This window comes from Setaria viridis, chromosome 5, assembly GCF_005286985.2.
Source record: "Setaria viridis chromosome 5, Setaria_viridis_v4.0, whole genome shotgun sequence".
NCBI classification, from domain to species: Eukaryota; Viridiplantae; Streptophyta; class Magnoliopsida; order Poales; family Poaceae; genus Setaria; species Setaria viridis.
Window position 1 is genome coordinate 11,270,282 of NC_048267.2, and position 68,621 is coordinate 11,338,902.

The window sequence follows — 68,621 nt, forward strand, 5'->3', positions numbered from 1 at the left end:
AACAGTGGCCGCGTTGCGGAGTCCGAACGGGAATCGACTCTAGAGGTAATCCGACTCGCGCGATGGCTTATGCATCAGCTCATGTAGGTCAATCCAACTGCTGGAAGAAGTCGAGTTGTACTTGAACTCATCCCCCCTCCCCCCGCGCCTCTAACTAGGTTAGAAATTAAAAATTCGACGAATTTCTCAACGAGATCCTCTAGAGCTTGGTTCTGTAGCTTCATGGTTCGCTGCTTCTTCTTCGGGGTCAATGCAATGTGGCAGTGGAAATCTGTAGTGTCGTATGCGACGCCAACCTAGGAGCCAAAGATGAACGTCGTGCCTGCTTCAAACATGACGATTGGCTTGATTATGACTTGTGGCATTGAGTTCGCCAGTGGATTCTCGGCGAGAGCCTCTACCTGGCGAGCTAGCTATCGATGTTTAGACCCGGCAACCTACCGAGGGGGGTGCCCGAGGTAGTGTTTTGTTTAGTGAGGCTCGTCGAGATCAAGAATTCGAAGGTAAACGCAGACACACGATTTAGATAGGTTCGGGCCTCTGAATAGCATAATACCCTACGTCTTGTGTGTTTGTTGGATTGAATTGCTTTGGATGGGGTCCCTGCCTCGCCTTATATTGCCGGGGGTAGGGTTACATGTTGGTTCGTTACAAGAATACTAGTCGGATTCGACTAGACGAGTTCTACTCTTACTGCTATGAGTAGTTCCTAATCCTCGACTAGTTCCTGTCTTTCCACATAGACTATGCCGTCTTGTGCCATAGTCTCCATGTCAGATACATCTTAGTGTCCATCCCTATATTTAGGACTGTCCAAACCTTCTGGTGGGCCCATAGATGTATGCACGACACGTGTAGCAAACCCATGGGTTATATCAATTGGTGGGTGAATTGGTTTGGGTTTAGACAATAGAATTATGGGGCATAGGAGGGTGGGGGAATGAGTTAATTTGATATGGTTTGGGGCGGGTTTCAATGCATTAGCAAGGCTAGAGTGAATGAAACACTGCAAGCTTATACAAGAGTTGAAACCACCAAATCTTTTCCTCTTCCTCCTCTTGCTCTCAAACTCTTCTACCTTCACCTCATTGTTAAGTGTTGTGCTATTATCATTCCCGTGTCGCCGTCCTGTGTAGTAGGGCCCGATCGAGCAGACGGTAGGGGGCTCAAGCCCCCCTACCCGTTGGAGCTCCATTGAAGCAAAGCTGGAGGAAGGTTGGAGATGAGCCCCCTAAGCTTCCATTCATGTGTTCGCGTCTATAGTGCTCCATTGGTGACACACAATTGCCATCCATCGCATAAGTAACCGGTCTTCTTTTGACTACGCTACTCCTGGTATTAGTGGTCCCCCAATTCAAGCCTTGCCCCCTGTCCTTACTCTTATGGCCATTAGCCCATAGATTTGAGAGAGGTTTGTTGGAGCTCAAACTTAGTAACCCCACAAGTCATAAGCCCTTAGGGTAATTTTCATCGGAACATGTCACCTTCGCCACAATTCATCGGAGATTGGAGTTTTTCGAACATTGAGGATACATCTCTTTTCTTGCTGGAGACAAGGAATCATATAGTGTGGATGTGGAAGAATACATTGGGTGTTGTCAAGAATAATAACAACAAGAAACCACCTTTTCAATCATCTTGATTGATCCAAAGTCCCAAAACAAATTCCTATAGCTTTCCCATATTTTTTTTATTCATAGTTTCTTTCTACTTGCACTTCCAATTTATGTCACCCCATGTTAAGGATATATTCCTCTTTCTTTAAAATACATTATATATATATATATATATATATATATATTAAGAATAGAGGCATACGTGATATATATTTTAGAATAAAGGCAGTAACTAGAAATACGCATGCCCTAGGGGCTAGGAATAATTCTTGCTGCGTGTAGGCCTCAACATCAACTCGCACGGTCGCTGGACTCCTCCATTGGCTCCAAGTACTCCTTTAGATGCAATGGACTAACCTACACTAAGCACTAGCTACAGTGAGATTGGGCCTGCTGATGGTAGCACAGGCAGCACGATGCTATGCTTGCAGTTGCAGGGCGACCCTCAACCCATCCCGAGCCGGGCTGCGGGTGCTCCCGCCCCGTCCTCGACGATGGTTGCTAGATTTCCATTGAACACCTAGGCACCCAAGCATACGGACGTGTTTGGTTTTCACCAGAGCACGCCTTGCCAAAATGCACCAACTGAGGGCTCGCCAATTTTTTTGGTGAGTGATTCCTCCGCCCGCATTTTTGCCCAGCGTCGGCGTGAAATATAATTACGTGCGGGCGTGGACTCCTGGGCACGCCAATCTTTGGTGTTGATCCAAACGCTCAGCTGTGCGTAGTCAACGACCAAATTATTGGTCAGGGTTCCGTTGGAAGCGATCCAAACATACCCGGTTCATATGCGGTTGCCATGCATTCGCCAAGCCTAGATAATCCCTGGAGAATTCATGTTGCTGGAAGGGTCTCGGTCAATTCAAATCAAAAAGTTCGTTCAATTCGCCAATCGCCGTGGCCCGGGCCCCTTGGCGATGGTTGCCAGATTGCCATCGGACCACCCAGGCACCCAACCAGCGAACATGTTGTTGTTTATCACATGAATGCCCATGCACACCTGCTAGGTAATCCCTAGAGAATTCTTGTTGGAAGGTGTCGGTGTTTTATACCCGGCAACCTACCAAGGGGTATCCCGAGATAGTAGATTGGTTGGTGGGGATCGCCGGACGTAAAACTTGAACGTAAAAGCGAGGACACAAGACATGAATTTATACAAGTTCGGGCTGCCAAAGTAGCGTAATACCCTACGTCCTGTTTGGGGTGTTGTATATTGCGCACTGCACTTGGGTGTTGTTTGGTATTGAGAGTTTGGTCCTTTGTTGTGGTTCTAAGAGGTCTTGGCCTACCGATCTAGGGACCCCTACCCTCCTTTATATACTCAGGGAGTGAGATTACTAGTCGGTTAGAAGTTAGGAGTCCTAGTAGGATTATATGATATGAGTCCTAGAGGAATCCTAGTAGGAGTCTATCTTCTTCCTTCCTTGTGGGTAATGGGGATCTATCCCCGACAAGCTCCCGAGCGCTTCATAGTCGAATGCAGCAGTCTTCGAGTACTTTTCAGATCCTTGCCGAGTAGTTTAGTGCTTCTCAAGTACTCTATCTAGCTGAATCTTCAAAGTTCCTCAAAGCTGCCATCAGGCTATGGTGTGCTCAAGCCCTGGATCGTCTTGATTTTGTAATCTTCATTTTTGCTGACATGGAGGGTGGCGGAAGTCGCACTCCATATGGAGTAGCCCCCGAGCCTTAGGTTGAATCAAAGAATCAAGCTGAGGGTCAATAAAATCTTGAATCTTCTTTCTTCATCTTAAAAATATCAACTTTTTGGTGTAGTGTATCAGCCCCCGAGCCTTGGAATGATTAAATAATCAATCCGAGGGTCTAGCGAGCTTAATCTTCACGCCAGTCGTCATCTGAGTAGTTTTGTGACATCTAGCCCCGAGCTTATGCGCTAGGTGAGCCATAGGAGCCACGTTGAGTAGTTATTTGGTGCTTAGCCCCCGAGCCTAGGGGCTAGTGGAGCCATTGGAGGTACGCTGATCGTCTTGGAGAGTCGTCGCCGAAACTTGACCTGCAAAAATAGATGCATACATTATGTAGCATAATTGTAGAAGTTGGAACTACTAAAATTTATTCAGTGATGAATGTAGATGTTTTGTCTCATGCACTTGTTTCAGCCATATTTCTTCCCGAGTAGTTATCCTATTACGTTTAGGCTCTCAGTCCCTGTTTAGCCATTGCCATTACGTTTAGGCTCTCAGTCCCGAGTAGTTATCCGAGTAGTTGGCAATGGTCCTATCATGTCTAGCCCCTAGCAAGTGAAAGGCCATGTTGGAGGGATTGTGACTAGTTTGTAGGCACGGACGTGTTGCTGTTTAATGAAGAATTGACAGCCTTGGCCTTTTCAGACTAATTGTTTTGCATCTGCCAACGCCATGGGCCAGTAGAAGCCTGCTCGGAAAGCCTTGCATACTATTGTTCGTGAAGATGCGTCGTTGCCACATATTTCTTTGTGAATTTCTTCCAAGATTTCTTGGCCATTTTCTCGGGTGACACACTTCATGAATACCCCTGATGATGCACTTTTCCTGTACAACTTGTCTCCAACTAGAACGTAGTTTTTTCGTCGTCAGGAGATTTGCTCAGCTTGACTTTTGTCAGATGGTAACTTATGGTCTTTGATGTAATTGATGAAGGGTGTCCTCCAGTCTACTTCTATCATCATGATTTCCCGATTACCTTCTGTAGTCTTGACCACTGGTGGTGTAACTTGTTTTGGTATCGACGGTTTATGGAGTTCGTGTACAAAAATTTCTACTGGAACTTCTGCACGAGTCGAGCCCATTTTTGATAATACGTCAGCGGTTACGTTGTTGTCGCGAATGACATGATGAAATTCCAAGCCTGAAAACTTGTTTTCCAATTTGCGGACTTCTTTGCAGTAGGCATCCATGTTGTCCTTGTTTCAATCCCATTCGTCATTGACTTGTTTATAACGACTAGTGAGTCGTCGAATACGAGTAGTCTTTTGATTCCGTGGGAGATTGCAAGACGAAGGCCGTGTAGCAGTGCTTCGTACTTGGCTTCATTGTTTGAGACTTCCCAAAAAATTTGTAGTACGTATTTGAGTTGGTCTCCTTTTGGGGAAATGAGGAGCATGCCTGCACCGGCTCCTTCAAGTTTGAGGGAACCATCGAAGTACATTACCCAGTGCTCTGGCCTCTCGACTGGTGTTGGTACTTGGTTTTCTGTCCATTCAGCCATGAAGTGGACCAAAGCCTGAGATTTGATGGCTGTCCTTGGTTTGAAGTCCAAGGATAAGGCTCTGAGCTCTACTGCCCATTTGGAAATGCTACCTGTGGCATCTCTATTGTGGAGGATTTCGCCAAGCGGGAAGTTGGTAATGACTGTAATGGTGTGCTCTTGAAAATAATGTTGTAGTTTCCGTGAAGTGAGCAAGATTGCGTAGAGCAGCTTCTGTATTGGCGGGTACCGGGTTTTGGAGTCAGAGAGTACTTCGTTGATGAAGTATACGGGTTTCTGGACTTTATAAACGTGGCCTGGTTCAGACCATTCGACTACTACTGCGGTGTTGATGACGTGAGTAGTAGCCGCTATGTATAGGAGATGGAGATGGAGCAGTGAGGATTGGTGGTTTTGATAGAAAGTCTTTGAGTTGCGTCAATGCTTTGTCTACCTCTTCTGTCCATTTAAACTTGTCTTGTCGTTTGAGAAGCTTGAAGAAGGGTAGTCCTCGTTCTCCAAGTCTCGAGATGAATCAATTAAGGGCTGCCATGCAGCTCGTGAGTTTCTGCACATCCTTGATGCTAACCGGTGTGTGCATGTTTGTGATGGCAGATATTTTCTCTAGGTTGGCCTCAATGCCGCGATGGCTAATAATGAACCCGGGTAGTTTGCCAGAAGGTACTCCAAAAACGCATTTGGTCGGGTTAAGGTTCCATCGGAAAGCTCGTATGCTTGAGAAGGTTACCTCCAAATCGATGATTAGATCCTCCTGATTTCTTGTTTTGATGACTACGTCGTCCACATAAGCTTCTACGTTACGATGCAATTGCTTTTCGAAGCACATCTGTATAGCTCGTTGGTAAGTTGCCCCTGCATTTTTTAATCTCAATAACATTGTTTTGTAGCAAAACGCCCCAAATGGAGTGATGAAGGCTGTCTTAGCTTGATCTTCTTCTTTGAGGCTTATCTGATGGTAACCCGAGTAAAAGTCGAGAAAGCATAGCAAGTCGCACCCAGTAGTAGAGTCGACTACTTGGTCGATCCTGGGTAGTCCAAAGGGGTCCTTTGGGCAATGTTTGTTGAGGTCCATGTAATCGACGCACATTCTCCATTCGTTGTTTTTTTTGCGCACGAGTACAAGATTGCCTAACCAGTTAGGGTGAAAGACTTCCTTGATGAACCTTACTGCGAGTAATTTGGCTAGCTCTTTTTTTATTGCTTCTCATCTATCTTGGGCGAACCTGCGGAGGCGTTGTCACTTTGGGGTAGCTTTGGGATCAACGTTTAGAGAGTGCTCAATCAGTTCCTTGGGCATACCAGGCATGTCAGCTGGTTTCCAGGCGAAGATATCGTGGTTTGCCCGAAGAAAACTGATGAGCGCGGTTTCCTATTTAGGGTCTAGCCCTGTTTCAATCAGAGTTGTCTTAGAAGAGTCGCCAGTCTGTTTTGAAGTCTTTCTCATTTGTTGGCTTCACCTTTGCTGACCCTGACTTATTTTCTGGTATTTCGAGTTCTGTTGGGTGAAGTTTCTTTGGAGCTGAGAAAACTTGTTGCATAGGGCTGGGTGCTTGAGAGGTTGCGGCGATTTCCACGGCTTCAGTGTCACACTCGTAGGATCGCCGTAAATCTCCTCGTAGCGTTAGTTCCCCCTTGGACCCTGGCATTTTGAGTACCAAGTAAACGTGTGGTATAGCCATAAACTTAGCCAGAGCTGGTCTTCCGAGTATGGCATGGTAAGATGTCTTGAAGTTGGCAACTTCAAATCTAATGTACTCGGTTCGGTAGTGTTACTTAGTTCCGAAAGTAACTGGCAGGACGACTTGTCCTAGTGGTATGGCTGCGTTTCCTGGTACTATTCTGTAGAAGGGTGAGTCTGTTGGAGTGAGCATGTCCGTGACGTAAAGACACATTTTCTTTAGTGTTTTGGTGAAAATGACGTTGAGTCCGCTTCCACCATCGTTGAGTACTTTTGTCAGTTTTGAGCCTGCAACAACGGGATCGAGTACTAGGGAAATCGACCTGGTTCTGAGAATTTTGTCCATTGGTCCCTTCTGCTGAAGGTTATGGGTACCTCTGACCATTTTAGCGGTGTTGGATCTGTTGGTTCGATGGCCATGATTTCCCTGAGTACTAGTTTACTGGATCGCTTGGATGCGGTACCTGGAATTCCGCCAAAGATGACGTTGACTGTTTTGGAGGCGGTCTGGAAGTCGCCTTTTCCTTCTTCGTCGTTGTGGACTTTATTTTTGCCTTTATCTTTTTTCTTGTTGTACTCCTCGGGAGGTGGTGGTGCGGGCAAATCTTGCATTACTCGACGCATGCTGTAGCAGTCTATTTCTGAGTGTTTGCTAGTTGGGTGCCATGGGCACTATTTTTTGAGTAGTTCGGTGAAGCTTGGCCCGTCATCATTTTTGCGGGATCCCTTCTTCCCTGAGTTAGTCATGGAAGCAATGGTGTTGTCAGGTTTCCGTTTGCGATTTTGATTACTCGAAAAGTTGTTTCGAGTCGATGTGTCGGTTTCTATCCTGGTCGTGGTTGTTATTGCCGCGCCCGCAGTTGCGATGAGAGCCAAACCGTTCTCGCTCTTTGTCTTCTTCATCTGCCCATTGTTGCACCATGACTTTGAGATCTTTGACAGTGGTTGGTCGTCGTCTACCGAAGTCTTGGTATGTTCGTCGATCATAGAGGCCATTTTGGAAGCACTCGATGACGTCTGTTTCTGAAATGTCGACTATAGTGGTCTTCTTTTCGAAGAATCGTCGTAAGTAGTCACATAGTGTTTCGTCTTCTTTCTGTTTTACTTGACTTAGGTCGATCTTGTTGCCTGGTCTAGTCATGGATCCGGCATAGTTGTTGGTGAAAGCTTTTGTTAAGTTTTCCCAAGAGTCAATCGATCTAGGCTCGAGTGACTCAGCCACGTTAGGGGCGCGGGTTCCATGCATATGGGAAAATGGATGACTTTGGTGTCGTTATTGCCTCCGGCTGCCTGGACTGCTAACGAGTAACATCGGAGCCATTAAATTGGGTCTTGCTTGCCATCATACATAGTGATTCCTATTGGCTTGAATTTTTCGGGTAGTCTTGTCCTCATTACCCGAGTTGTGAAGGTAGTAAAGTGGTTGTAATTGTCGACTTCTCAATCGCGTCGACTATTGATTATTTTTCGTAGATTGCTGAAATTTGATATTTCATGATTTTTCCTGATATGGTGAGGACTTTTTGCGAAATTGGTGTAGCTGACCTCTCCAACATCTTTTTGTCGCACTGGAGCTTCGTGTTTGCTCAGTCCTTGGCTATGTTGCCTTGATTGGTTGACTACTTCGTTGTTATTTCTTTGTGCTTCGTGGAAGCCATTGTTGACTGCAACACCCCTACTGCCGTCTCGATGAGCCGAATTGCGAGGAACAGATGGGATTGGTGATTCCTTATCAAGTAGCTTGTAAGCTTGTTCTGCGAGTTGTGCAATTAGTCCGTTGCCTCGCTGCGCAAGTTTAGCTGTTATTTCGTTGTCTCTGTCTCGAGGTAAGAGAGTTGTTATAAGGTTGATTGAGGCAATTGCTGCGAGTGGAGTATTGTGCTCTTGAGCTTGTACTGCGTTAAATGCTCTTTCAAGGTTTGTGATGGGAATATTTGTAGCCAGCATTTGTCGGTGTTCAGCCCGAGTAATATTCCACATCCTTCTTTGGTTTCTTTGATCGAAAGTTTCATCTTGTGGGGCATTAGCTGATGACTCGTCCTCTAAGACGTTGTCGAGTTGTGCTATCCATCGAGGGGTTCTCTGTTGGCTAGTACCCGTGTTGTTATTTTGAGTAACGATAAAGACTTCTCTGTCTGGGTAGTAGCTTCCAGAGCTTGATGTTGCGATTCTGTGGAACTTTCTTCGCGGCTTGAAGTAAGTGGGACGCCTTCCTGGTATGGAATGTTGTCTATATGAGCGACAAGGCGTGACTCGTAGTCGCGGGCGAGGAGAAATGGTCTCATTCCTGGCCAGTGAATGAATCTGCCTTGCGGTGTTGAAGTTATTACCAGACCTTGGGCTGGTCCTGACAGTGGGATCTCTGGGACGTAGTCCGAGTCGGAGTCGTCGTCCTTGTTTTCCCCGTGTTCGAGTTGAGTTCGAGTGAGGAGACCTTGGTAGACCTCAGCTGTATTGCGGAGTCCGTATGGGAACCGCTTTGGAGTTGAAGTCGACTTGTGAAGTGACTGGGAGCGACTAGTCCGAACTGGGGTCGAGTCCGCAGCGTAGTCGAACTCGGTGTTGTTGATTTTGAAGTTTTAGTTTTTCCTGACCGAATCCTCTGTTTTCGGCTGAGAAAGGCTTTTGTCGAGAGATTTCTTCTCCTGGATGTTGATGATTTAGCGCTGAAACGATCCAGCGCCGTCGGCGATGCAAAGCCAAGATCCGAAAATGAAAGTTGCGCCTGCCTCGAAGGTGAAAGCAGGCTTGATAACGATAGGTGCCATCGAACTCGCGCAGAGAAACTCGACGACTCCCCCTACCTAGCACGCCAGCTGTCGGTGTTTTAGACCGGCAACCAGCCTAGGGGGTACCCTAGGTGGTCTTTTGTGCAGTAAGGACCGTCGAGAATCAAGGAGTCGATAGTGACGCAAGGGACACGATTTAGACAGGTTCATGCCGCTAGATCGCGTAATACCCTACGTCCTATGAGTTGATTGTATTGATCTTGGATGTGTTGAAGAAATTGTCTTTGAGGGGATCCCTGCCCGCCCTTATATACTCGGGAGGGCAGGGTTACAAGTTTGAATCCTGGTTGTGTACGATTACAGAGTTCTACTTGATGTAGACCGAGTAGTTTCCATATGCACACCTAACTAGTCCGAGTGGGATACGCTTCTTGCCGCATAGCCCCCTAGTCTTCATTCTGTCCGAGTACGCCCCTTAGCGGGCCGCACAGGGCCTACTCGTGGGCCTGGGATGTACGCCTGACAGCGACTCCCTTCTTGTGCCGCGGCTCGTTAGGCTCGTCGTCGGCTCGTCGCCGGCTCCTCGTCGGTTCGTCAGGTTCCTCGTTGGAGCTCTCGTGCGGCGGCTCGTCCAAGTGCTACAGGTGCAACACCTCCAAGGTATCCACACGTGCGGGGAGGAAGCGTTGCAAGCCGGATTGCTAGGTCCGTGAGTTGCAACAAAGGTGAGGGCGTGGGAAGGGGCGCGGCTGTGGTTCGGCCAAAAGGATTAAACCCTAGGGCGCCCCCCACCCCCACCCCTCAATATAGGGCTTCCTAATGGGCTTCTAGGTCCAAGGCCCATTAGTACTCCTAAACTTGATCCAATTTGGATCAAATCCTCATTAGGCTTCCAGCCCTTTAAGTGTGTCACCCTATAGACATGGTGCGAGTACTCCTACTCGCCCAATAGTTGGTAGCGGCCTCTAGCAAGACGTTCCAATTCCTATACGCCCACGAAGATCATATCAGATGAACCATCACAACTCAAGTGTGGAAGTTAGAAAGGCAAATGGCAAGGGTAACACGAAAGCGATAACTTTCTCCGTCATTTATAATAGCAGCACGGTAACAACTGCGCAATTAAAGGGATTCAATTTAAACGATCCCCAGAATTCCAGACACCAGATTGGCAGTTACCGGTATTTCAAGGGGAGATAAGATTTCCTTCAACAAATGGTCATGTTGAACGAAGGTTGACCCTTTTACCCACCAAACTAGTCAGCTAAAGGCTCGGGGGCTGTGTGCCATGTGTCCATCGACAAAAAGTTTTTTCTCTAGGTTTTAAAGGAAAAATGATGCAAATTATAGATTGACCCTCAGCCCGATTCTTTGATTCAACCTAAACCTCAGAGGCTACTCCATATGGAGTGCGACTTTCATCGCACTTCCATATAAAATTCAAGGTTGAAAGATAGAAGACTAGGATTTAGCACAATCTAGCCGCATGGCAGTTTTCGGGTACCTTTGAAGATTCAACCAAATGAAATAATCGAAGAGCACCAAAACTAGTCGGTGAAGTCTACAAAAGTACTCGGAGCCACTGCATTTGACTAAAAAGTACTCGAGGGCTAACCATACATACATCTATGGGCCCACCAGAAGGTTTGAACCGTCCTAAATATAAGGCTAGGATACCGAGACACATCTGACACGGAGACCATGACGCGGGACGGCGTAGTCTACATGAAAAGACAAGAATTTGAGGATTAGAAAAGTACTTGTTGTAATAAGAGTAGAACTCCTCTAGTTATATCCGACTAGTATTCATGTAACCAACCGACCTGTAACCCTACCACCGACAATCTAAGGCGAGGAAGGGACCCCCTCCAAAGCAATTCAATCCAACCAACACACAGGACGTAGGGTATTTCGCAATCTAGCGGCCCGAACCTATCTAAATTGGGTGTATGTCTTTACCTTCGAGTTCCTAATCTCGACAAACCTCACTAACCAAAAGACTACGTCGGCAACCCCCCTCGGTAGGTTGCTGGGTCTAAACACCGACAAGCACACGTTTGTCGTGCATAGGATTTGTGCCTCACTAGGGTGTAGCCGCTGTAGGCCTCCAGCACTCAATGCACCAAACTTCGTGGCAGAACCTCCTAATTCAGTGTACCAATCCTGTGGTGGAGCTTCCGGAACTCGATGCATAAAATCCGTGGCGATATCCTCTGTAATTCGGTGTATCAAGCCCATGGCTATCGGTTAACATGCCCCAGGAATAATTGGCAAAGTGTAGCTCTGGAGGGTAATTTCCGTTGAGAGACGTACACAAATAAGTAGTCAGCGTGTTGCCCTACATGCGGAAAACAAGCTGGAAAAATTATATAAAATAATAAAAAAGTGACTTAGCTTGATTCGTGGACAAGTGTCGACGAAGCCGTAGTGGTCGTCGTGAAGCCGCGACGGTTGTTGATGAAGCTGACTAGTTGGACTCGATTCCGACTAACTGTTGATGGTGTGAGGCCCGTCCTCGACTAGTTTTCTAGTCGAGATGAGTAGTCGAAGTAGTCGTCGGCGACTTCATGCGACCAAACGTCGGGGTAGAAGTGCTCACGTACATCTTCTATGTACGTTAGGTGATGATCTTGAAGCTTTGTGGTAGCCTTCGGTGTGCGTGTGTCACAATTCCTCAATTTGCTTTTCACGACATGTACTCAGAAGCTTGCTGTCATATCCATTGCCTTGATCCACGCTTGAGCAGTCGATTTTTCTTCCTCCTCTGCCGTAGCATGCTCAGAATCAGCCCACGCGTCCGGACGCTTGGCAGATGATCCTCTAACCAATCCTTTTCTACTTCGGATTCGATCCAACTCGGTGACTTCATCTTTGAAACAGATACGCAGCTCGCCAAATCGGACAAAACCCAATGCTCCTTGGAGTCGACGCGAGAGCTTGTTGAGTTGCTGACTAGTCGAAACAACAGCCTCGTCGCACCGAGTAGATTGATTTTGATGGTGAGGTCCTTCGAGCTCGCCCGATGATCTCAACGATCACCCCACTACAAGAAACACCCGCCTCTAGATACATTTTATCTTTAGGTTAGATATGCTTTATTTCATCTCTAGTGAATTATAGATACACTTCACTAAAGCGTGTCTGGAGCGTCTCCCCATGGACCGTGTCAAGAACTATAAACACGTTTTGTCAAACATGTCTACAAGATAAGAGGCGCTTTCTAGAGATGGTGACAAGCATGTCTACCCGACATGAGATGTTTTCTAAAGACAGTGCTAAGCGTGTCTTGTATAAGACATGAAATGCTTTGCAGAGATGGTGAATTACGTATCTACGTCTTATAGAGACATTTTAAATTAAGCAAAGTTGATGCGCTCTTTGTATTTTTCTTTCTCAATGCTAACATAGTTTCTAGAACTATTTTCTAATATAATACATGCGTAACCATATTTACTTTGGACACCATAGTACGGATGAAAACGTACATGAAATGTATTCATTTAATATTAGAGCAATAGAGTCAGCAACAAAATTAATCATCCCCATACATCTAGATATTACATATTCCCTTAAAACTTACACGTTGCATTCTAATTCTATTTAAAAAGCTTTGCGCAAGCAGACAAACACTTCTCTTCAATTCTCAATCTATCTTATTGACATGCTTCTATGATCTGCAAAATAAATAAATTAATTAATTCAATAAAAGTTCTAGAAAATACAACACCACACATAGTTCTGTGATGAATTTAGAAAAAAAGGCTTAGCTAGAGATAGAAGTGAAGGTTATTTTTTAATGATTGCAATATTATACTCAGAAGTCCTGACTTATTCTGCACACAGCCACACAAGCTTAGAAGTTGCAATATTATACCACAACACAAATATAACCAATTTGTTTTTCTGCCACATTCACAAATAGCCAAGTTCAGATAAAATCACCTATCCAAATGACAAAGTGGCAGATTCCAAGGATCAATCCACTTAGCGCAAATAGAGACAAAAGAGAATAAGTTTTAATGCTAGTTAGCACATATGCAGGTACCAACCTCATCGAGTAGCTTTTCAAACTGTAGATTGACACTTTCAGCATGTGCACACACATTAATACATCATGGGAACCTGTATGCAAGTCGCAGTTACTTTATATCCATGTCATTATAGCAATGGACCAGACAGTTAGAAGGAAACTGTATTTTCTCAAATTATCAGAATGAGAGAAAAGTTTGATAGAGTAATGCAGACATAGGAAGTTGTTTAGACCAATAGGACCACAAGGACTAAAGGGGTGTTTGGTAGATAGGGGCTAAACTTTAGCCCCTGTCACATCGGATGTTTGGACACTAATTGGGAGTATTAAACATAGGTTAATTACAAAACTAATTGTACAACCCCTAGGCTAAATCGCGAGATGAATCTATTAAGCCTAATTAGTCCATGATTTGACAATGTGGTGCTACAGTAACCATTCGCTAATGATGGATTAATTAGGCTTAATAGATTCGTCTCGCAATTTAGCCTAGGGGTTCTGCTATTAATTTTGTAATTAGCTCATGTTTAGTCCTCCTAATTAGCATCCGAACATCCGATGTGATAGGACTAAAGTTTAGCCCCTGTCTCCCAAACAACCCCTAACCCAAATTTGTTGGTCTCCTTTGCCATTTTTATTTCTTCCTTGTTATACCCATTCTCAATAACTGGTGCATTATGTGGGAATATATTAAAAGTATACTGCACCAGGGACAAAGACATTCAGCATGAAGAACTCATGACTAAAATAATTTGATACATGCTCACTACTGGAAAGCAAAATTTCCTTGTCAGTACGAAACATTAAGGTATCATTACAGCCACTTAATATACAAATACTAAAAAAATATAGCACATAGAGAAATTGTAAAAGGTAAACAAATGGTATAATAAACAAATACATAACATAAGCTAGCTACCTGCTAAGTCTGTAGAACATGACTTTGCAAAATCTGCCTTTCACCTCGATAGTTTCTTTCGCTGCCATTGGATCCTGTCTTGGACTGTAAAGGATTTCACACTTGATGTTCTCCTAAACCATAGTAGCTCGGAGCTAGCAGTAATATAGCTAGTAATTGTGTATATGCAGATCTCACACCCCTAGAGAACAAGTGAATCTTCAAACAAAGATGCAGCATGTTGTAAAAAAAAAGGATTGGTAACATGAGGTAGTAAACAAGATCTGTGGCAACTACTTTGAAGACCATAATCAGTAAATTGGAGCTAAATTATTGATCACATCATAGTATTTAACATGTAACATAAAACTAGAAACACAAGACTTGTGGGCAGGTGTAGTTGCATCTGTAGTTGCAACTTGTGGGCAGGCGCACCCTCAAACTTGTGGGCAGCTGTAGTTGTATCTACATCATCTTTTTCAGGGATATACATATAGGTGCATATATGATTTGTATAATTGACCTAAGCCTTTATAACCAGGTAGCAGGCGTGGCCTTTACCTGGTTAAGTTTTCGACATTCCTATAGCGGTTAGCTAGCTAGATGAAACATCCAAAACACGGAGGTTCTGCAAGGTAGAAAAAACTTCCATCTTTTGTATTCTATTCCATTATGGCTAAGGTGCAGTTCTTCTAACACAGTTCATTCCTAAATTGCAAAATAGATGTATATATTACCATGCAACAATTACAATAGGCGAATTGGGAGGCTACGAAGTTGTGATAGAGTACCAGAAACCCATCCATTGAAGGCAGACTGCTGCTTTGCCACCTTATTTTTTTCTTAATAATCTTTAAGCCACACAAGTTGACATGTCAAATTCGATTTCATGCAAATTCGATTTCTCATGAAAGATACATGAAACATGAAACAGAGGCAGGTATAGCATTGTATATTTAGAAGAAAAAACACCATTGTTTCTAAGGTAATATCAAATTATTTTGCAAGAACAAATTAAATCAAGCATCACTAATACGGGAGCAGATGCAAAAATGTGCATGCATAAAACAAAAGAAGGTACCAAAAGCCTATACTAAATATACTAGTATTTAGTAGGTGAGGCCGACCTCCAGCTCACCCAAAGAAAAAGTTGTCTCAAGCCATACTCCAACTGTCATTGTGGATAGTTTTATGTGGACGTCAATGAATAAGTTGTTAAGCTTGGCTACTCTGCAGTCCCAATACTAATTAGTACACAAAGCAACATTAATTAATATATATGCACTCCAGTTCACACTTCAGTTCACCCATCATTCAGTAAACCTAATTTTCCCTAGATCACTCCAATGGAATAATGATTCTACTATACCTACAATTGAATCTATCAACGGATTGCCGGTTCTCACCTTTTCTCATGGAGGAGGCCGAAACAAGGCTCGCAAAGGTCTCAGGCTTCATGTCCCTCTCCTCCCTCAGCTGGTACAGCTTGTGCCTAAACACCAGCCTCTGATACCTACGCACAACATGACACAACCACATGCATCAAACCCAAACCCTAAACTAAGTACGCCCCACCGTCCCGCCCTGAAAAGGAGGCGCCCAAACCAAACCATATCGAGAATCCGAGAGACCCATAGCATCTAGGCATTGGTGGCGAGCCCCAAGAGGCTGATGTAGAGCTTGTCGTGGACCTTGAACACTCGCTGGAAGTCGGTGGCGATCGTCTGCAGCTAGACGTGACGCCAAGGCGGCGGTCGCTGGCGGGGAAGGGAGCCGGCGGCGGGGGGCGGAGCTGGGGGCGGAATCCAAGGGCCGGCAGGGAAGAGCGCCGGCGGTGGGGGCCGGGCGCCGGGGGTGGGATCCAGGGGCCGGCGAGGCCGGGCATCGGCGGCGACTGCGGGGCTGGGGGTGGGTGTGCCCGTGTGTGTGTGTGTGGCGCAGGTGGGGTGGGTGTGTGTGTGTCCCTGTGTGCGGCCGGATGCGGGCAGGGCTGGGGGCAGAATCCGGGGGTCTGCGGGGAAGGGCGCCAGCGGTGGGGGGGGGCGGGAGCCGGGGGCCGGTCGGACGGTGCCCCTTCCAGATTCGGAAACGGGCAGCGACATTGAGGAGGATGGGAGAGAGAGATCGTGCAGTTTTTTTACACAAGAGATAATGTGAGAGACTAATTCGTAGGGTTATTTTAATGGGCTAAGACTTTGCACCATCCAGCCCATGTAAGGTCTCGCTTTAGGCCTTGATGAAAATTTTTATGCGTTCTAAAACATGTTAAAGAACCGTGTTAAGCACTTTGTAGATACGTTTTGATTAAAATGTGTCAACAACCGTGTTTAGTAGTGAAACCTCTGAAGATGTAGATACATTTTCTTGATAACGTGTCAACAAACGTTTCTAGTACTGGAACCGCTTAAGATGTAGACATGCTTTCAAAAACGTAGCAAAGAAAACGTATCTAGAGGAGGTTTACCTGGTGCGCCAGATGCCGGTGTTTTATACCCGGCAACCTACCGAGGGGTATCAGATTGGTTGGTGGGGGATTGCCGGACCTGGAACTCGAAGGTAAAAGTAAGGATACAAGACACGTATTTATATAGGTTCGAGCCGTCAGAGTAGCGTAATACCCTACATCCTGTTTGGAGTGTTGTATATTGCGCCCTGCACTTGGGTGTTGTTTGGTATTGAGGATTTGATCCTCTATTGTGGTTCTAGGAGATCTTCGCCTACCGATCTAGGGATTTCTTCCCTCCTTTATATACTCCAGGGGATGAGATTACTAGTTGGTTACAAGGTAGAAGTCCTAGTAGGATAGCAGGATTACAGAAGAATTCTAATTGTGGGTACTAGAAATTTATCATGACAGAAGGATCTCGGCCATTTGAAATCCAAGAGTTAGATCAATTCAAATTGGAGGGTGAACTGAGCCAGTTGCAAGTTCGTTGGCAAGAGACAGAAGGGTCTCGGCCATTTGAAATCGAAGAGTTCGATCAATTCAAACTGGAGGGTGAACTGAGCCAGGTGCAAGTTCGTTCCTCTTGCCAGTTGCCATGGGCCGCCGATCATCCAGCCGCTGCGTGGCTTCACCAACTCGGCAACTCCCTGCGACCCTGCCGCTCTGATGCACGCGCACCGCTCAGAACTCAGAACTGGGCGCTGCGGCAGGGTTGGCCTCCTCTGCCGGCGGCACGGGAGGAGCGGTGGACTGACCCGGACAGACTGGCGCGAAGGCGCGTGGAGACAAAAACTAGCTAGCCTGCCCTGCGATGCCCAGCCGCAGTCGGAACCCTCCCTGTCTCCGCCTGCCACCGCCATGTCATGCTACGGCGCGTACCGCACCGCACAGCGCCGTGGTGCGCTTGGGCTTGGCCGGCCGGCTGGCCCTGCTTCTGACAGCCGACGCGTCATACGCCTATCGCTTCAGGCTGCCCGGCGCACAAGCTGCGATGGGATGAGCATCGCCATCGCCCATCGCCTCCTTTCGATCGTTGTTGTTGTCTTGTTGATATGCTAATGCGACACGAGTCGCGGCGTGCAAATATCTCACACGCTGTGATCTGTGATCTGTGAATAACTGAATATGGAGCTAGCGAACTCAAGTACTCAACAAATCACAAGTTCAAGATGGACTCACCAGCCGTTGCTGCGTGGAACTGAGCGCAACCTTCCAATGGGCGTGAATTCGCGTCATTGCGTGTTTGTTTTTACCAGGGCTTCACTGTACGTGAATGAAAACGGTAAAGCAAGAACCCAACAACGCTTGACGAAAGATAGCTATGCCTCGACGACGTCCATTCCTTTAGCCGCAAGCCTCGGTAGCCCACAGGATGGGCTTGCCAAACGAGTGACCGCACAGCGCAAGGATAAGACCGTGGCGAGATCGATCGACGCGACCTGACCGACGTGACGCGGACCGGGCAACCGGCCGGGCGAGGAGGAGGACGACCTTCCCTACCGGCCCTGAGGTGATCGCGCAACAACTACAAGCGAGCTAGCCAGGAAGATCAAACGATATGGCAGCTTCCTTCACGGCAGCAACGGTGCTTGGTTGGTCACTTGGACAGCGTCTGTTGGGTCTAGCCGCCGGTGTGGAGTGTGGTGACACTTGCTAGCTCCATACATGCACTTGCAGATATAAAGTTCACTCCGCTCAAGGACACGGGCATGCAGCCTCACACGGTTGCTGGTTGGCAACTTGGCACACCGCTCCGCCGTCCATCCATGTCCACCCACCTGCCGAGCGCCACCACCATTCAGATCAGAAACAGAAGATGGGTGCAGATCACATCGGTTGCGTTGCGAGCTCGCACAGGCAGCAATGTCCAGCTGCAGGTGCAGCGAAAGAACCCTAACCTTTGTCATACCTATGAGCTCAGTGAGAGATCAGAGATGCCTGCTGCGCACTCACAGAAAAAAGAGAGATGGAGATAGGGAATCAAACAGGCAGCAGCGGTACTCTCTGAAACAGTGCCCAGGCCGTGCGTCGTCGCTCTGCCTCTGCAGGAGCCCCCACCCCACCCCGGCAACCGAATCCCTCTGCAGAATGCAGATGCCACCGCACTGCTCCTCTCTCTTTGACCGGAGACGAGACACCCACCTGGCCACCTCTCCCAAGCCTAGGCGCCAAGCACCAACGCCGTGGCGCCGCTGCACTGTACCTGTACTGATCCACCACGCACACAGCTCACTGGCCAGGGCAGCAGACACAAACCAGCACAGTGCCGCCGTGCCGGTGGTGTGCTGGTGGCCACCGGCACCGGCAGCAACGGCAAGGCAACCCCGATAGGAGACAAAGCTGCGGCCTTGGCCCCTGCCGCCGCCTTGTCCGTTTCCCCGGAATAGAAGCCCCCAACTCCAACGGAACCCCTGTTCAAACCCTCCCTCCTCTCCTCTGACACCTGCCATGCCCCCACGCCGCCTGCGACCTTCTTGTACATCTTGTCCTGCTCCACCCCGCAACACCGCCTCCGGACCGCTACCTCTCCATCAATCACCCTTCTCCCCCCTTCCTTGTCTTCTTCCTCCCCCTCCCTCCACTACAAATTGCCTCGCCCACTCCCCTTGTCGCCAGCCAGTTTTTGCAGTTTGCACCAACGAGAAGTAGCTTCGGCTAGCTAGACAAGCACACAAGCAAGCGAGAGGGTTCTTGGGGGCGAGAGAGAGCGGATGGTTAGCTGCGCTGCTTCTTCTCCTTCTTCTGCTGCTGACATGGAAGCGGGTCAGGCGGCGGACGGAGGCGCGCTGGCGGTGGTGGCGTCGGTGGCGGCGGCGACCGGCGGGAGACCAGGAGTCGCGGGGGGAGGCCGGGAGCCGGAGGGCCTGCCGTGCCCGCGCTGCGAGTCCGTCAACACCAAGTTCTGCTACTACAACAACTACAACCTCTCCCAGCCGCGCCACTTCTGCCGGGCCTGCCGCCGCTACTGGACGCGCGGGGGCGCGCTCCGCAACGTCCCCGTCGGCGGCGGCACGCGCAAGGCCACCCCGGCGACCCGCCGCAAGCGCACCGCCGGTGGCACGCCGCCCGCTCCCGCGCCCGCGCCCCTGGTGGCGGCCCTGCCTCCGCTCACGATGTCGGGGCCCCACGGCGCGCTGCTGCGGCAGTACGGCGGCCTGCCCTTCCCCGCCCCGGCCCTCGCGTCGCCGCTCGCCGCCGTCGACCCCGACCGCCGGCTGCTCGACCTCGGCGGCAGCTTCAGCTCGCTGATCGCCGCCGCGCCCCCGCTGGACGTCGGCGCCCACTTCTCCGCGGGGTTCCTGGTCGGCGGCCTCGCTCCTGCCCTGGCTCACTCGCCGGCTGCTGCTGCTGCTCTTCCACCGCCGCCGCCGCCGCCTCAGCAGGTACCCCAGGCGCTGCCGGAGGGCCTGATCTGGAGCATGGGGTGGCCGGACCTGTCCATCTAGGCTGGAGCTTCACCTCTCCCCCGGCGGCGCGCCCCGTGCAACGTCGATCGGTGCCCCGACCAACGACTACTGCTCGATCGTCTCTAATCTAGCCTTCTCTTTTAGCCGTTTCTTTGTTAACAGTAGACTGTAGTGCTGCATCCAGGTTATCTTTTTTGGGAGCCCAAGTGGTTTAGGGATCAGGAAAGAGAGCTGTTCTTGGGGTAGTTCAGGAAAGAACTGTGAGTCTGTGAGAATGATCTGAGGATGTGAATCTCTGCATGCTCGTTTGCCTGCATGGGAACCTGCAATGCATGACCAATCGACGCTCCTACCATCTTACATGAGCGGATTGTTTTTTTGGGGAACCAATGAGCTGGTTGTTGCAGTGCTTGTTCTAGAATGAATCTCCTTGTTTGTCATTTGTTTTTGTAGTTCTTCAGCAAATCCATCTCTAATGACTCGTGCTTTTCTTGCTAGTTTCATATGGAATTATGAATTCGTTTTCTTCAGGATACAAATCTAGCTTGTAGTACCTGCTCAGCAGACAGAATCTGAACAGGGAAAGCCCCCATCCCCTTTTGGTTCCTTTGCACCTGTTTGGCTGTTTCCTGTTTATTTCCCTTCCCGAGTGAGAAATGCCAGAGGCAACGGCCGTGAGAACAATCTGTTTTCGAACACAAGATGCAATCTGATATAGACACATGGAAATTGACATTTCGGGAAACCGACTCGATTTCTTTGTTCTAAAGCAAAAAAGTTGACTTCTGTTCACTTTCAGAGTTTCAGCGAAAAATAAAAAAAAGGATCTCTGAAAAATTACGGAAAGCTTGAGTTCTGGGCTTTTACAACTCTTGCTTCTGTTCTTTCTGTTCGCTTTTTAGCCCATATCGGCAAACCCTGCAAGTACAAGCCCAAAGCTCCCCACTTGTGCGTTGTGCTTTTCCGGCCCAGATGGGATCGCGGATAACAATCGCGGTGCCACGCATCTCGTCGTCACAACTCACAAAGCCGTTGGCGCGCGCGCCCGCCGCCAAGCACAACTGCAAAAGGCGCCGCCGCGCCGGCAGTCGGCTGCCGACCTCTCCCGTCAGTGCCGCGTGCTTCGGCAACCGTGCCATCCTGGATGCCGGCGACCTACAGCTACGACCCATGGCCATGCCTCGGTTTGCTCTGCGTTTGAGTGGTTTCCCCGGGCTCGTAGCGCGTGATGATTCGCAGCGACACGAGTCAACCAAAAATAGCGTGGCCTCGCGTTCGCTGGCACCAACCCGCCGAAACGGCGGTGCCGTCCTTAGCTGCCGCGGCTGCGTGCAGCCCTGGCCCCCTTCCCTCTCGTCCGTCGCGGCCCCGTCCGTCCCCACTCCTCGAGGTGGGGCTCCTCCTGTTCTTCAGGTGACCACGACGAACCGAGCAAGCATTTTAATTTTGATTGCTGCGAGTCCATTGATTGATTCGTGTTCTAGCTATGTTAGTTAAAAATCAAGTGGTTAATATGGGTGATCGATGTGCCATGGCGGCAGGACGTGGTCATGGAGCCCCAGCCCGGCTCGCCGGCGTCGCCGCCGTCCTCGTCGTCACCAAACAGTGCCGAGGTGACGACGACGCCATCCGAAGAGATGCCAGCGCCGGAGGAGCCAGTGGAGGACGTGGAGGTGGCAACCGAGCAAGAGCCGGGCAGGAAGTCCACCTCCTCCTCGTCGTCGTCCTCGTCCGCGTCGTCGGCCGAGAGTCTTCGCCACGTCGACGTCGTCGAGCTCGGCGACACGTTGGTGCCAGCGCCGGAGGACGAACAAGCCGTGGCTCATCCCTTACCGAGCGCCGAGGGCAAACCGGACGCCGGGTCGACGCTGGAGGACGAGCAAGCCGCTCCTCCCGTAGAGAGCGCCGGGGGCAAACCGGACGACGGGACGACGCCGGAGAACGACCACCAGGGCGCGGCCACCGTACACGGCGCGGAGATCAAGCCGGACGACCGGGCGCTGCCGGAGGACGAACAGGCCGCCGGTCCCGCCGTGGACAGCGCGGAGGTCAAACCGGACGACGAACGGGTGCCGCCGGATGACGAACAGGCCGCCGCTCCCGCCGTGCACAGCGCGGAGGTCAAGCCGGACGACTGGGCGACGTGGCCGGAGCCACCACCTCCGGCCGTGGACTACTCCTTCTCGTCGGACGGCAGCGCCGGTTCCGGCGCGGCGCCCACCTTGCCGACGACGGAGGTGCCGCAGGTCCAGACGATGCCCAAGCTCGAGGGCGCCGCCGGGGCCAGCGAGTTCGACCCGCAGAGGATCCCGGCGTCCGTGTTCCAGACCAGGACGTCGGTCTCGCAGGCCGAGTGGAGCATGACGTCCAACGAGTCGCTGTTCAGCATCCAGGGCGCCAGCGACGTCGGCGGGCCCTACGCCGGCAGCCGGTCCCACTTCGACTTCTTCTACGACGAGGCCATGGCGGCAGCGGCCGGCAGCGCGGAGTCGAACTCCTCCAAGCTGCCGAGCGTCGCGGAGGGAACGGAGCCGGCCGAGTCCAAGGAGTTCGCGGTGCCGGGCAGCGCGAGCTCGCAGGCCAGCGCCGGGAGCGCCGCCAACGCCAAGAAAGCCGCCGTATTACGGCACCACGAGAGCGGCTCCGGCGGCAGCTCGAGCAACTTCTCCTTCGCCTTCCCGATGTGCGCGCCACGATCCTTACCCTCCCCTGCCTATATTGATTGCGCCCTGGCCGTTCCTGACCACCCGTCGTCCTCTTCGTCCGCAGACTGGCGCCGACGTCGCCGAAGAAGAAGGACCTCGTCAGCAGCGCGCTGTACCAGCCGCTGGAGAAGGAGTGGGAGCCGCAGCCGGCGCCGCCGCCGATGGAGCCCCCCTCGTCGGCGTTCGTGGAGATGACGACGGAGGCGGAGCGGCGGGGCAGCACGGGGTGCTGCTGCTGCGGCTGCTGCTGGTTCGATTGCTCCTGGTCCACGTGCTGCGGCTGGTGGCGGTGTTGCTCCTGCAGCTGCTGCTGCTCCTGCCCCAGCTTCTGCCGATGCAGCTGGTGCCTCTGCTCCTGACACAACTGGCGGGAGATCGATCTCACTTAACTTACTGACCGGATCATTTGACCCGAGAGAGAAGAGAAGGTTCGCGCCAAAACAGAAGAAGCCTTGTCGCCATGGGAACTTAGAAGGGTAGGCACCGTCTCATGAAAGGTAGAGATCCCATTCGGCAGCTCCTGCTTGTGTTTTCGGAGGATTATTTGGAAGATGGGTTTGGCATATGCACATCAGCTGACACAGAGTATACGGTACAGGGTACGATGTTGAGATGGAATGGGAATTCAAATGCATGAATTTGTTAGGTTGGTATATTGCTAACCTCACCTGATTAATGGCCAATATTTCTCCTTGTTCCATGTTACATTAATAAAGAACGTATGAGTAACAGCTAACAAGTAACAGCAAAACACAAATACAATTTTCAACAGGTAAAATGTTTTTAAAAAAATGATGGAGAGACCAGAAATATGAGGTAGACCGTAGACCAAACAGATATAGAACCATACTTGCTGTGCACAATATCGTGCACAGTACACCAGTACATGGCTACATGCGAGCAAACAAACCAGCTCCCAGTTCTGTAGAGGGGGCTGCTATGTTAACAAAAACTACCAGTCACACGCTAATATAGGTATCAAACTCAAAATAGCCTACAAGTAATGTATAGATGCAGGATTACTTCCAAGTACCCCATTGCCATCTGATCCCTGAAAACCTTTGCATACAAATCGACATTGCACCTTGACGGACTGCATCAGCTGATTCAGCGTGGAAAAGGACAGTCACCTCGCACAAAGGTGTGCATATCTGAAACAATCGTGACAGCTGAAAATAAAACTCTGATTGAGGCACATGGATTAGGAGTTTCTTCAGACAACTTTGGAACTGACTATCTGTGCATAGGGCGAGGCATAATGTCAGTTGACATGAAAATCTTGGGGCCAGCTTGACCTCCCTGATGCTAGCAAGCATTCTCAGAAGATAATCTGGGTTAACTGATTCAAGAAGATCATACTGGCTTGCAGACTCAGGTAGCTCAAGCTCCAATGTCCTGATAGCTCGACTATCTACAAATGCTGAAAACAGGGAGCTAAGATCCAATGACTCTATGCGAAGATCTGTCAAACTCACAAGACCATCAACTTGGGCAGTTGCACCAAGTTTCTCAATGGTGAGCTTCAGAGTAGACAAGGATGGAGTATCCAAAATGAGCCTATCTGGTCGAACACATTTCAACTCTAGAGAGTACAAGTTTGGCGCATGGACAACCAAAGACCGTGGGACATTTGATACCTCCCAGTGGCAAGTGTTCAGTTGAAGAAGGTGAATCTTAGGGTCCTTGAGCCCTCCAACTCCTATAAGATTAAGACTGCGAAGGCAAGGGAAGCATTCATTCAATTGGTCGAGGTCTTCATCATCTAGTCTAATGAACTCAAGCGTCAGATGAGTCAGATTTGGCATTTTCTTGAGCCCATCAACAGAAAGCCATGCATTTTTAAGGCCCAACTTGATGAGACTGTGACCTGCGTGGAAACAGATCACCACATGCAGGATTAGCCAGTCAGACATCTAGAGTTAAATATACTATGATGGATGGGTTCTTCATCATGCACATAATAAATCTGAGAAATGCCGAAACAGGTTTATTTGCTTATCAAGTAATCACATCAAGCATTGAGCTCAACATTTACTTAGGCTATGAACAAAAGATGTTACCTAATCTCTCTTTCAAAAAATTTAGGATACGGCACTCATATTTATATTGCCTAAGTGACATGTAAAACCTGGACCAACATGTCAGTGAGGCATTGAGCAGCAAATTCTGAATTTGCTCTTTTTTTAAGTTCAGATTACACAACGAAACAAGCTAGAAAGAAGTTCAGATAGTACATATAAAAGATAGCAAAATATTAGGATATGTGACGGCCTAGAAAAAGAACAGCCACTCAACCAATCTACAGACCCAGGTACCATTTTGAAAGGCAAAGAGCATTAGGTCAATATATCCTCATTTCTGTAGCATCTGTCAACAAGCCTACAGAGCTAGGCTGCACTTTAGCTCAAGTTTAGCTCCTTCAAAGTTCAAACAGAACACCATAAATTATTCTATTAATAAAAAGTTAAACTACAAAAAAAAAGTTCACAAGGCCACAACCTTTGTTGTGATTATGAACGACTGATCAAATGCATACACAGAAACACAAGTACTATTCGTTCATGTTGTATTGTGGCTTAGATTAGTAAAATAGTGGTGTTCAATCTACGACTCGTCCTTACATCAAGCATGGCATGACAGACGGCAGAAATAGCAAACTAATCAAACCGCAATCTCAGACAGGAAAAGGGAGCGCACAGTAGTGGGAGATGAGAAGGAGCGCCTCCGCTTTCCTCCAGCACGCCTGCGGCCAGTAATCGGCGATCTCCACCTCGCGGAGGACGGGCCCCGCGGCGGTGGCCGCCCACGCCGCCACGGCCTCCCCGCTGGTGAGGTGCAGGTCGTCGGCGTCCTCGAACTCCCCCTCCTCCACCCACGCCGCGTCGTCGGGGGAGCCCTCCCCGTCGGCCGCGTCGAGCGACAGGGAGCGTAGGTGCGGCCCGAGGAGCGAGGCGAGGTTCCCGGCGGTCGCGCGGAACGCGGGGGGGCCAGCACGGCCCTCGCCGCGGCGGCGGCGCGCGCAGTCGGCGGCGCGGAGGCGGGCGCGGGGGCAGAGGTAGGACGCGGCGAGGAGCGCTCGCGAGGCGAGGCGGCAAGATGCGATGTCTCCGGCGTCCGCGACGCGGCCCAGGACGTCGGCGAGGACCGCCGCCGGGAGGGCGTCCAGGGAGTCGCCGGAGCCGGACATTTGGGGATGGCTTCTGCCTTCTTCTGTGGTCTCTGTTTTTTTTTTTTACCGGGTTTATATTTCACCCTCCGGACATTTGGGGATGGCTTCTGCCTTCTTCTGTGGTGTCTGTTTATTTTTTGACCGGTTTTATATTTCACATAATGATTATATTCCAGTTCTTACAAAGACACTTTGAAGAAAAAAAATTACAGCCTAGTTCTTGCAGAAAAAAAATTACAGCCTAGTTCTTGCAAAAAAAAATTACAGATCCTCCGGTCGTCCTCGTCGCCGGCGATCGGAGCAGCCACAGACACACTCTCGTCGCACCAAAGGTTGGAGAGGAGACACATCGAGCTTGTAACTTGAAGCCGACCTCCTTCTCGGCGAAGGAATTTCATAATTTTTCACTGCCACCAAGAACAGCACGTCTAACACATCGACATACTCTATAACCATTGAACGCTCTAGCAGAAGAAGATGACCATCGGTCATCACATCACCGAGAGTCAAGGGATATGGTGCCTCAAGAACTACCTGCGGTCTCGGCTCACCAGATAACAACACAACCCGAAGGGGAAGTAAACCACCAAAATAGGTGGGAGACAAAATCCAACTTGATTTCTCGGCACGTTGGTAGACATACCTCCCAAGACTTCCACTGGAAAGACCCGCCACACTGCCGACAGAAACGAAGGAGGGACAATAACATGAGCAGGAATGTGTCACTATCCAAGAATAGACTATCCTCCATGGATTCTCACCGAAGAAGGCAACATCAGGCTTGCTGACACAAACGCAGGCTCCACCACCGTCACAACCGACGACTCTCCAGAGGAACAAAAGAATCAGTGGCCATCTATACAACGCCACCAGTACACCTACCCTGCTATTTAACTATAGTAGATGCAAGGAAACTATAGATCCACCGTCGATTCGTTCGATCCCCCTCCCCCTCCGACGCCGGCGAGGGTGCCAGAGGCGAGGATGACGACGAATTGGCGGAGAAGACGCGGAATCACCCTAAAGTCGCCGCTGTAGCAAGGGGAAAGAAGGGTCGAGAGGGGCGCTCCCCCCTTCTTCTGTGGTCTATGGTCCGACTGGATGATGTTCTGGGTCCGGCATGGTTGAGGAAGGCCGAAGCCCAATCCAATATCATGGGCTCTGTTGGAGCCCTACTGTCCATCAGCCCGGCCCATCCAACAAAAAGCACCCGAAACCCTTAAAAAAAAGGAAAAATAGAAAGAAAGAGAACAAGACACAATAACAAGCCACCAGCAATGTAAAATTCTCTCCCAAAGCAATATTAGCAAAACACAACCGAATCGAGATTCAGTTTCTAACAAATTTGCCGCATTTGACCTTTCCACAACCTAACACGTGAACGGGCCTCGTCCGAGGCAGCGGCGTAAGGATTGGTGCTAGACTGCTTGTTCACGGCTAGGCGATCGACCTGGCAGTGGCAGTGGTGGAAAAAAATTGCATGCAGTCGGGCTGCAGACGGAGCGCCCTGCAGTCCGTCGCGCGATGCCCTCCGCGTGGGATCGGACGGAGGCACCCTCGCTCGGCTCGATAGTCGCTGGCTCATTTACGTATGCGCCGTCCGCGTGGTACTTTCTGTCCGCGGCTCGCTCGGCTCGCTCATCATCGCGTCCGCCGCGATCCTCGCGATCAGTTGCCCTCGGCTCGCGTAATCTCGTGATCACATCAGTTGCCGTTCCTCCTGCTCGTCTCCACGGCCTCCTCCTCGGCCGCCTCCACCGGCACGTCCCACTCGCCGTCGTGGAAGGCGCGCACGTACGACTTGGAAGGTGGGCATCTTCGCCTCGCTCCAATTCTGGACGTGCATCTCCTGCCGCTTCCTCTTCAACTACCCCGGCAACGGCACCGTCATGCCCATCGACTGCCGATCCAAGGTGACTACTCTCTCCATTGTTTCTTTCATTCGTTCGTTCGGACATTCCACAACAACAATTAGCAGGTACAAACGTCAATGAGCCATACTTGTACAGACGAATAATGTTGTTACATATAATTCCCAAGTGCAGGAAGCTAGGAACACACACGCTCATCAGATGCCATCTTCCTCTAGAATCGTTGGAGAACCTGGAGCAAATGATCAGCAGATAACTCAGGTACAGTTAGCTTTTTTTTTGTTTGATGATTGTATACGCCCTCCGTCTATTTTTAATCCGTGAGCACATTTACATGCGTGAGCACATGCTAGGTCGCACATAATACAGAGAATACCGAGTCGATCACCACAGAAGCAATGGCGAATGAAACGCCAGATGGGGTAATTGAAGCAACTTGAATAATAAAATTCAAGTGAGATCATAATATTTCATATTTTTCTAAGGCACCTTTTAACTCTACACTCATTATATAACAGGTGGCCGATAAAGTTGGACAAACTTTGATTGTTCCTGAAGTTGGAATGTCTTTCGAATCCGAGGAGAAAGCTTATGATATGTACAACACATATGCAGGCAAGATTGGGTTCAGTATTAGAAAGAGCGACATAAAGCGCCGAAAAGATGGCAATATCTGTCACAAACATATAGTTTGCAATAGTCAAGGTCATGGACAAACAGAATCATCAAAACACACTACAAGGACAGGTTGCAATGCTCGTGTTCAGTTTAGTGTTAGCAAGGAGGGGGTGTGGACAGTGTATAAGGTTGTGCTTGATCACAATCATTACCTGGCTAGTCCAAATAAAAGGCAGAAGCTGAGGTCCCAACGAAGTGTTGAAGAAGCAGACAAGAAACTAATTGGCCAAATGAGAGACGACGGGATCAAGCCAGCTCAGGTGTTTGAGTTTATGGTACAATTTTATGGAGGAGTTGACAAAGTGCCATTCACACGGATGGATTGCAACAATGAGATTGGTCGACAGCGCAAGAAGTTTTTGGAATCCAATGATGCACAGACATTGTTGGAATACTTGAAAAATAAGCAAACAGAGGATCCATCATTCTTTTATGCCATTGAAATAGATAAGGAAGATGGTAGAATGGCTAATTTCTTTTGGGCAGATGGTCAGTCTATCATGGATTACGCATGTTTTGGTGATGCCGTGTCTTTTGACATCACGTTTCAGACTAATAAGTTTGAATTGCCTTTTGCTCCACTACTGGGAACCAACCATCACAAGCAGACAATCATTTTTGGGGCTACATTATTATTTAATGAGACTATTGAATCTTTTGTTTGGCTATTTGAAACCTTTCTAATAGCAATGTCAGGCAAGCATCCTAGTACAATTTTTACTGATCAAGATGCGGCTATGGCAGGCGCAATTGCTTATGTATTCCCATACACAAGCCATCGTCTTTGTTTATGGCACATTTATTTAAATGCTGCTAAACATCTCAGTCATGTAATTCAAGAGCATCCGGAGAAATTTCTTCCTGATTTTAAGAGATGTGTGTATGAAGACAGATCTGAGTTTTACTTCAAGAAGAAGTGGGATGAATTGTTGCGGGACTATAAACTTGAGGACAATGAATGGATGTTAAACCTATATGATTTGAGAGCAAAGTGGGCTGCTGTGCATCGTGACTCATTTACAGCTGATATGAACTCCACTCAAAGGAGTGAAGGTATGAATAATGTATTCAAGAAAAGATTTCGTAGAAAATTGGGTCTTTCGGAGCTCCTTGAAGAATGCGAGAAGGTTTCTGTTAGTCTTCGTGAAAATGAGTTGGATGAAGATTTCCAATCACGTCGAAAGAGCCTAGTTACTTGCATCCCTCTATTGAAGACCGCGGCCGATTCATATACAAGGAGGATGTTTAAAGAATTTGAGAAAGAATTTGAGGAACAGTTTTCATTTTCTTGTAGATTGTTACCCAGTGAGGGCTCAGTTTTGACATATATGGTTACACATATGTACTCTGACTATGGAGCAACAGTTGTATTCAACAAAGCAGATTTGACCATTGCATGTGCTTGCCGAAAGTACGAATCCATAGGTATGTATACAAGGTTTAAATTGCAATAGTATAATTTCTAATACAAATTGCTGAAATATGACATCCACATCTTATAGGTATATTGTGCAAGCATGCGCTCAAAGTGTTCAATGTAAACGATGTTTTCATGTTACCATCACAATATATACTGAACAGATGGACAAAATATGCAAAGAGAGGATTCTATATTGAGAAACAAGGATCTGAGAAGGAAAGTTTGAAAACCCAAGCTGCACGTATCGCACGAAAGGCAACATCCATTGCATTGAAGTGTTCACGGTCAAAAGAACTTCTTGATTATTTGGAGAATGCAATAGGTAATTTGGATTTGGAAGCAAATAATTCTCTAAGCAAGATGCAAGAAAAAGCTAATGAGGTTCCTCCAATTTCAATTGATTGTGCTACAAACATATTCAGAGGTCAAATATCATTTAGAATTCCTCGGGTGGTAAAAGGCCCAAAGAGTAAACAAGGGACCATCTCCCTTGAAAAGAATAAAGGGAAGAAAAAGAAAAGTGGTAGAAAGAAAGGTAATGATCCTACCCATTTTAGGATGTTTTCCTTTTTTTGTTGCATTTGTATTTAACTTCATATGTTTGAATATAGGGCAAGATTCAATAAATGCAGCAAATAATAGATACGAAGGATGTGAAGATGCTGACCTAGAGCAATTTATCGTAAGTCATATGATTTGGACTATATTCACTTTTCATATTTGATTTACTTACATGTAACTTTTTATAAACAATTTCATATTCTATCATACAGGATCTTAACGATGGTACCATTGATGGTAGCAGCACAATGCCAAACTTTGCAAATAATGTGTACGGACAATCTTCCTCCATGACATCTCCATTGATCCAAGAAGGATATGCCAATATCTCAATGCCGCACTTTACAGTTGGTGCTCCGTATATCCAAGGAGGATATACAAATCTATTACTTGGAGTTGATCAAGCTGCCACATTACAGCCTGCTGTTAAGAAATTAAATTTTGATGGAGTGCCAAATCAAGAAAACAAGTGACCTTGTTGTGTTACACAGAATTTTATTTTTCATTTGTGCTGTGTTGGGATCATATATTTGTTATCTATATCAGTTATGTAACTCATTTATATTGTTTGAGAATTATACATAACAACATTATTTGTTATTTTCATTTGCGCTGTGTTCCTGGCTTCCTGCACTTGGGAATTATATGTAACAACATTATTCGCCTGTACAAGTATGGCTCATTGACGTTTGTATCTGCTAATTGTTGTTGTGGAATGACCGAACGAACGAATCCAAGAAACAATGGAGAGAGCAGTCGCCTTGGATCAGCAGTCGATGGACATGGCAGTGCTGTTGCCGGGGTAGTTGAAGAGGGCAACTGATCGCGAGGATCGCGACCGACGCACGATGAGCGAGCCGAGCGAGCCGCGGACAGAAAGTACCACGCGGACGGCGCATACGTAAATGAGCCAGCGACTATCAAGCCGAGCGAGGGTGCCTCCGTCCGATCCCACGCGGAGGGCATCGCGCGACGGACTGCAGGGCGCTCCGTCTGCAGCCCGACTGCATGCAATTTTTTTCCGGCAGTGGCAGCGCCGCAGCAGGGATCGGCACGTATCGCGTATTCCCATCCATTGCCATTTGGCAACACAGGATGATATATCCGGCCGGCCGGCGCTGTCTCCATCCATCCTGCGCTATTGCGTTACTGGTCGCAGGTCAATGCGAAATACAATAAAAATAAAATGAAATATTCGTTTAAAAAAATGAAATAGATGACCAACTGAAAGGCCGCGCTTGTTTCGTTTTCGTCCCTGCCAGTGTCAGGCGCGCAGACCAACATCACCTCGGGGGCTTCCCTGCAGGCCGCCGCCGGCGCCGGCTGGCCCTCCCCGTCCGGCCGCTTCGCCTTCGGCTTCTACGCCACGGACGGGGGCCTCGCCGTCGGCGTCTGGCTCGCCACCGCGCCCAACGTCACGGTCACGTGGACGGCCGACCGCGACAAGGCCCCGGCCACGGGCGGCGCGGTCCGGATCACCAGCGACGGGCGTCTGGTCTGGGCCGGCGCCAACGGCGGGGAGAGGAGCCTCGCCGTGCCGCCCCAGCCGGCCGTCGCGGCGGCCATGCGCGACGACGGCAGCTTCGTGCTCTACGGCGCCAACGGGACCGTCGTGTGATCCACCTTCACGGTGGCCACGGACACCCTGCTCCCCGGGCAGGACCTCGTGCCTGGCGCGCAGCTCTTCTCCAGCGTCTCCGACACCAGCTGGGCCACTGGGAGGTACCGCCTGGCCAACCAGCTGGAAGACGGCAACCTCGTCACGTACCCCGTGCAAACGCATAACAACGCGACCTCCTCGTACTGGACACCGGCACATTCAGAAACGGATTCCTCGTCACCCTGCGCCTCGACGCCACCGGCGTGCTCTACCTCACGGGCAACGGTGGCAACTACACCAAGAACCTGACCAATCCTGGGGCTGCGCAATCGGCCGGTGAGAAATAAGTCTTGTACCGCGTCAGGATCGACCCCGACGGGGTCCTGCGCCGGTACCGCCACGCCGTGGCGTCCACCGGCGCGTGGAGCACCGACGTCGATTGGATCGGGCCGAGCGACCGGTGCCAGGTCAAGGGCGTGTGCGGGCTCAACAGCTACTGCGTCCTCGACAGCGGCGTGCAGCCCAGGTTTGTGTGCCCGCCGGGTTTCGACTTGATCGACGCCACCAACGCCGCGCTCGGGTGCAACGAGACCACAGGCGCCGGTGACTGCGCGGCCGCAGCCGCAGCAGGTCTGACCATGACCATGGCGGCGATGCAGGACATGTGGTGGGCGGACACACCTTACGGCAGTTTTGTGGGCGCGGCCGACTGCCAGGCCGCCTGCATGGCCGACTGCCTCTGCGCCGCCGTGCGGCTCAACGGCAACGACGGAACGTGCACCACGCAGAAGCTCCCGCTCCGGTACGGCCGCACGGGCGGCGGGTACACGCTTTTCGTCAGAAACGCCGCGGGGACGGCGGACCCAGCGCTCGGCGGCAGGGGACCGTCACCGCGTCGGGCGCGCGGCCACCATCGCGCTGGTCTGAGTCGGGCTCCTGACGTGCGTGTCGTTGGCCGCGCTCGTAGCGGCGGCGCGGCTGGCCTGGGCAAACCGGAGGGCCGTGCAGCACAGGCGCCTGACGGACGCGGACGAGGAGGAGGCGGCGGCCCTGAGCCTGCGGTCGTACAGCTACGGGGAGCTGGAGCACGGGCGGCTTCCGGGAGCCGGTTGACCGCGGCGCGTTCGGCACGGTGTTCAGGGGCACGCTGCACGGCGGCGAGGGCGAGAGAGCCATCGCCGTGAAGCGGCTGGAGAAGGTGGTGGAGGAAGGCGAGCGCGAGTTCCAGCGGGAGGTGCGCGCCATCGGGCGGACGAGCCACCGGAACCTGGTCCGGCTGCTGGGGTTCTGCCACGACACGAGGGCGCCCACCGGCTGCTGGTGTACGAGTACGTGAGCAACGGCTCCCTGGCGGCGCGGCTGTTCCTCAACAAACCGTGCCCGTCGTGGTCCGAGCGCGTGGGCATCCCGCTGGACGTTGCGCGCGGGCTCCACTACCTCCACGACGAGCTGGAGAGCCGCGTGATCCACTGCGACGTGCAGCCCCAGAACATCCTGATGGACGCGTCGGGGACGGCGAAGATCGCCGACTTCGGGCTCGCCAAGCTGCTGCTCCCGGACCAGACGCGGACCTTCACGGGGGTGCGCGGCACGCGCGGGTACCTGGCCCCCGAGTGGTACCGCGGCGCCGGGCCCCTGACGGTGAAGGCGGACGTGTACAGCTACGGCGTCGTGCTGCTGGAGACAGTGACGTGCCGCCGGAGCATGGAGCTCGAGGAGGCCGGCGAGGAGCGGACGATCATGGAGCTGGCGCACGAGTGCCTGGTGGCAGGGGAGGTGAGGCGGGTGATGGGCAGCGTCGACGACGACGCCGTGGAGGCTGCGGAGGTGGAGAGGGCGGTGAAGGTCGCGGTGTGGTGCGCGCAGGCCGAGCCGCAGGCGAGGCCGGCCATGAGGACCGTCATCCTCATGTGGGAAGGGCACCTCCTCGTCCTGATGGATCCGATCCGGTGGTGTTGTCACCAGTGGTTCAGAACCCACACAGCACGTCACCAAACGAACTGCAAAAAATAAGCGCGGTCCTAGAAAATACCCCTGCCTGCACTGAGGAGAAGAGGAAACGAACGTGTCTGAAGGGACAGTGAGGCCGAAGCCCAGCCCAATTCCACGGGATCCCTGGGCCAAGTTCTCACCTCAATCCGCAACGAGTCTGCAGCCCAGGTGCTCAACCGGCACCAGCGATATATACAGGTCCTGTTCGGCATGATTCCAGCTCTGGGTGGAGCTACTCCACTCCACAACTTCAAAATGAGGTATTTGGCTAGATGAGTACTCTCAGTTATAAAAAAAGACCAATTTTAGTGTGAATGGTCATTGTTGCCCCTCAATTCAGGTCCCACTTGTCATCCTCTTGTCTTAAAGTAGGTGAGAATTAGAAGAAGCTAGGAGGACCTCGGTGCAAACATTTTCTTTCAGCTCCACACCCACCGCACACCTGGGGAGAAAAAGAACCAAAGAATATAGTATTTATTATATTTAATAACTGAAAAAAGGGTTTCATTTCAGTGTTCTTCGGCTGCTGCTCTACTCTGGTTTGGCCACGTCCAAGCTGCTAACTTTTCCCAGTTCCCCTACCATTCGTTCACGCGTTTCCCCCGCCGCGGAGAGCAGAGCAGATCTCCTCCCTCATCATTCACGTCGCGCCGTCGCCACCAAGCACCGCAATTCCTTATGCTTTCCCATCTGCTACTCATGCCATTGCCCATCCTGCCCATCCCCCACTTCCTCTTCTTGCTCTCCCCTGCGACGAATGGAGCCGCCGCCGCTGCTGCTCCGACTTCTCCTGCCGCTGGCTTCCCTTTCCTGCCTGCTGCTCGCCCGCAGTAGTGCAGGTCGGTGTGTCCTCGGATTTGTTTTTGCTGCTCAAAGTGGCTGGCCTCATCTTTCAGGTGCTTCGCGTGCAGCCGCCTCTGTCGACCCCGCGCTCAGGGCAAACCCGTCGCCGGCTGCACACGTTGTGGCACCCCGCCGCCGCGCTGGAGCGCGCCGTGGCATAGCAGGATCCCATGGTGGGTTCGAGGATGGGCAGCGCGAGGGCGGCCTGGATGTCGTAGATAGGCGCGTAGCTGATGCGCGCGTACTCGCCGGTGCCGTACTCGCTGGCGCGGCCACGCCCCGCGAGCGGCTCCGGTGGCGGCGTGACCGGGCGGCCCCGGCGGCAGCACGGGCGGCCTCGTCAATAGCGCGGCCAGGCCCCGGCGGGGGACGACGGTGGGCGGAGGTCGGGCGCGACGCGTGGAACGGGCGTGGGAGGCACGACGCGAGGGCTATCTGAGAAAAGAAACGACTGTTTTTTGTAATCAGTGGCATTGGTGGGTAATTACCCACCAACTCCACGAGAAGGTTGATATCAGGAGGTTTTGGAGCAGCAAAATAAGTGCTCCAAAACTCCATCCCCATTTGTACTACAACTTCATGAAGTTGGCAGCTCCATGGAGTTTTGGAGCTGGGGTGTTTGGCTAGAAAATTGGGTGGAGTTGCTGGAGTTCAGCTCCAGAGCCATGCCAAACACACCCATAATAACACATCAAAAACAAATTGATAAGACTCTCAGCTACTCCGTTCATCCCAAATTATAAATCATTCCAAGAATCTTGAAAAGTCAAAGTATCTCAAGTTTAACCAAATTTATATGATAATATAATAACATTTAGATGTCAACTAAGTGCCATTAGATTCTTCATCAATTATATTTTCATAGTATACCTATTTGATGTCATAAATCTTTATAATTTTCTCTATAATTTTGGTCAAACTTGAGATGCTTTGACTCTCCAAGATTCTTGGAATGACTTATAATTTTGAACGGAGGGAGTAGCAATTATCTCCCACACTAAAAAAATGCATGAATTACAATTCTGCAACATTTACCAGAGACAATTTTAACATCAACTCAGAAATATCGGACAAACTAATCAACTGATACATTCCGCTTCACTTGTTTGCAACAATCAATGACATTTCTTGATTTTTTTTTTCATAACTTAGCCTTTGTTTCCTATACACTTCTCCGTAGAACGCAAGGTCAGCTCCAACAATTGACGACCATCCAGTAAAAGAGTTAACCGTACACTATGATCCATGGCGCCTCTGCTAAGTTCGTTTTTTTGAGCAAACCAAGCTTCTTCGGTTCTGGTCCATATGTATACAAAACTGCATGCTCATCAAAATGGGTAAATATGTAGTGGAAACCACGTAGGTGCAAACCTGGAAACTCTCACCACCATGAACCGTCGGTTGGACATGCACGGGAAACTCCCACCCCATAAACCGTCGAACGTCAGATTGGACATGTACGGGAAACTCCTACCACCATGAATCATCGAACGTCAGACTGGGCATGTACAGTGCAAGCAGCTAGGTACAGCCCTCAGACTATTTTTCATATAACCCCCGTGTTGTACTGTACACCACCTACTTCCCAATAGTACTACCTCAGTATAATAAATTCGACCTTGCAGTTGCAACTAGTCAATAGTTGGAGTTGCAATCGGTCTACACGCTGAGTTGCAAATACTGTAGGACCATTTACTTCCCTGGTCGCATTAAATTGGGATATTCCTAACTTGGTTCAATAAATACAAACCCCACGGTTGCAACTGAAGTTGTAACCAGCCAATCATTCGAGTTGTAAATATTATACGCCACCTCCTACGGTCATCTAATGTCATGATTTGTAAATTAGAACAGGGCTAGCAGTACATTTGGAAGTGAGGAGGGTCTAATAGAAAAAAGTGTTTAGTCATGCGGGCGTTAAAATGCAAAATGCATCACATGACTGGTTGCTCCACGATGCACCACACATCTCCGATCTAACGGTCCATGGTGCGAGTTTTCAGGTTTCCACCTACCAGGTGGTTTCCACTGCATATTCTCCCCATCAAAAGTGTTTCAACAAAGTCCAAGCTGGGGTCTTCAGATCAGTTGTCCAGTAACTTCCCAATGTTAAGTAACACACATCATGGTTTGTATCTTAAGTCCTTAATTGCCGGTCCAAAAAGAAGATACCAGAGTTCCTCAGTCATTTGGAAATCATGGAAAGTGTACCCATTAATGAAAAAGTATCAGGTCAGGTATCTCGCCATGGCCTTCATGCCGCAAATAGCAAACGAGTATTTCCCTCATGAAAAATTTCTGCAACACACGAGAAACTGTTAATAGAAAGCATAAAATATAACATTGTTGTCATGAAATATTAGGACAAAACATAAGGCGAGTTTTACCTGATCAAAACCGTGAAAATCAACGCAGCTCCAATAAGCAGACACACTCAATATGAGGAGTATGGGGAAACATATCCACAGGAATTACACTCTTCAGCTCATAGCATCCACTCAAATCTTTCTCTTCCTGCAGTCAAATTATTGAAGCAGCAACTAAGTATCACAAATGAGCTAAAATATCAAAAGGTATTTGATAGCTGCCAATAAGACAAAGCATACCACGCCATGACATAGGTAGTCCAAATCCCGTGCACAAGTAGCTGGGTTACATGAGACATACACTATTCGAGGGGCTTTAACTTCTAATAGCCACTTGATCAACTTCATGTGCATCCCTGGCCGATTAGGATCTGTGAAATTTATAATTGTCAGTTGGGTTACAAAACAGACTAGAATTACGACTGATCGAGCATAGCTGCCTAAAGTTTGATGTTTCATCTCATGTTAAGTATAAAATTCATTAGGCTTCATACAAAAGCTGTTGTCGCATGTAAGTAGCTAGGGAAAATACTAATTAAGGCTAATTCAAAAAGAACTGTTGCTTGCTCTCATTTTCTTTTCCTAGGGAACGTAATGGCATAATTAAATTTGAGTGCCCAAGAACAGTAGTGTTGTATTGACCAATACGAACCTGAGATGATTATGTCAGGCTTTGGGAATTCCTTCCCGAATGATTCATTGATTTTATTGAGATCTCCCTGAACAAATGTTGCATTATTAATACCATTCAACTTGGCATTCTTTCGAGCATCTGCAATGGCTTCAGGGACCACTTCATATCCATAAACATGCTTTGCCCTGAGTCAAGCAGAAGAGTGTTTACGGAAAAATGATTGTCATAAGATGGTTTATTGTAATAGCAAAATGGTCTATGTGAACCAAATGTAGTAATTAGTGATAGTTAATTTGCTCAGCTCTTTGCTTCTCTCTTCCTTTTGCAAAGTCAATGGAGCAGGTAGAGCTCCTTGGCCGGCTGAATGGCCTGAATGGCCACTGTCTGCCGTGTAAGGCAGCAGTGCCATGAGTAGTGGGCACTAAGCCCTGTCATGTATATAGTACTAGTAGTTGGTAGTATAGTTGGTAGATACACTCATAGTGTACTCTACTTTGACTTTGTGCTCTATAAAGAGTGGATGAGCAGCTGCAGGTCAGGTAGTTCAGCAGCAACAGAGAGTTGTGTGTGTGTGGGCATGCTGTGCTCTTTCTCACCTTCTTCTACCTCTAGCCCGTGTGTGTGTGTGTGTGAGGGAGTAAGCTCAAGGAGCTTACCTTGGCCATTGCCAACAAGTGGCATCATAGCCGCAGTTGAGCGATCAGCAGCGGTGATGGCTGAGCGAGGACGAGGGCGCCGGCCGTCTCTGTCACCAGAACGCCGCGGGGCGACGTTCGTGGTGAAGAAGACGGTGCGGGACATCGGCGGCGCATAGTACCCCCTCCTCACTCGCAGCAACTACGCTGAATGGGAGGTGATGATGAAGGCCAGGGGCCTTTGGCGGTCCGTGAGCGTCGGCATCGACGACGAGCAAGAGGACCAGATGGCCATGGAGGCCATCCTGAAGGGCGTCCCGCCGGAGTTCTCCGTCGCACTTGGCTCCAAGGAGACGACGAAGGAGGCGTGGGATAGCTTGAAGACGATGCGCCTCGGCAACGACCGCGTGCGCAAGGCGAAGGCGTAGCAGCTCCACCGGGAGTACAAGGCCATCTCCTTCCGCGATAGCGAGGCGGTCGAGGACTTCGTGCTCCGGCTCACGACGATGGTGAGCCAATTGGGGTCACTGGGCGACACCATCACAGAGGAGGAGGCCCTCGCCAAGTTCCTCCGCGTCATCCCCTCGCGCTTCACACAAATCGTGATGTCGATTGAGACTCCGCTCGAGATGAGCGAGCTCACAATTGAGGACATCGCGGGATGGCTCAAGGCAGTGGAGGACCGCGTCGTGGACGTGCCAGCGCACGCATCCGCCGGGGGCTAGCTGCTGCTCACTTAGGAGCAGTGGGCAGCGCGAGCGGAAGAATGAGGACTGTCATGGGCGGCGGCGGCATTGGCGGAAAATGAAGGGGGCGCCATAGGACTAGGAAGAAGCACGGCGGCGGTGGCATTGGCGGCGGCCGTGCCTCAGCCAAGGACAAATGCCACAATTGTGGCAAGACTAGGCATTGGGCCCGGGATTACAAGGCCCCGCGCCGCCAGGAGCAGGCACACCTCGCACAAGGCGAGGATGATGAGCCCGCACTCCTGATGGCGCCGGTGTGCGCCCACAACGACGCCAAGGAAGAAGATGCGCGCGCCCCTGTGCGACTCGATGAGACACGAGCGCAAGTCCACCTCGGGGAGGAAGACGGCGACGGCGGTGAGGAGAAGCAGCAGCGGTACCTGGACTCCGGCGCCAGCAACCACATGACGAGGAACGGCGAGGCCTTCTCCGAGCTCGACACGGGCGTCGTCGGAACAATCAAGTTCGGCGACGGCTCGCGCGTGGAGATTCGCGGGCGTGGCACGGTCATCTTCAAGTGCCAGAACGGCGAGCACCGCGCCCTCACCGACGTCTACTTCATCTCGAGGCTGCGGAGCAACATCGTCAACATCGGCCAGCTCGACGAGCGAGGCTGCCAAGTGCTGATCGACGTAGGCATCCTGCGAATCCGTACCGCGATCGTCGCCTCCTCGCCAAGGTGAAACGATCCTCCAACCACCTCTACACATTGGACCTCAAGATTGGGCGGCCCGTCTGCTTGGCGGTGCACCACGACGACCAGGCGTGACTCTAGCATGCCTGCTTCGGGCACCTGAGCTTTGACGCGCTGGCGCGGTTGGCGCGCCAGGAGATGGTACGCGACCTGCTTAGGATCGAGCACGCCGGCAAGCTCTACGATAGCTGCCTCACCAGAAAATAGAGGAGGAGCGCGTTCCCCAAGACGGCCAATTTCCGCGCCGAGGATCTTCTGCAGCTGATCCATGGGGACCTTTGTGGACCAATCATGCCGGCGACGCATGGCGAGCGGCGCTTCTTCCTCCTCCTGGTGGATGATTGCAGCCGCTACATGTGGCTGCACCTACTGACGAGCAAAGATGAGGTGGAGACGGCGATCAAGCACTTCAAGGCACGCGTTGAAGCGGAGACCGGGAAGAAGCTCCGCGTGTTGAGGACGGATCGCGGTGGGGAATTCAACACCATCGAGTTCGGCCTCTACTGCGCAGAACAAGGCGTCCAGCACCACCTCACCACGCCATATTCCCCTCAGCAGAATGGCGTGGTGGAGAGGAGGAACCAAACCATTGTCGGGATGACGCACAGCATGCTCAAGGCCAAGAAGTTGCCGGCGGCGTTCTGGGGCGAGGCGGTGAGCACGGAGGTGTTCATCCTGAACCACTCACCGACGAAAAGCCTGAAGGGGACGACGCCATTTGAAGCGTGGCACGGGCGCAAGCCAGACGTCTCCTTCCTCCGGACCTTCGGCTGCGTTGGGCATATGAAGGAGACAAGGCTGGGGCTAAAGAAGCTCGATGATAGGAGCAAGCCGATGTTCTTCCTAGGCTATGAGCAAGGCAGCAAGGCCTACAAGCTCTACAATCCACAAGCACGGTGGGTCGTGGTGTCACGGGATGTGGTCTTCGACGAGGTGGCTAGCTGGGACTGGGAGTCCAGTGGAGGAGTGGTGGGCGGCGAAGGCAACCACTTCACCATTGAGTATGAAGAACACCACGCCGGCGGTGAAGGAGTGGCGGCGGAAGATCAAGGAGGAGGTTCCCCTGTTCCAGGAGCAGGGGAAGCCACGCCGTTGCCTTCCCCAGCAGGAGGATCTCCTGTTCCAGGAGAAGGGGAAGATGCAGGAGGGCAGGCGGAAGGAGCCGCCTTGCCAACACCCGCCGAAGGTGCGCAGTACGTCACTCCGCCGCCCGTGGTGTCCCCGCACGTCGACACCAACTACGACGATGAGCCGCTCCGGTTCCGCTCCCTGGACGACTACATTGGTGGTGCGAAAGCCTCTAGCTTGGCGGCGCGTGAGCTGGGGGAGCAGGAGTTGCACTTGGGCAGCGTAGAAGAACTGGCCACATTCAAGGAGGCGGAGCAGGATCCTCAGTGGCGGCGGGCGATGATTGAGGAGATGAGCTCAATTGAGGAGAATGGGACTTGGGTGCTCGTTTATCTGCCGGCAAATTGCCAGCCGATTGGGCTCAAATGGGTCTACAAGGTGAAGCACGACGAGCTGGGCAACATCGTGAAGCACAAGGCGAGGCTGGTGGCCAAAGGAATCATGCAGCGCGAGGGGGTCGACTTCGAGGAAGTTTTTGCCCCGGTGGCGCGCATGGAGTCCGTCTGGCTGCTGTTGGCATTGGCGGCGACTAAGGACTGGCGGGTACATCACATGGATGTCAAGTCCGCCTTCCTGAACGGCGAGCTCAAGAGCAGCAGCTGCTGGGGTTCGCCGTCACCGGGAAAGAACACAAGGTCCCCCGCCTGCGCAAGGCGCTCTATGGCCTGCGGCAGGCCTCACGCGCCTGGAACACCAAGCTCGATGAGAGCTTGACGTCCCTCCGCTTCACTAAGTGCGCCACCGAGCACGCGCTCTACATCCGGCGAGCGGCGCGGAAGACTCTGATTGTCGGTGTCTATGTCGACGACCTGATCATTACCGGACACGAGCAAGGAGACACTGACGCATTCAAGAAGGAGATGGCGGCGATGTTCCGGATGAGTGATTTGGGCCTCAGCTACTATCTTGGAATCGAGGTAGAGCAGAGCAGCGACGCCATCACCCTCTGCCAGAGCGCCTACGCAAGGAAGCTCCTGGAGCGGAGCAGCACGGAGGATTGCAAGCTGTGCTAGGCGCCAATGGAAAAGCTGAAGCTGTCAAAGGATAGCACCGCAGCGAAGGTCGACGCCACACGATAATGGAGCATCGTGGGCGGGCTGAGGGACCTGATGCACATGTGGCCGAACATCTCCTTCGCCGTGGGCGATGTGAGCTGATTCATGGAGGATCCGCGAGAGGACCACCTCACCGCGATCAAGCATCTCCTCCGCTACATCGCCGGAACGACAGAGCTTGGGATCACCTATCCTAGGCGGGGAAGAGCGCAGCTAGAGTTGACCGGGTTCAGCGACAGCGACATGGCAGGCGACATTAACGGCCGATGCAGCACGATGGGGATCATCTTCTTCCTCGGGTCACGCCCAGTCTCCTGGCAGTCCCAGAAGCAGAAGGTGGTGGCGCTATCTACCTGTGAAGCAAAGTATATAGCAGCCGCCACCACATGCTGCCAAAGGATTTGGCTAGGGAGGCTGCTGCATGAGCTCACCGGAGAAGATCTCTGTGCGCCGATCCTTCTGGTGGACAACAAGTCCGCCATTGCACTGGCAAAAAATACTGTCCTCCACGACCGCAGCAAGCACATCGACACCAAATTCCACTTCATTCGTGACTGTGTCGATGGAGGACGCATCAAGCTCGAGTATGTTGAGACCACTCGACAGCTCGAGGACATCCTCACCAAGCCGCTGGGGCGCCTTCGGCTCCAGGAGTTGAGGAAGAAGATTAGGGTTGAGGAGATCAAGCAAGAGCATCACAATTAGGGGAAGGATTGATAGTTAATTGCTGAGCTCTTTGCTTCTCTCTTCCTTTTGCAAAGTCAATGGAGCAGGTAGAGCTCCTTGGCCGGCTGAATGGCCTGAATGGCCACCGTGTAAGGCAGCAGTGCCATGAGTAGTGGGCACTAAGCCCTGTCATGTATATAGTACTAGTAGTTGGTAGTATAGTTGGTAGATACACTCATAGGATTGTGTACTCTACTTTGACTTTGTGCTCTATAAAGAGTGGATGAGCAGCTGCAGCTTAGGTAGTTCAGCAGCAACAGAGAGTTGTGTGTGTGTGTGTGTGTGTGTGTGTGTGTGCTGTGCTCTTTCTCACCTTCTTCTACCTCTAGCCCGAGTGTGTGTGTGTGTGTGTTTGTGTGTGTGAGGGAGTAAGCTCAGGGAGCTTACCTTGGCCATTGCCAACAATTAGACTCTCATAGCCAGCAACAGAATATGTACAACCAGAAAAAAAACTACCTTCTGGCAAGGGTCAAGCCAATGGTCCCAGTTCCACAAAACAAGTCCAGAACAATTTCAGAGCCATCTCCTTTAAGCCCAGCAGAATCTTCAATAAGCTCGTAAAGAACATCTGCCTGCAGGAAGTCATAGGGGGCAGAGGGGGGACTCAGAGCCAGGAAGGGACTTCAATTCAACATTCAAATTTCTGCATTTACTGGTCTTCTGCATCTAGGCAAGCATGCAAACTCGTTTATCTGCTTATGCAGTTCTTATTTAACTTAGGCTTTATTTAGCTCTGTTCATTCATCTACTAAAGGAAAAAAAACAGGATGATTGGAGAAACACTATGATGGTTGCAGTAGCGACAAGAATATATGTAATAAAACCTCAATTCATTATTCGACAAAAACAAACCTGTTTTGTATTAGTCTGGAAAAAGGAGTTGGCAGATATCTGGAATGTAAGTCCTCTCAACATCTCTGTAATGTTTGGCTTCCCATACAAGGTGTATTCTTGTTCACCCACAGATGTATTGCCAACAGATGTGTTCACATTATTTATGACGCTGACCTACATAAACAGTACAGGAATATCAATACTGGAGGGCTAAACCTGGAAACCAAACTATTTAGGGTCTGTTTGGAAAGGTAGTTTTTGGTACAGTTCTTACATAAAAGAGCTCTATGCGGATTATAATATATGATCAGAAAATCAAGTAGCTCTAGAATCTTGTTATCCTTATTATAGTATCAGAACAAGAAGGCTCCAATAACGTACCACTTCAGGTATTTTTGTGATATTGTCCACAAGAGGCATCAATAGATCTGGTTTATAACATGCTGTCACAAAATTGACCATCACTTCAGGAGTTCCAGTCCTGACGTTTCTGGAAAAAAAGGAATACTTAAAGGTACTCATCACACAAATGAAAAATGGCATAAAATCATGCACCAAATAGAAGATATCAAATATGTGACATTACGACGAAAAGGTTTCAACCTGGAAAATGAGATAGATATACAACACATCACCGGTAGAACATGCGAAAAACACAAGATGGGATGACATACCTTCCGGTTCTTATCATAAGATGCTTGAGAAACCCAACATGCTTGTGGACATCATTAGGCGTGAGGCCTAGGGAAGGATCCATCCAGGTTTCTTGAACAACTGCAAGAACCTATGGACATTAGCAACTAATCAATTCAGCATCCCATATTGTTAATCAAGCAATAAAAAGCTGCGTGCTATTCACCTACTAATCAGCGATAATAAAGTAACAAGATTACACAAGGTTTTGAACAAACAAATAAAATGTAACAACTCCACCCTGTTTACACAGAAATACATCAATGAAGTATAGTATGAGTATGACAGAGCACTGGCAATGCATTGTGGCTTAAACAATCTTGCTTTGAGAGAATGCAACTGAATTTCTCTGATGTGATGTTTAACAGCAATGTAAGACTTCATTTGCCAGTGCGAACTGCCAACAGCATACACTGCAAACAGCATAAAGTGCCAGGCATTAAGCTATGACATATTACTAAAATTCACACACTAGATCCACAACATCATCAATTTTGGAATGAAGCAAACTCAATACATCATATATAACCAATTCATCACCTTATCAGCAGGTTCACTCTGTAGAAAGCATTTCTCAACATGCAGCACCTTGTCAAAGAACCCTGGTGCATGCAACCCAAGTGCATATCCATCAACCTCGTTCGCTTCCTCCTCCACCACCTCCTCCTCCTTCTCCTTCCACCCCCTCTGCATCCATCTCTTCGTCCCAAACGAGAACTCCATCTGGGGAATGGAAACGAAAAAGCAAACAAGGCGTTACAATTTGCACCCAAAACCCATCCAAAACCCCGCACCCGAAACCTCACCTTGTTCCTGTACCGAAATATCTCGTCGCACGGCACGATGGGCTTGAGGATGGCATCCGGCTCCGAGCTCTCCAGCCGCTTGGGATCGAACTTGCCCACGTTCACGAGCAAGTCGCGGACCTGGAGGTGCTTGTGCCGGATCTGCGCGGCGTACGCGAGGGCCTGGGTCTTGCAGCCGCCGCAGTCGGCCGCGAGGGGGCAAGGCGCCTCGACGGCGTCGTGGTGCGGCTCGAGTGTCTTGAGCTTGGCGGCCTCGGCGAAGGTGCCGCGGCGGAGGCGGCGGACGCGGGCGATGAGGCGCTCGCCTGGGAGCGCGCCGTCGCAGAGCAGAACGAAGGTGGAGCCCGCGACCTTGCAGACGCCCTTGCCCTTAAAGGCGAGCGCCTCGCAGTTGAGCTCGACGGTCTCGCCGCGCTTCGGGAAGTAGCCCTTTCGGGGCGGAGCCGGGGACGGCGGCGGCTGGGACGGCGCGGGGGTAGGCGCCGGCGCTTCCGGGGCCACCGCGGCGACGGCGAGGAGGCGGCAGCTGTGGTGGAGGGGGACGCCGCGGCGGAGGAGGCCGCCGGTGAGCGGGGAGACGGCGTGGGCGGCCATGCGGGCGGCGGGGGGTGGATGGGCAGTGGACGGCGGAGATGGCGCGAGATGGAAGGCGAGGACAGGGGTCAGTTTTGTCCAAGTGGACCCGATCCTCCAGTCAACCGGTCTTAGGGTCCGCTGCTTTCAGCCTTCTGGCCCATCAGTTTGGGCCGAGTCTACTACCCAGTGAACTACCGGCCCCAGTTTCACGCGACGGCCCAAGGCCCACGCTGCGGCGCGTCCGCCGAGTTACCCCTTCGGCCCTTCCCCGACCCCTAATTTTCAAACGCGCGAACTCGCGTATGGCCCACCTGTCAGCCCCCACCCACCTCCGCAAACCTGCTCCCACCCGTCTCTTCTCTTCCCCTCCCCTCCTCTCTACTTGTATCCCTCGCCCGCCAAGCCGCGGCCGCAGCACAAGCAGAAACGCAAACCGGCCAGCACCCCCTATTCGCCGCCCCATCTCCTCCCCTCACCGATCCATCCAGCCCCGCCGCCGGAGCCCTGAAGCTCCGGCACCGAGACGCCCCACCCTGCCTCCTCGCTCGAGGCCTTCATCGGCGCGGCCGCGCCGGCGCGGCGGCGGCGGCGGAGGGAGTTCGGCCCGGGCGTCCAGGGGGCGCCTCCGCGCGCGCGATTCCGCCCAGATCCGAGCCAGGTGAGCTCCGCTTCGGGTCCTACCGTCGGAATTCCGCGGGTTGGTGATCTGTGGAGGCGTTTTGGGTGGCGACGCGAGGTCGATTTCTGCTTTGTGGTTTTCTGCGCGGCTTTGTGGTGGGGGAACTTGTGGGTTTCGCGTTCTTTCTGGGACGAGGGGAGGTGAGCCCCGGTTCGTCGGAGCCCTCGGTGCTGTGGGCGGGGGTAATCGAGTCAAGCGCGGCGGCCTCTTCGCTGCTGGCGAGGCCGCACTGCGCCTGGATCGCGGCTGCCTGCGAAGGCGCTCCTCCCCAGTCGGCCTTGGCTTCGCACCAGCACGTTGGTGCCCAGTTCGACCTCCTCGTCCTCCAGCCCGAAACCACCGTGCCGCGCGACGCTCCTCCCGCCCGCAGCGGGTTTGCCACCGCTCTTCAAGCCTTCGGGACATAAAAGGGCGGCACGTCGACTGTGCTGTGACCCGTCGTTGTCACGCTGCATAAATTAGGACGGAGTTTGATTGGTTTGCTGGGTTTTGTGTAGACTTGTTTTGGCGTTTGAATTTTGTGCGGAAAAATACGAAACACGTTTGTTTCATTCGAGATATTCTTTTGGCACGGGGTTTGGAAAGGATAAATTTTTCTAATAATACCCTCTCCACTTTTGATGCTTCAGTGGCCTGGGATGCGCTTTGGATAGTTTCTTATCTTTTCTGAGGTTGATAGCTTGCTTTGATCCGAGTAGTTAATGGGTTGCAGATTGAAGGGGTTTGTTTCTATAAGAGTTCAATCCTTTTCACTGAAATCTTAGCTTAGACTAAAGCAAGCATGTGAAACTTTGATGGTTGCAGGATATTCATTCCACGACTTATGAATAGATCTTTTGTTGCCCAGTGCCCCATTGATTTCTGCGTTACTGATCTTTCATTTGTTGCTCGCAGCAATATTTGTTGAGTCTGAAGTCAAGGACTGTTTTGATGGCCCCGGCAAAAGGTTCTCGGACTATTAGCAAGACCATAATAAAAGGATATGAGGATCAGCAGCAGCACGATGGTCCACCTAGTTCAAGCAAAGCTAAACAAAAAGTAAGCATACTTATATGGAAGCTGTATGAAGATTTATGATAGATGATCTGTAGATAGTGACCAGTAATTGTAGCATCATTTCCTCTAAATTAGCGCTCCGCACTGCTGTGATGTATTATTATTTCTCAGTCCATCAAATCATCTTGATTTTGCAGAAGAGGAAAATTTCAGACTTAGATCCTGAATGGAGCAAGGATGAACTTACATGCTTTTATGAAGCCTACCGCCGACACGGAAAAGACTGGAAGAAGGTTTCAACTGTCCATTTCCCTTAGTTCTTTTCCATTATTTGTAAATATCTGTTGAGGCGTCATGGCTGTGTGAATGCTGATCTGTGAATTTGCTTATGCAGATCAGCTTAGCGGTAGGCGGTAAATCGTCAGACATGGTGCGATCTCTTTACAGTGTTCATCGGGTGAGTCTGGACTCTGTAGCTCTTTCCTAAGTGCACCATTTCTGCATCCTCTGTTTACTGAGCTTGTTAAACTTAAGATGATATTTTGCTACTCATATAGGTCGGTATACATGTTGCATAAATAGTACTCCCTCCATATCATAATAAATGTTCTAAGCATAGTTCAGCTTGAATGTCATGTTGCACTCTGATAGATTGACATGTTTTTTCTCTCTCTTTTGGTAGACTTTCTTATCTCTTCCTGAACGTCAAGCCACTGCCATGGGATTTATTGCGTTGGTGACTGGTCATCGCAATGCTTCAGTAAGCTTATGTTGGATCTACTTGTGCTACTTGTTTGAATTACTGTTTACTTTTGAATATGTCAAATGACCACCAATTCATTCTTTTGTTATTTGTAACATACAAAGCTACGATGCTAGACTTGTTATATTGAAGATCAGCACACCTGATCATTGTTGTTCCAACATTTGACAACTAATAATCCCCTTGTTTCATAATTTAAGGCACACTTTGGCTCGGTCTGGTGTCCAAAGCTAATTTTGACCGTTAATTTCTATAGTTATATTGTTAACGACAATAAAATCATGAGCATATGAAAGTACTTTCAAATATGAATGCAATGATACCATTTTTGCAATGCAAAATCTGCATACATGGTATTTGATAAATCGTCAGTCATAAAGTTGCTAACTTTAAATATTTAATTATGTGTTTGCCCTATAAAAAAGAAATGAAGAGAGCACTCTATAGTGTTGATGGTGTTTCTAACATCAAACAGCATCCGACCTAGAGCAGCTTCTTTATAGTTAGCACCTCTTAGGCTCTGAAGCACCATTTGTACATACTGGTGAATAATAGAACATGATGAAAAGGAAACACAATGTGGGGTAGACAAGTTAAAACAAGTGAATCGTAAAGGTGATAATTGGATACCGAGTTTTAACTTAGCTTCTTAATGTTTTTACCAGTATAATGCCTAATTAGCTGGTAATTCTCACTGACCTATATTTCAAATTGTCATTCATGCAATTGACCTTTTATATAAAGCATCATATTTCCGGCATAATAACAATACAAGTATGTTGCCGTCAGAAAGTTCTATAACATTGTACCTTTCAAATGATGTGTTTGCTAACATATTTTTTGACCAGAAGTCTTTTGCTAGCATGTTCTTTTTACTGTAAATCTTTTGCTACGTATTAATGCCCTGAGTTAAATTTTGGAGTGTCAGTGTCCAAGACTGCGTATTTGTGATATAGCATATACGTATCATTATTGGCGGCAGCATTTGCAGGGAAAGTAAAAGGCCAGTGAATAGAGATTTTGAAATGCATCTAGAACTGGCTCGCATTGAAGCCATAATTATGAATTTATTTTTCAGATGGAGCTTAGCACATGATTTTGAAATGCATCTCAAACTGGCTTATCCTCGTTTTGTATTTTCTTTTTGTTAGTCTGCTCACTAAAAAACATGGTTTTATCTGAATTAAAATGAAATCTTTTTTAATTGAGTGACTTGTGATGCTTAAAATTGTAGGACAAATCCAGAAATCTTATAGGAGATGATCAAATGGTCAGAGCATCTGGGAAGGCAAGGAGACGTGGTGAAGCTACACAACAGAAGACAACTGAAAGGCATGACCTGCACGACTGTCATGAAGGGACAATTTTGGGATTTTCATCTTCCTTTAGAAAACGATACTATGGAGGTAAGTGTTGTAACAAAAATGACATTGTCTTTTTCCCATAATAATGTTTCAGTTTTTATCATATGGATTGCCAACTAAGAAGGAAAAAATGTTAAATAAATGTTAAGAAGTATTTTCATTGTATAATTTGCTGCCTAAGAAGTTTAAACAGCTTTATTGTTTCTTCAGAATTTGTGAGGAATGGCCGAAACCATGCTGTTCGAAGGCGTACTCCTCGTATACCGGTCATAGCTCCTGCAGACAGGAATACCATTGATGAGGACACACCAGGAACTGAAAACATCATCAATACTACCAAGAGAAAATATGAAGCGGCCAATAAAGATTGTGCTATTGTCCCAACGAATGACTGCTCTCCAGACAGAAGTTCTGGAATCACTGAAACAAATAAGGCTGGTCAAGGTCATACATTCTTGGAGACCAAGGGAACTGGAGACACAGTGATATGTCAGCAACAGTTAAAAAAAGCAAGAATCCAGCAACCTAAGGAGGAAGGCCAGACCGGTAAAGTGAAGAATGAGACAGTCATGGCATCTGATGAAGGGAATAAGCTTGTTGATTCACTCAAGCCCCATGATATGCTTAGCAACATTATTTCTGAAGGTAGTTCTGACAATGTGCTCATTCCTTTCACTTTTATTAACAACATTATATTTAGCAACATTTCTCCAGGCTTTATTGCCCCCCTAGCTTTCAATGCCATTTTCTGTGTATGAAATACTTTTGTACTCTTATAAGTTGGCCACTTTCTGCAGACCAGGTTTCCAGGCCACATTTTGAATCAACCCTGTAGCCCCCAGCCCACTTCCTTTGAGAATGGAAAATAGAGATCTGGCACCAAGGCTACACAAATAAACTAGGTTTACAAAATGCAACCAGAGCGGAAACCATTCTAAAATATGTTATTGAACATTATTTAAGTTCACTCCTGCCACAATTGCTGTACGGTGCATCTTCCTTGTCATAGGAATATAGGATTCCCGCCATATTGTTGTCGAGAGGCATCAATTACGGGGACGTTCGGTTCTCTTGCTGGCTTGACTAGCCTCGTCAGGCGAGGCGAGTGAAACCTTGCCTGGCCAGGCAAGCGGAATCCACTCTCCCGCAGCAGCAAGCTAAATCCTTGCCAGCGCAGGCCCCGATGCAACCTTGCTTGCTATCCAAACCAGCAGCTCCTCTCTGTATTCTCGCTAGGCAAGGCTGCACAGTGCCTGGAAAAGGATCCAAACACCCCCTAATTATTCTTTTGACCTGTTAATCCATGTTAGTAATACTTGTTACTGCTAAAATTATTGCAATTTAAATTTTTACTACTTTTTTTAGGTCAATATTTGCCTGACTGTTTTCCGTTATGATTGCAGATGATATGTTGGTCTTAGATGTACTGAATAGTTTGGTGAATGCACCTTCTAAAACGTCAAAACTCGAGATGAATGCTCCTTCAGGTCAGTTTCTATTACAACTCCTAGTTCATCTTGCTTTTTTTTACATTATATGTATCTCAGCCATGTTGGTCGTTTCTTATGAATCTCTTTGTCTCATGCACTGATCCAGGTTCTCACGGAAAAACTGACTCTGCATTATCTGATAGAAGGGAGGAAGGCCACCCTACCATTGATCTATCTAAACAAGGGAAGCCAGTTGGTAAATCCAGTGCTTCCAAGACTAGGAAGAAAATGCGTAAGAAGCTATTAGGTGCAGAGGTAAGTTCCTTTTTGTACTTTCTGCAACGTACTTTCTGTGTCTAAATTTATGGTCCCCTTCTGGTTGTAGGAAATTGAATGGGTTCATTTTTGTTCATTCGTCTACTTTGAGTCAAATGTTTCCTTGTCTGTGTTATAAGTTTATTTCTTTGAGGAATCAGGTTGTGATTAATGAACTTGTGCAATTTGGCTCTAATGTATCTGATACTGTCAGCACTGACTTCCATAGTTGTTTTATTTCTTCAATTGCTATTTTCCATTTCTTAAACTCAAATATGTCACTGGCATCCCATTGAGTTTATAATGTTATGGGCATGATGTTAATTGAAGGTTATTTCTTATTTATTTTAAGGTATTAATTTTGATCACTATGTTCCTAGCTCGTGGTATCCATTGTTTACATATGTTTATCATTTGAAATCATCTTAAATATCGCTCAACAATGTTCTCCTGTGCTAAATGTTAATATCTTCAGATAGTCTTGTGATACTAATCTTTTTTCCTTTTCTTCTTCTTTCTCTTGCTGTGTGACAGGTGCTTGCTGAAGCACAAAACATTTCTGTTACTAATTTAGTTCTGCCAGAAGCACAGAAGGTTGGTATCACTGATGATTCCTCCTTGCGTACTGATTCTGCAAGTGCGGGGATACCTGAAGCATCTGAAGATATTTCCGCTAAAGTCCCCAGTGCAACATTAGAAATCAAGCCTGAAATTAGAATGTCTAGAAGGACCAGAAGGAAACACCAAATGCATTGCAAAACGAAGCACATGTCATGCAATGAAGATTCAGATAATTTACAGGTAGTCTATGCCATCATTTATCAATGCTTTCATATCAATATTGCAAATTGAGATCCCTACACTTAGACTTATCTTCTAACTCTTGACTATGGTCAGGCAAAGAAATTGTTGCACTGTCTGTCATCTGAATCGCTTCGTAGATGGTGCACGTACGAGTGGTTCTACAGTGCAGTTGATTATCCATGGTTTTCAAATAATGAGTTTGTGCACTACTTAGATCATGCAAAATTAAGTCATCTGTCCAGGTTGACTAGATCAGAGTGGAGCGCAATTCGAAGGTATAGGCTAGCATCCCTTGGAGGCTGTAGTATTTGTTCTATCCTCAATTCTGTCAGTATTCTGTTTGTTTGCGCATTACACTGACCAATTTTTTTTTCCCTGCAGTTCCCTTGGTAAACCTCGGCGCTTTTCGGATAATTTTCTGGCTGTGGAAAAAGAAAAACTTGAGGATTATCGGGAGAAAGTTAGGAAAATCTATGCTCAACTCCGTGATGGTTCACGGGATTCTCTACCGGCAGACCTAGCTCGGCCATTTTCAATTGGTCAGGAGGTCATTGTCCGTCATCCAAGTTCTAGAGAACTTTGTGATGGCAAAGTGGTGATGATGGGGCCAGATTGTTACAAGGTCCATTTTATTAACCCCGACCTTGGTGTTAATATTGTAAAGGTATGTACTCACCGTTTCTTCATCAATCCTCAATACGACTTCACATTATGAAGGTAAAAAGGCTTTTCTTTTCATATCAAGCATGTTTCACTTTTCACTTATGGCAGAAGAATCAATTTGCAATTCATTAAGCACTACTCTAGTTTTTTCCCTACTAAGCTCATTCCTGTGCGAATGTGGTGCCAATCTTTTGTCCCTTACATATGGAGACTACTAGCGTCTTTTACCGAATAGAAAAACTTTAGAAAAGCAGATGAAGCAACATTGGTACTTTGGTAGTCATTGCATAGAGCTAGAATGCTGATGAAGCAAGAATGACTATCACTACATTGAAATTGCTCGTGTTTTATTTGGCATGTGATCATCCATGCTTTGTGATGCATTTTAGTAGTTATACTATCAACATTGATGTGGTTGAGAATCTCAATCTGATGGTCTGATGCTATATGTTATATATAAAGAGACATAACTGAACTTATTCATTTTCAGGACACTGATTGTATGCCAGTTAATTGGTTGTATAATCGTCCCGACAACATGAGAAGGAGCTACCTTTCAAATAATGTGTACAACATCCTGGAGACAGAGCACATTCCTGACCTTACACCAAGTGAGAACTGGGACCGTGCCGTAAATGGAGTTACTGTACCTGAGCAGCCCAAAAGTCTGCGCTTAACATCAGATAAACAGCTTAAGGTTATTATTCTTTAAAACTCTTTTCCTCAGGATTCATAAATTCTAGAGTAAGGTTCAACATATAATGTTTAATCAGGCTAAGTAACTATATATTCACAAAACCTGCTCAGTCTTTTGACTCTTCCATAAAATGAATTATCATGATTGTTGTATCTCAAGGCTCATTTTTTGTTGATGCTTCACGCACAGGTTGAATCTGTTGTAAATGGTGAAAGGTTGTCTACGTCCGATGGCCCTACAAAATCTAGAGGTGGCCCAGACAACACTGCTGGTCACAACGATGAGCTAGAGTCATATATAGCTGCCTTTGTACAAAGATCGCTTTCCCAAGCCAGGCAGATGGTTGACAAAGCCATGAAGGTAGTTGCAACCTAGCTGGCAATTACTGGACTCTTTTGCAATATGCTTTTCATAATTTCATTGGATATGTTGTTTACATGTCATATAGGCAAACTCTGAAGGCAGTGATGAAAGGGTATGGGCGTCAAACCAAGCGACAGATTCTGTAGGCCCTGAATCTGAATCTGTGGTTTGTGGTGCCCAACTTCCATCCAACCTGATATCAAATTGCATTGCGACAGTTCTTTCAATCAAGGTATATAGTTAGATGTCTTTATCAACTAAATTTGGTTGCAGTTGTTTTGATCTCTCTTAAGTTCCTTCAATTTTATGCAGCACCTTAGTGACTCGCGGCATCCACCTGCTAACATAGCAGGTGTCTTGGAGCGTGTTTCCACAATGCTGCGCCCAAGCTGTCCAGAGAACCTTGCAATCTACAAAGACATAGAGACTTATCTCTCCATCATTGCAAACCAGATACTTGCGCTTGTGCCTACAGCGTTGGGCAATTGTGGGCCTCCCATGTCGCCCATGTAACTGGCCCCTGGGCCAGATAGACTCCCGGCTGCCTTCCTTCTTTTAGGCCCCGTGCGGTTGAACATGCTGCTACCTCTGCTGTGAGTTCAAAACCCACAGGTTTTGCCGCCATCTGATTGCGACTCGACCAGGTCATGGATAACAGGATAAGTCCTGTTAAATGGCAGCAAAGCATAGCATATGAAGGCAAGAACTCTGATGTGCTTACTTGAGCTTGGATACAGAGGGTAACATCGACTGACTAGCTCCCTTGTAACCCTTGTATATACCTGAATGAATAGGTTATAGGTTGAAATACAGATTCAGGATAGCTGACATCTGACAATGTAGTCAAATAATGATGTATGTCTGGAGTCATGATTCTTGAATGTAATGTGACAGAATGCTATCTTGATTCTATAGAAATCGTGATAGGAAATTTACATGTTAAAATGAGGGAACCAGTGCTATCTCTCTGTGTGTTAGGGAGAAGGTTTTATTCCCCCTGAATCTTTCAATAAAAGGTGTTGCAAATGGATCGGATCACAACTGGGAGATGGGCAAAGTAAACTTCATGTAACTCTGAGCTCGCTTGCAAAATGGTATGTCACAAGTGAAGGGATCCAGAGATGGATCCAAAACCCCTGTGAAAAATACCCAACCAGCACCCTGTATCCTTCCTGTATTTTCCTCTGCCTGTGTCCTATCTAAACTGGTACAAAGAGAACCAACAATCCTAGCCTGTAATTTGTAGTACGTGCTGCACTTCCTGTTCCTTTACAGTGTAGATGAATTTACATTATGTTAGTGTACATTGCAATCAGGGAAGAAGCATCCCCTCACTGCCATCAGATCACCACACCAAGTGGTCATCTCTCGTCGTCCTGCAGGACCGTGAAGTGGAACTCGATCTGCAGCCGCTGGTGCGGCGCGCCAACGCTGCCGGCGCCCTTCTTCTCGATCTCAAGCTCCTCCCGGAGCGGGATGGCGGCCAAGAACCTCTTGATGAACTCCCTGCAGCACTCCTTCCCGGTGACGATCACCTCCTCCTCCTTGCCGTCGTCCACTGCCGGCGTCGACAGCGCGTGCATCTCCGACGAGCCGTCGAACCTGAGCATGTAGGCCCTGTCGCAGCCCTCGTGCAGCCGCTCGCCGAGCGTGTCGATGATGTAGTAGCAGTCGCTCTCCACCTTGAGCACGAAGAAGTGGTCGTTCCAGCTGACGATGTACACGTCCGCGCGCCCCGGCTCGCGCTCGCCGCCGGCGATCTCGCGCCAGACGTCGTCGAACGACATGGCGCCGGAGAGCGACGCGAAGCTCTCCGGCTGGAAGAAGCCGACGAAGGTCCTGTCGTGCTGCACGGCGATGGGCCGCGTCCGGGCGGCGAGGACGGTCTCGAGGTCGAAGTGCCGGTTCGGGAACCGCGCCATGTGGGCTTCGTCGTCGCAGAGTCTCCGCCACTCCGACGAGCCGTCACGGATCAGCGCGTCCAGCTCCGGCCGCGTCGGCATCGCCGGGTGGTTGGCGTGGAGCGCCGCGGCGAGCACCGCAACGAGCGCCGTGCACGCGCTCTCCCCGCCGGCGCTGCCGTCGCGCTGGTCGATGGACGCGAAGAACACCGGCGTCCTCAGCTTCGTCTCCGCGTCCCTGCTCGTGAACTCGCGCGTCTCCCAGCTGCCGGCCGGATCGTCGTCCTGCACAGAGATTCGCCGTCGTTTCACCATTAGCGCTGCCATCTCAAGCCAATGCATCTGATGATCAGCAACGTTTCGTTTCATCACGTGTCAGGCGAAGCTCACCATGCACTTGATCGGCAGTTCTTGGGAGAGCGACTCGGTGCTCCTCTTGTCGAAGTCCCTGCTCCTCCGCATCCATGGCAAGAACCGGCGCTTCGACGTCGAGGCGAGCTCCGGGCTCGCGCCGCCGCTGGAGCTGGCACTACTGATGCTGATCGTGCTGCTGCTGCTGCTGCTACTGAAGCTGCTCACGCTGCTGGTGTCAGAGTTCCTCTTGCTCCCGTACACAGCCACCCGGCCTTCCTTCTCAGCCAGGTCGAGCAGCTGCTTCAGATCAAGAACGTCATGGTACGCCGCTGCCTCCAAGCTCTTCCGGTGGTCTCGCATTGCATGCGGCGGCGGCTTGCTCGTCGTTCTCGGCTTCTCCCTGAACGAGACAGCCCTTTCAATGTCGGAGCGTGTGTTCATCATGTCCACGAGCTCCACGTTCACCTGAATAATCATTAGCATACTGTTAAGGAAATAATTCCATAAAACACCTTGTCACATCTATTATCCAGGTCCAAAAGCAATCCCACTAAAATTGCAAATGGCCAGCAAGGCAATCGAAAGCGGAGGGTGGGGGGAAAGACAGGAGAAGATCGCGCTTACATAAAGCATGGCATCACTTGCCCATCCATCCTTCCTCACCCTGATGGGGACAACCACCAGCTGCTGGCGCTGCTGCTGCAGTTGCATCTCCCAGCAGCACTCCTCCAGGCTTATCATGGCTGTCCCGATCTCCTCCAGCCTCACCAGGTCCTTGCCCCGGCCCTGTTCTTGGAATCCCTGCGTCGCAAAGCAATTCTTATTGCCAGCCTCGATGGATACAAGCCTACGCATCCACAGAAGTAGATGCCTTGTTTGCTACTCCGATTCTGCTGTAGTAAGTCTTAAGATTACCCCGAAATGGCAAAAGGAATAACATTGCTTGCTTACGCAACTAGTATTACTGCCCTTCAAGATTACTGCTTGGAAGGAACCTAGATATATGCTTTGATTCCTACTCCCTCCGTTCTTAAATATACGACGCCGTTAACTTTTTTCATTTATTTGACTATTCGTCTTTTTTATAAATATTTTTGCAAATAGATAAACCTACAAGTTAAATCTAAAGTACATTTGATAATAGACATAATGATACACATTTTACTTTAGTTAACTAACTCGTTCCATAGATATTGGTGGTCAAAATTGGAGTAAAAAGTCAACGGTGTCATATACTTAAGAACGAGGAAGTAATTTGGTTCATGAAACCATGGTAGGTTACAGCACTTGTTAATCCTTGTGGTACAAAGGTAATTAAAGTTTCACTTTTACCTTTACCAAAAAAAGGGTTTATTTATAAAGATAGTTACGAAAAGGTTGATAAATTGGAATGTAACAGAAATGTCACAGGAAAACTGACAGACCACGCATTCTCAACGCCGAAACAAAACGAAAAGGTTGTGAGAAGAGCACCTCCTGAAAAATGCAACTTTAACGCACATGAAAGCGAGGGGTACTGTTCGAACATAACCCTCAAAATTAACACCATGACATAGATCTCGCATCCTAAAAAAACTGAAGTCAAACTACGCCGACCAATCGGAGCGGCCCACGTGGCTCCAGAGCCACATGTTCACAACTTCAAACCACACACACAAAACTTTAGACAAAACGCCCCCCCAGCAAAGGTGAATACTTTTTCCTCAACCGAGCACTAAGTTATGGGTTACGGAGGCATGCTTAGCCCAACATTTGACTTGTCCTCCCCCAATTGCTGACCAGACGGCTACATGAAAAAAGAAAGAGATGCATTGACCTGAAGCATTCCACATCGAAGCTGCGGTCACAAGCTTCCAATTCACAAGAAATATCAACTTACCACCAATGCGGCGCCAAAAATATCAACGACAGGGTTGATTAAAAAAGGGGGCAGGATTTAAGCTAAAAAAACTCGAGAATTATAAATTATGTTTGCAGAAGGTAGAAGTGAAATCAGGACAGCTTAAACAAATCGTGTTCGCGTTCGTACTGTTTGAATGAATCGGTGGCATCGCGAACTGGAGATCTAGCAAAGCTTCCGATTGCACACCAGCACATGCAGGATGCATCGATGATCCTAAGCGAGGCGATTGATTTGATTGATGGAAGAAATTGTCAGGAACAGAGAGAGAGAGAGAGAGAGAGAGAGAGAGAGAGAGAGAGAGAGAGAGAGAGAGAGAGAGAGAGAGAGAGAGAGAGAGAGAGAGAGCGGCGCTTACATAGAGGACGGAGAAGAAGACGCCGCGCTCGGTGCGGCCGCGCGCGCCGGCGCCGGCGCCAGCGGGCTCGACGTGGAGGCTGAAGCGGTTGCCGTCTCGCGGCTCCCACCTCACGGTGCCCCCCGCGGCGACGGGCTCGACGGCGGTGACCCCGCGCGCCCAGCGGCCCGTGAGCATCTGCGAGAGCGCGCCCCCCGGCGCGGGCCACTTGACCTTGACGGCAGCGGCGCCCGCCGGCCACGCCGCGGGGAGGCCCTCGAGCCTCGCGGGGCCCACCCTGACGCCGCTCCGCCGCGCGCCAGCTCCGGCGCCGCCGGCGCCCGCGGGCGCCGCCTTCTTCGCCCTCGCCACCACCATCGCGGGCACGGCGCCCGCCCTTCTCCACTACTTCCTCCTCCGATCCTCCTCCTCGCTTTCGTCGCCGCCGGCCGCAGCAGCGCGCAGGCTCGCTAGCTGTGGGCTAGCTTGTCCGGTTGCTCTTGTCTTGGGCGCTTGGCCACCGACGAGGGCAGCGTCGGTTGCTTGCTCGCTTTCTTTCTCGGGCGCGTCACACTGGCTGTTACGCTGGCTGTTTCGCTGCTGTCCGCCCGCCCGGCCCCGTCCCTGCCGTCCCCGTCGTCGGCCTCGTTAATTTCAACCGCCCCGAGGCGACACGGAGAGAGGGGGGATCGCCCTTTAATAGCCGCCCGCAGGGGATCCGGGCGGGGGCGCAGGGGGGCCGGGGTGTCAGCGGCGGAGCCAGCGGAGCCGCGGGGGATTTGATGTGGACGGGGCGTGGGGCCGGACAGCCCACTGGCACCAACCGCCGCTGCGGCGAGAGGCGGACGGCGCGGGGGCAGGCAGGCGGGAGGGGCAGCTGCGCGCCACAAGCAGGGAGGGGTGGGGAGGGGTCACCAAGGTCACCAAACGCGGGAAGCCAGGAAGGGAGGCGCGCACGGCCCGCGTGCACGTTTTTTTTCTTTCTACGCGCATTCATTTGGGAGGGGGTTCGCGTTTCTCCACCGCATTATTGCTGCCGCTGCCGGCGTTGGTGGGTGGCGCTGTTCCATTCGTTGGGATTTTGTTTTGTTTTCTATAATGATTATGGGAGGAGTTTTGGTTTTTGTTTTTTGTTTTTAAAAGCTTGAGAATCACATGGGATCTCTCGTGGGATCGCATGCAAATATTCTTCGTGCCACACAGCTTCTACTTCTAGACCGTCTGACTTGTGGGTTCCGTCGGTCCGTGTCAGGGTGAAACGGCACATTCAGACGCTGACAGACACGACCGATCGAGACTCGAGGGAGAGGTAGCCGTTCACCGTTGGATCAAGGGGGGAAATTCCACACGGCTCAGTCAATCCGTACCGTAGTGTGCAGCGCAGGTAGTACTATATCACTGACGAGTAGCAGCAGGTAAGGTATGGTATGCGATCGACAAAAAAAAAAGCTGTACGGGCGACCGTTGATTGGCGCCAATCGACGGTGATGGCGAGCGATGGATCGCTGGTTAACGTGGAGCGTACACGGGGCCCAGGGGGGTGTCGGTCCGGGGTACAGGTCGGTTAGCTGGTCGGGGTCCCGGTGGTTGCAGGGGTTCATTCCCGCTCTCCCGCCGATACGTGCCTGCTGGCAGCTGGCTGCTTCGTCCTGCGCCGCGCGCTCCGGGGTCCTTGGCTCCTTGCGTCCACGTACAAAAATACGCGGGACGCTGACCGCCCGTCCCCCCGAGCGTACGGCGACCTGGGTGGGCAAGGCAAGGCATGGGCTTGGTGGATCCGGTCGTATCGGACGTCCAGCGGGGCTGACCTGACCTGGCCTCGCGGCGTCGGCGCGTGGGCCCGGGGCGATCAGGTCAGATCAGTCGCGGTGTCCCGTTGATTAGTCGCGGTAGTAGGAGCACTTGGCCGTGGCCATTAGTTTACTCTCTAATCATTGACGGCCCGGTAGCATGCGCTAAGCACTACAGGGCCTTGGGGGGGGGGGGGGGGGGGGCGGGGCCTGGCCGAGAGAGCTTCAGCGCTGGCCTGGCCGAGAGAGCTTCAGCGCTAGCTGTGCGGCGCGCGCGGGCAGTACAGCGTGTACACACCTTAGCTTCGTTGGTGTCACCGACGACATGTACGAAGAGCAACAAACCTACGCCGTCTTTAGTCCTCCTAAAATTTCAACTTTAACACTATGTAAAAAGAAGATTTCCCATCATATCAAACTTGCGGTACATGCATGGAGTACTGAATGTAGACGAAATCAAAAACTAATTGCACAGTTTTGTTGTACTTTACGAGACGAATCTTTTGAGCCTAATTAGTCAATATTTGAACAATAATTTACAAATACAAACGAAACGTTACAGTAATTTTGGGCAACTAAACAAGACCCTAACCGTCGCGGCTCCGCCCGTCGCTTTATTCCGTGGCGCCGCAGCCTGCTCGTCTTGCTCCTTTTGGTGATTGTTGTTAATGGGCATGGTATGGTTCTCGGAAAGTTTCCACGGTTACTTGCCGTGCTTGGCAAATGGGCATCCTGTCACGCGCACGTACGTGTGGGAGCGTATCCGGAGCTGCAGGTTCGCCAAGGCAAGGCCTTTCCATCTGATCCATCTGGGACGCCACGGCACGCCGCCGTCTGCGATCGATTCGCGCGCGGCAGCAAGTCAGGACGGCCGACCGGCCGGTTGCTTCGTCACCACGCACGTACGGGTTGCTTCGAGTAGGATTACTTGTTCGGGTTCGGCTCTCCTGCATCTCTTGTGTCGTGTCGTGCCTGTATGGCTGTGTTGACGACAATTGACGTGCGATTAACCTCTCGGATAACTCTCGCTCAACGATCAGGACAGCACAATTAAGCAAATAATCATTAGCTGCTACACAACTTACTAGAATGGCGAGACGCAACTGTGGTCGTCGATCGCCGGCTAGCTCTAGGCCTCTAGCCTGCGGCGGAGGTCGACGGCGAGACCGGGCAACCATGCACGTACACACGCGTGCGTGCCGGAGTTAAACAAACACTCCTGTAGTCGTCGTCATCATCCATCGTATTCATCATCATTTGAATCGAAGAAGAAAAAACAAAAGGTGCAAAAAAAAAAGATGATCGATCCCATTCGATCCGACGGATCGCCGGATCGGCCTCTGTCAGTGACCATTACGTCACGCCTCGCACGAGGAACTCAAGCCGAGCGTGCGGGGGAGATTCGTCGTCGCGGCCTCGCCGGTCGCCACCCCACCACCAGTCGCCATCGGCTTTCCTTGCTTGTGCTTCCAGATGACGCGTCGCCATTCGTCGCCCTCTGGAAGGAAAGCTGCCGGCCGCCGCGGCTCTAGCTGCGCCGCCGCAGTCACTGACGGGCCAAACGGGGTTCTCGCTCGCGGTGGTATTGGTAGCATGAGACACGGACGGATTCGGAGAGAGGCCCATAGGAACTGCAAGTGTGGGCCACTCAGATTTTATTCGAGGCAGCGAGTGATTTTTTTTTTGATACTTAGCAGCGAGTGATTTTGACATTCTTCTCCAGTCTAGGTGCGGTTAAGTGACAAGGAATCGAGCATGCGGCATATTGCTCCGTATGACAGTATCTGCACGTATCGGTATCTAGTACTACTTTGTATACAAAAAAATATATAAAGAGAAGTATTATTCTAACACTATACGGAGCTCGATCTACATACAAATATTATACTAATAGATAGAGTAGGAGTACGTGTCGCTTCGGTGTTGTAGCTTCAAGCCAACATGTTAGGAAGACAAACAACTGACTAAAATGGTAAATAGAAAATGCGTTTTTTTAAGAGTTGCAGCAGGGCCTAAAGGGAAACCGGAATCGGAATAGAGCACCGGACGGCCCAGGTTCTTCTCCCTAAGCCCACCAGAACCCGACGCGCGCGAGACAGAGGGAGAGGAGAGGGGGAACACGCGGCGGGCGGACACGAGAGAGCGGGAAGGCGGGATGGCGGCGATGCGGTCGCCGTTGGCGATGCTTGGCCGCCGTAGCTGTGGCTACTCCGGATCCTCGGCAGCCGCGTCCGTGGGCCGGGGAGGGCTTGAGATCCGCCATGTCCTCCGCCCTGCAACCGGTTACGAGATGAGCCGGAACCCCTCGAATCGGACAAGTAACGAGCACCGCTCGCAGACCATATCCATCCTCCATATTCTTTAGTTCTTTGTGCAACTACTACTTGACCTGGGATTTTTATGGTTATGGTTTGCTTGGATAGGCACAACCCCACGGATTGGTGGGTATGTTAGTTCACTTTCGTCTGCAATTTGAATGGATTGGATCTTAACTCCATTACCCAACGCACGAGCGGTCATCACTTGCACTATTTAGGATTCACGCGAATTTGGTAGGGAACCAAGCTCTCCCATCACTAGTATTCGATTTGTAAAGACGTTTTAGTCCTCAAACAGTGGGACAGATATACGCGGTCTATTTTCAGGTTGATTTTGGGTTGTAGTGGAGGGGGTTATATACGCGCAGGCACCTTTTCCTGAGAACCTAGCTCAATTTGTTGCCTGTGCATCAGTAATTCCAGGTTGATGTTGGATTCCTGGTCATCACAAATCCTTTGCTATATATGGACGGTGTGAAGGGTATTGTATATGTCTACGACTCTACCCACTAAATATGCGCACTGGTGAATTTGATCTTGAGTGCCTGCCTGCCTGGAATTTGTTTGTTCTGTTCTTAATTTGATTTAAGTGTCTTGACCTGTTTACATGTTACATGTATTTGCAAACTGTGTTTTGGTTAAGTGGTTGTAGATATATCCATGATTGTAAACCTTTTCCATCCATTGTAGTTGACACTTGCCTCTGCCTGTGAACAATTCTACCAATAGGCATGTGAATTGAGTCGTGTTTGCCACTTTAAGTAGCAACAGTAACTCTGATCGTCACATCATTGTTTAAAGTTCTTATTATTTCAGCTTCATATGATGGTTTACATCCCATGAACTTCTCAGCTTCACATTGTCAATTAACCATCCCTTGAATGAACCACTGATCCTTTCTCGTTGTTACTCATTGGCTTCACATGGTTGACCATCCCTTGACTGAACCGCTGATCCTTTCTCGTTGTTACTCATTTTTACAATGTTTTACTCAACAATCATGTAGACCATAGAGGAAAAATATTTAATCAATAATAGCGCAAGGTCACAGTATTGTATGGTTTAAATGCTTGGAACAAGCATCTTTATCTTGCACATTTGTATTGAACGCAACTTCATTCTAGTTCATCTCGCGTTGTGAGTTTAGACAGAATATGACTCGGGGAATAGATATTTTTTTAGATTAAGGATAAATTCCGGCATACTGTATCTACATGGTGGACTCGAGGAATAGATGCAAGTATTCTCGTTCACAGCCCGCCTGCTTGTTATATACTTGACTAGACTTCAAATAACTGGCGGCGTTTCTCAACTGGGGGCAGGGAGCCGGCAGACAAGCCTGAGAGTGTTCTGCGTATGTGGTGGCAACGGTGAGTGCACAAGAATATGGTGCAGCATCGTTGGTTGTTTTGCGATGAATCGCATTTTTGTTTTGAGTTTTCCTTTGCTTATTCAATCCAAATTTATCTTTTGTTCACGGACCATGGTAGATACACTGCAACTCCCACCTAGGATAGTCCGCTTTGAGTATGTTCATATGCTTGCTGTGCGAATCACACGGGAAAAAAGAATCAGATGAGTCCATTGTTTTTCTTTATTAAATCAAATTTTGATGATACCTTCATATCCGCACGTAAAAAGAGTGCATACCACCTTGTCAGCTTACAGTAGATTTCTACCCCCAATACTGTACTTCAAATGTTTGATTATACTCCCTCCGTCCCCAAATACTATTCGATACATATATCTTGCGATGTATTGAGACATAGTATATATCTAGATGCATATCAAAAGCTATGCATCTAGAAAAGGTAAAACGAATAGTAATTTGGGATGGAGGAAGTAGATTTACAGTACACCAATTTTACAACTTGATACAGTGCTGATTTTAGGGCAGTAAGGTTATGGCACTGCCAATCATAATGTGCTGTTTCAATAGTTCTATACTTGGTGAAACTAATCGATATTTGAAGAGAAACTGTGATACCTGGTAGAAATTACTGCTGAGGGGTACTCTCCGTGAAAGAGTGGCTATTCCATTGTACTATAATTGTCTTTCCTCCCCTGGCAGGGCTAGAGACCGTGTGGAAAATGCCGATCCAGTAGACAAGTCCATGGCTGTCTTTGCATATGGAGTTGTTGTTATAGGGGCACCAACGTTGTATACGCTGAACATGACGTGGAAGTGGGTCTGAAGACGAAGGCCAGGAACGGAAATTTTCGTGGTTCTATTTGTCCTAAGTAACTATCCTATGGAGTAGAATACAGAGACCAAGGTAGAGTAACATCTCGCCTGTCAAGACATTTGGAGACCTCGGTCATCTAGTTTTTGGAAAAGGCACCTCTGAAAATGTTGCCTAGACACAGTACGTAAGGTGCGATGTAACTGCTCAGAGCATTAACGTACAATGTTTGCGATGCTCAGGTAGAAACTTTGCTGCAAAATTTTCCGTCTTGGATCTGTTTGGTGCGCCAAGTAAGTTCAAGTTGGATTCGACCCAAGCAAGTAAAATGTTTCCTTGCTTGTGCTTCTGGACGACGAGTCGCTCGCGAATCGTGATCCGTTCGCTGGAATGGAAAGAAGCTGTGTCGCCCCCCGACCTGTGTCCGGACTGGAGGAGGCCGCGACAGCGCCGCCTCGACCTGTGTCGCACGTGCGGCTATTGGCTCCATCTGTCATGCTACTTGGTACCCAATGGACTAGAGGAGGACTAGAGAGGGGGAAGAGGAAATCAGGGCAAGCTTTAGGGTTGCATAAGGCTACTTCCAACATTGAGTTTCATGAGCTTTCATTCTTCTTAATTAGCATGCCACATATGATTTTTTATGACATGATATGAAATTAAAGAAGAAAGAGGGGGAACTAGTTTCATCTGAATGAAACCAACTGCACCTGAATACCAACTCTCCATGAGTCATGAAATTAAATGCGATTTTGATCATATGAAACCACACCATGAAATTAGGTATTGGGGAGGGTAGTTTCAAACACCATTTCATTTCATTCTTACTTATGTGGCTATCTTGAAATATCACGTGAAACTTTCCATTAGGATTACCCTAAGGCCAGTCTCAATGGGAGTTTCATAGGCATTAAATCACATGCCACATCAGCAAAACTGCTGACTTGGCAGGCTATTTATGATGAGAGAGGAAATGAGAGTTTCATCCCATGAAATCCACTTGGCACAGTTACCAAGTCCCATGAAATCCAATGAATCATATTATGGTTCATATTATGGTTCCATGGCATGATACTATAGGATAACGCTAAAATTAAATGATTTAGGCTATTTATGAAACTGTGCAATGAAACTATACATTAAAAATGACAATTTTATTTCATTGAAAAGTTGATACGACACTTTTGGTAATAGTACATTAAGATTGACATAAGAAACCGTTAAAAAAACGGTTCAGGTGCTGACAAACTTGCAGTTTTTTTCATAGGAAATGCATTAGGTAAATTGCGTGAAAGGAGATGCTGCGCGCGCAGGCTGCTGCATCCGTCCATACGCTTAACGCACTATCTACCATACGTTCACCGTTATCACTATCTTTTCAATATTTAGAAAAAAAAATGAGAGCGGTCTATCAAAAATTTATGGTATCAGCTATTAACCAATAAAATGTCAACTTAGATTTCCACTTGTGTACAAAGAAAAAAACATAAAGGCACAGATTGAACCGAATCAAGATGAGAAAGTTTAAGGTGTTAACTTCAGCCATACTTAAGGGGAGTAATTTTAGCTTTTTATTTCCAACAAAATAAAATTATAAAGACAATTTCTAGTACAACTCAGGTATACCTAGTACTTTTGCTCTGATTGTAAGCTCACATGTGAGGTCGGGTGAATGGACCGAGGGATATATTTTAAACAATTTCAATGGTTAGGGGGTGAAAGATTTTTTCTATAGATAAAGGATGAAAATTAAACTGGGCCAAAATAGAGTAAATTCTTTTCTGAACGAAAGATGGAATAGAAGAATAAGGTGGGCGAGATGGGAAATTATTTTCAATTGGGTGTCCAACTACTTTTGGTACCCGATGTTATGTTTTTTTATTGCGTGGAATGGCTATTTGACCATGAAATTCAACAACTTATTAGAGTTATAGGATATGATAAGATTATTTTTTGAGGATATTACGATCCATCAATGAAACCTACAAGGATTCCTCTATAATCCTACTAGGAAGGGGATAAATCCCCATTACCAGCAAGGAAGGAAGAAGATGGACTCCTACAAAGATTCCTATGTAATCCTACTAGGACTCATACCATGTAATCCAACTAGGACTCCTACCTTGTAACCCACTGGTAATCCCGCCCCTCGAGTATATAAAGGAGGGCAGGGGTCTCTAGATCGGTAGACCAAGACCTCATAGAACCACAATAGAGGACCAAATCCTCAACACCAAATAATACCCAAGCGCAGGACGCAATATATAACACCCCAAATAGGACGTAAGATATTACGATACTCTGGCAGCCCGAATCTGTATAAATCTGTATCTTGTGTCCTCGCTTTTACCTTCGAGTTCCAGATCTGACGATCCCCCACCAACCAATCTAATACATCGGGATACCCTTGGTAGGTTGCCGGGTATAAAATACCAACAACTGATGAAGTCGCGTTGACCAAGATTTACTACTGTTGACCATGATTCCGGAAACCGATGGAAGACTAGGCGGGCCTAGTCTGAAGCAAAATCAACTCCACCAAATAAGGGAAAGCATGGAGATTTATCTTTAGTAGTTTTTAGAAATAGTTGTAATAGTCATGTCGTAGTCAACTAGGATTTTAGCTTGCTCCAGTATATAAATATAAACTCATGAGCCTTGTAACAAAGAATCATCAATCAATCAATACAACCTCCTAGCGTGCAAGGATGCATCAGCTTCGATCTCGGGCGAGCTTGTAAGTACCGTCGTCCGGTCATTACAACCTTTATCAGAACTTTCTAATTTAAATCTTATTCCTGATATTGTCGTGTGGCTAGTTATCGACTTATCTTGAATTGCAAGTAGAACTTTCTAGGCTTTGTCCAATATTCTGCTTGTTTTTGACGTTGCTCAAGTTATCGAACGGCTTAGATCTGGTTAGGTTGTCTTCATCGGCTCCCTTGCCTTGTTTAAACATTCACAGTTATCATATCGTATCGGCTGGTAGACTGTGCATGCTTTTACTACTTTATATATGCTAGGTCCGATATATGCTAGGTCCGATAGATCTTTACCCTACCTCTTGTATTGCTTACTGTCAGGCCTCTGATATCGGCGCGCTACCATTGAGAGCTGATGCCTCGGTCGAGTCTTATCTGTATCTCACGGAAGCATGATGACATCATTGAGCTGATAGGGGAGCATGCGAGGCCTTGCTGCCGCGAGTCTGTTTGTTTAGATTAACGAGTCGAAGTTAATGCCCTCTCACCGTGTTACCTTATCTAAGTTCAATTACACGATCATGACTAGATTTTATTACCTTAATAGGCTTGTAGGCAGTAGGCAAGAGGTCCTTGGTGATTGTGTTATAGTCTTTTATGTTGTCAGGTTAATACCCTCTCATTCGTATTACCTTGTCCGAGTTCAATACACTTATTAAGACATTAATTAAGATCTGATAATGTATCTGGCTTGCGTACAGTCAGCATCGGTTGATCGCGGTTGCTATGTTCTGATCTTTTAAGTTAGTAGATTGATGCCAATGCCCTATCATTCGTGTTACCTTTTCTGAGTTCAATACACTTATCAAGACATTAGCTAGATCTGTTAGCTTATTTGATAAGCGTGTGGTTAACAAGAGCTCCCCTTTTATGGTTGTGGTGTTACAATGCTTTATCTTAGTCCATTAACCGATGGCACATGCCATTAATGTTCCATTCATTTGCATCGCATGCTTACATTAAAATAATCGATTCACTAATATGCAAAGGAAGGATATGCAAAGGAAGGAGGGGAGGAGACGGTACCTTTGGCAGGTGCTGGACAGAGCTACAGGACTGCAATGATGACAATGATGTAATCCGGGGAAGGGTGCGCCCCGGCAAGCACGCCGCGTCCCCCGTGGCGGTGAGAAGGGTCGTGACAATGCGGGCTCGCATGGCGCCGTCAGTGGTCCTGAACTCAGTAGCACACCGGAACTCCAGCCCGAGCGCGGCGACTGCGGAAGTAGGAGAGGAAGCAGCCCATGGTGATGCCGGAGTTG

At 49.2% G+C, this 68,621-nt stretch overlaps 7 protein-coding genes and 2 pseudogenes across 7 annotated transcripts; 6 read left to right on the forward strand and 3 right to left on the reverse strand.

Annotated features, from left to right (window-relative positions):
- Positions 1-17,881: 17,881 nt before the first annotated feature.
- Positions 17,882-20,505, forward strand: LOC117859020 (uncharacterized). Its single transcript, XM_034742187.2, has one exon. It carries the CDS (start codon positions 19,313-19,315, stop codon positions 20,045-20,047), a length of 735 nt encoding a protein of 244 aa, XP_034598078.1. The 5' UTR covers positions 17,882-19,312; the 3' UTR covers positions 20,048-20,505.
- Positions 20,506-21,547: 1,042 nt separating this feature from the next.
- On the forward strand, positions 21,548-23,507 carry LOC117859018 (uncharacterized). Its single transcript, XM_034742185.2, has 4 exons — positions 21,548-22,056; positions 22,129-22,245; positions 22,279-22,691; positions 22,778-23,507. The coding sequence occupies exons 1-4, from the start codon at positions 21,559-21,561 to the stop codon at positions 23,070-23,072; spliced, it is 1,323 nt and encodes a 440-aa protein (XP_034598076.1). The 5' UTR covers positions 21,548-21,558; the 3' UTR covers positions 23,073-23,507.
- An 18-nt stretch (positions 23,508-23,525) lies between these two features.
- LOC117859019 (F-box/LRR-repeat protein At4g29420) lies at positions 23,526-25,942 on the reverse strand. Its single transcript, XM_034742186.2, has 2 exons — positions 25,411-25,942; positions 23,526-24,580 (listed from the first exon to the last, which is right to left on the reverse strand). The coding sequence occupies exons 1-2, from the start codon at positions 25,898-25,900 to the stop codon at positions 23,733-23,735; spliced, it is 1,338 nt and encodes a 445-aa protein (XP_034598077.1). The 5' UTR covers positions 25,901-25,942; the 3' UTR covers positions 23,526-23,732.
- Positions 25,943-28,151: 2,209 nt separating this feature from the next.
- LOC140222783 (protein FAR1-RELATED SEQUENCE 5-like) lies at positions 28,152-30,885 on the forward strand. The gene is made up of 5 exons (XM_072293917.1): positions 28,152-28,175; positions 28,272-29,856; positions 29,934-30,386; positions 30,463-30,533; positions 30,625-30,885. Exons 1-5 carry the CDS (start codon positions 28,152-28,154, stop codon positions 30,883-30,885), a joined length of 2,394 nt encoding a protein of 797 aa, XP_072150018.1.
- A 1,091-nt stretch (positions 30,886-31,976) lies between these two features.
- On the forward strand, positions 31,977-34,036 carry LOC140222968 (G-type lectin S-receptor-like serine/threonine-protein kinase LECRK2; annotated as a pseudogene).
- A 2,482-nt stretch (positions 34,037-36,518) lies between these two features.
- Positions 36,519-45,806, reverse strand: LOC117857494 (uncharacterized). The gene is made up of 10 exons (XM_034740180.2): positions 45,165-45,806; positions 44,899-45,081; positions 44,340-44,449; positions 44,047-44,155; positions 43,684-43,839; positions 43,288-43,403; positions 37,866-38,032; positions 37,454-37,584; positions 37,235-37,361; positions 36,519-37,145 (listed from the first exon to the last, which is right to left on the reverse strand). The coding sequence occupies exons 1-9, from the start codon at positions 45,756-45,758 to the stop codon at positions 37,254-37,256; spliced, it is 1,674 nt and encodes a 557-aa protein (XP_034596071.1). The 5' UTR covers positions 45,759-45,806; the 3' UTR covers positions 36,519-37,145; positions 37,235-37,253.
- On the forward strand, positions 38,425-39,207 carry LOC140222939 (uncharacterized; annotated as a pseudogene).
- Positions 45,807-46,148: 342 nt separating the features above from the next.
- On the forward strand, positions 46,149-54,770 carry LOC117856676 (protein ALWAYS EARLY 2). The gene is made up of 16 exons (XM_034739029.1): positions 46,149-46,398; positions 47,314-47,457; positions 47,613-47,708; positions 47,810-47,872; positions 48,098-48,175; positions 49,413-49,584; positions 49,753-50,187; positions 50,946-51,029; positions 51,139-51,287; positions 51,822-52,088; positions 52,185-52,366; positions 52,473-52,755; positions 53,245-53,451; positions 53,641-53,811; positions 53,900-54,046; positions 54,127-54,770. Exons 2-16 carry the CDS (start codon positions 47,350-47,352, stop codon positions 54,325-54,327), a joined length of 2,643 nt encoding a protein of 880 aa, XP_034594920.1. The 5' UTR covers positions 46,149-46,398; positions 47,314-47,349; the 3' UTR covers positions 54,328-54,770.
- A 93-nt stretch (positions 54,771-54,863) lies between these two features.
- On the reverse strand, positions 54,864-58,994 carry LOC117856677 (uncharacterized). Its single transcript, XM_034739030.2, has 4 exons — positions 58,328-58,994; positions 56,694-56,870; positions 56,106-56,534; positions 54,864-56,000 (listed from the first exon to the last, which is right to left on the reverse strand). The coding sequence occupies exons 1-4, from the start codon at positions 58,682-58,684 to the stop codon at positions 55,176-55,178; spliced, it is 1,788 nt and encodes a 595-aa protein (XP_034594921.1). The 5' UTR covers positions 58,685-58,994; the 3' UTR covers positions 54,864-55,175.
- Positions 58,995-68,621: the final 9,627 nt, after the last annotated feature.

Coding starts and splice junctions, on each gene's coding strand:
- LOC117859020 (XM_034742187.2), top strand. CDS start 19,313: ATGGTTAGCTGCGCTGCTTCTTCTCCTTCTTCTGCTGCTGACATGGAA.
- LOC117859018 (XM_034742185.2), top strand. CDS start 21,559: ATGGAGCCCCAGCCCGGCTCGCCGGCGTCGCCGCCGTCCTCGTCGTCA. Junction 22,057..22,128: donor CCGCCGTGGACAGCGCGGAG/GTCAAACCGGAC, acceptor CACAGCGCGGAG/GTCAAGCCGGACGACTGGGC. Junction 22,692..22,777: donor TTCTCCTTCGCCTTCCCGAT/GTGCGCGCCACG, acceptor CTTCGTCCGCAG/ACTGGCGCCGACGTCGCCGA.
- LOC117859019 (XM_034742186.2), bottom strand. CDS start 25,900: ATGTCCGGCTCCGGCGACTCCCTGGACGCCCTCCCGGCGGCGGTCCTC. Junction 24,581..25,410: donor CCTTCTCATCTCCCACTACT/GTGCGCTCCCTT, acceptor GTTTCCACGCAG/GTCACAGTCTCATCAAGTTG.
- LOC140222783 (XM_072293917.1), top strand. CDS start 28,152: ATGGCGAATGAAACGCCAGATGGG. Junction 28,176..28,271: donor CGAATGAAACGCCAGATGGG/GTAATTGAAGCA, acceptor ATTATATAACAG/GTGGCCGATAAAGTTGGACA. Junction 29,857..29,933: donor CCGAAAGTACGAATCCATAG/GTATGTATACAA, acceptor CACATCTTATAG/GTATATTGTGCAAGCATGCG.
- LOC117857494 (XM_034740180.2), bottom strand. CDS start 45,758: ATGGCCGCCCACGCCGTCTCCCCGCTCACCGGCGGCCTCCTCCGCCGC. Junction 44,450..44,898: donor AGAGTGAACCTGCTGATAAG/GTGATGAATTGG, acceptor TAATGTCCATAG/GTTCTTGCAGTTGTTCAAGA. Junction 37,585..37,865: donor GCCTGACATAATCATCTCAG/GTTCGTATTGGT, acceptor TAAATTTCACAG/ATCCTAATCGGCCAGGGATG.
- LOC117856676 (XM_034739029.1), top strand. CDS start 47,350: ATGGCCCCGGCAAAAGGTTCTCGGACTATTAGCAAGACCATAATAAAA. Junction 53,452..53,640: donor CATCAGATAAACAGCTTAAG/GTTATTATTCTT, acceptor CTTCACGCACAG/GTTGAATCTGTTGTAAATGG. Junction 54,047..54,126: donor CGACAGTTCTTTCAATCAAG/GTATATAGTTAG, acceptor AATTTTATGCAG/CACCTTAGTGACTCGCGGCA.
- LOC117856677 (XM_034739030.2), bottom strand. CDS start 58,684: ATGGTGGTGGCGAGGGCGAAGAAGGCGGCGCCCGCGGGCGCCGGCGGC. Junction 56,871..58,327: donor TCTTCTTCTCCGTCCTCTAT/GTAAGCGCCGCT, acceptor TTTGCGACGCAG/GGATTCCAAGAACAGGGCCG. Junction 56,535..56,693: donor CAAGTGATGCCATGCTTTAT/GTAAGCGCGATC, acceptor ATGATTATTCAG/GTGAACGTGGAGCTCGTGGA.